General features: G+C 38.0%; 1 protein-coding gene and 1 long non-coding RNA gene across 2 annotated transcripts; one reads left to right on the top strand and one right to left on the bottom strand.

Moving 5' to 3' along the window:
* Nucleotides 1-5,320: 5,320 nt before the first annotated feature.
* Nucleotides 5,321-19,691, bottom strand: LOC139164952 (uncharacterized). The gene is made up of 3 exons (XR_011558719.1): nucleotides 18,928-19,691; nucleotides 17,732-17,814; nucleotides 5,321-5,606 (listed from the first exon to the last, which is right to left on the bottom strand). It is a non-coding gene; the product is annotated as an uncharacterized lncRNA (long non-coding RNA).
* Nucleotides 19,047-56,100, top strand: LOC139164951 (ras-related protein Rab-10-like). The gene is made up of 6 exons (XM_070747705.1): nucleotides 19,047-19,408; nucleotides 38,510-38,570; nucleotides 39,720-39,858; nucleotides 46,573-46,662; nucleotides 51,990-52,091; nucleotides 54,429-56,100. Exons 1-6 carry the CDS (start codon nucleotides 19,252-19,254, stop codon nucleotides 54,504-54,506), a joined length of 627 nt encoding a protein of 208 aa, XP_070603806.1. The 5' UTR covers nucleotides 19,047-19,251; the 3' UTR covers nucleotides 54,507-56,100.
* Nucleotides 56,101-59,218: the final 3,118 nt, after the last annotated feature.

Raw genomic sequence — 59,218 nt, 5'->3', positions numbered from 1 at the left:
CTATATAAGGGGATCACAATCTCCCTACATTGACATTTCCACCCTCTTTTAGGGCGCTTTTTATACTCCAAAAGGTATGGTAAGTGGTTGCTGAAAGAATAGAGTCCTTGAGACAATTTTAACTCTGAATACTTGTGTTTTTGGCATTGGTGTGGAAGTGATTTGCCACAGCTTCCCTTCAAAACGTTATTCAACTTCAGTCTAGACCCGGGGTCCCCAACCTTGGCAACTTTAAGACTTGTGGACTTCAACTCTCAGAATTCCTCAGCCAGGTTGGAAACCCCTAGTCTAGTCTTCCATCTTGGGAGTTCAGGTCTCCTATCCCAGTATGAAATAAGCTTGATTCCTAGCTCAAATAGATGCTGCCATCTGCTGTGATAATTTCAGAATATTTTCTAGTAATTCATTCAGGCACATTTACCAATAAGCCTTATCCTTATGACAATTACAAGAGACGAAACCCAGTAAGTCGCCTATATCTTCTCATGTTTTCGTGGCCTGTTGCTACTAACCTCCCTCTTGTCATTAATTTCACTAATGGAACTCTATTAATTGCATCTTCTTGATTGCCTTGTGTAATATGCTTGCTGAAAAGCAGTTTCTTGGCACAGTCCAAAAGGGTTAAAGCATTCTTACAGTAAGAATGCAGTCTGAAATGTTCTCTTCCCAGAAATTCATAAACCACCTATTAACATTTTCTGGGCAGTTGCTTAATTCTTTGTCTAGGCCTCCCCTAGATGAATGGTTGCATGAAGAGTTTTGGTTTTATTTTTCTTTCTCCATGTATGAGGGTTGAAGCAAAATATGAAGAGGGGCGGAGATCAAACACTGCAAATACTGTTGCAGAGAAACAGGCAATAATGAGTTCATTACTATGAACTCAGGAAGCTCAAACTGCCCAAGGAGCTGCTGATACAGTTCTACAGAGGAATCATTGAGTCTGTCATCTGCACCTCTATAACTGTCTGGTTTGGTGCTGCAACCCAACAGGACCGACACAGACTTCGGGGGATAATCAGAACTGCAGAAAAAACAATTGCTGCCAACCTGCCTTCCATTGAGGACCTGCATACTGCACTAGTCAAAAAGAGGGCAGGGAAAATATTTACTGACCCCTCACATCCTGGACACAAATTGTTTCAACTCCTACCCTCAAAGCGTCGCTACAGAGCACTGCACACCAAGACAACTAGACACAAGAACAGGTTTTTTTCCAAACGCCATCACTTTACTAAACAAATAATTTCCTCAACACTGTCAGACTTTCTACTAAATCTGCACTTCTATTCTACTAGTTTTTCTCATCATTCCTTTCACCCATTTCCTCCCAGGTTGACTGAATGACTGTAACGTGTTGCTTATATCCTAAGATTTTTATTAATATTGCTTCTTCATTGCTTATTGACCCCTATGACAATCATTAAGTGTTGTACCACATGATTCTTGACAAATGTATATTTTATTTTATGTACGCTGAGAGCATATGTACCAAGACAAATTCCTTGTGTGTCCAATCACACTTGGCCAATAAAAATTCTATTCTATTCTATTCTATGTAAAGTGGAAAAAGGACACATGGTTTGAATTGGGAGCTGATCTAGAAGTATTCTTAAGTTCTGAAAGCCTTCAGACTTTCATGAATAGAAAAGCTTATTTTGCATCTGGTAAAAGCGGCTGATTGTCCTGAGAAATGTCTGAATCACTCCTGCTTTGCTTCTGCATATTGGTGATCAGAGAGCGGGTCACAAAGAGAGTGTGAGGCTCCGCCCACCTGCCCAAACACCACTATTTGAGTTTTTACCCTCTGCGCATGCACAAAGCATTCTGTGCATGCACAGAAGGTAAAAGAACCCAAATGGCAGCGTCTGGGCTGGTAGGAGGAGCCTCGTACTCCTTTGGCAACCCACTCTCTGGTGACCAATAGACACGACCGGGAGGATTGCACCCCGGCAAGGAACATCTTTATGTTTCTAGAGAAATGTGTATTACCTGCCCAGATACACTTGGATACTATCTCTCTAAATAAACTTGTCCATTTTAAACTTGTTGGATTTAATTACCCTATGACAAATTGTTTCAAGGTAACAATGGGATTAGTATGTAAATGTATTAAATAAGTAATAAATATAAACAGAGTCAATTGTTCCATCCTACCCTATCCAGCCTGGGAGATATTAGTATTGTATGAGTTATGTTTTAGAAAGAGCATTTTAAGAGTAGAAACCCTTACAAAGAAGCGTTGTAGCAAATGATAGCCAAACAATGGAGATTGACACTGCGCATTTTTCATTAAGAGCAATTTGGCAAAACAGAATTTAGAGAAAATGTGTGTGTTTTAATTTTATTATCAGGACTACTGAATTAAATGAGAACATACAGGTGGTGGAGTTGGATTCATTGAATTTCAGCAGTGGTAGAAATATCAATGTGAATTGTAAAATAGATGCACCAGTGTTCCTAGGATTTGGGGTGAAGGCTCAAAGTAGGAAAAATTAACAAAGGTTGTGAAATACATTATGGAATTTGGACCATATAGTTCTTACCACCACAATACCTTGGTTTTTTCCTTTGTATTGAATTGCATCATGTGTCAGTGAATGGAAAGCATTTCTAAGACCTTCATCAACAAAACTATTTTCAAAACAAATTATAACCAAGGGCACATTCTTTTCTTGTGGTCAACCCTGGGATTCTTGGTTTAAAGAGGAAAATGTGGACTGCATAAAACAAGAGTTGAAGCTGAATCAGAATCTTTTCTAATGTATGTGAACTTTTATTCTTTGTTCTTCCTGGAACCGCTCTTCTCAAATTTGCAATGCAACTTTTGACATAATATTTTGTTTGGTAAAGATTTTCTTGTATGAGAAACAGCATTGTCCCAGTCGATGCCTATAAATATGATCACTGGATTGAAGTCGCGGAATATCTTCTGAGCACAAGATCCAGTGTCAATATTTAGTGAAAGACTAATTATGTTTATTTTACAACTGTAACCACAAAAAATATGAATATTCAAGAATTCAACTAGCATCAGCTCTGTTTAGTAGAATTTACTTTCCACCATACCTAAGTTGTCTGAAATGTTAAAGGTATAGATTATTAAAATGGCTAAGCACTGCCAATATTTTTCCTTGGTACAATAATGTATAATACTACTGAAGTATTGTGTAATATATAATTTATTTAGCTTTAGCATTCCTACTTTAATATCATGTAACTCCACTAGCCTGTGTGTAAGTTGTAATTTGCATAAGGCAATGTGCAAATTCATTTATCTATTGAAATATGTTGTATCACATTTTTCTACTTAAAAAACACTCAAAGAAGCCGGATGCCTTATTACTTGATTATTTATGTTTGTTTTATAAAGGTACCATATTTTCTGAAGTCTACACTAGTGTGAAATATTAGATTGATGAAACTTGTATAATATAGTTGGAGAAAGTAATATTTTTATAAACTTTATGACCAGTCTTTCATGCTTATATAAGCCATCAATACTGATTACATTAAAACTGTAATACTTCTGTACCTTTTGGATGTGCTGTTCTTATACCGTGTTTGTTTTAATGCAGGGCAAAGCTCCTACTGAATCCAAATTTGTAAAGCAAGGATGGATTTTTAAAAATTAGTATATGTTGATGTTGAATGCTCACATTTTTAAGACTCTTAATAAATGATTGCCATGCTGAAGAATGGCTTTTCATAAAAGAGCCATGGTAATATTGTTCTGTGCCCTTGGAGTGAACGCACCAGCTCAAAAATCTCATATTTCATGGTAAAATCAAACGCTTAATTGATAAAAGCACACATAGAGAAAAGCAGATTTTGAACGGCAAGGAAAAAGGGAGTTATTTTTCTCTTCGGAGCTAAGCATCAACAATGTCTGGGAAAGGCTCCAAACTTGACCTAATTAGCATTCCTTACATAACAGGTCCATTTCTCATTTAAGAATATGAATCAACTCACCGATTTTCTCAGCAAAAATCCTCCAGCAGAGAATGTTTTGTTGAGGCAAAAATCATGGTCTTGAAGCCTTGTTCAAGAAATCCCCCCCCACTCTACAACCTCTTCCATTGAACGGCGTTGAAACCCCATACCCCACACCCAATTATCCAAAATCCTTTACTTTAATACTGTTTGGAAGTGACATCACACCCAAAGAGGCTAAGGCTGTAAGCTAATATCTTTTACTATGCAACTCCTCTTGCCGCCTCAGTAATCTTCTATAGCGAGGATCTATCCACTAACTTTCCACCATAATGTCTTCCTCATCCTCCAATTGGGACCACTCCCCCATTGTCATATCAGCCCCCTTTAGTGGTTCCTCAGGTTTACTTAGGCCACTTTCTCCCTCACTCTCACTCTCTGCATCAGCTGGCAATCACTCTGGCCCAGGGTATCCAGAGGGGCCTGCCACATTCTCCTCAGAATCTGACATGACCTGAGGTGGACAAGGAGCACTCACAACAGACACAAGTCACAGAGCTAGCTGAAAAGAAAATGGTTATTTCCCTAATAGTCCATGGACCTGTCCATGATAATTTCCTTTGAATACTCTCAATTATTCCATATTAGCTTTGCTTTTCCCCCCCCTGGAAAGCCATGGGCTCAGGGAAGGGACATTTCCAATAAAGCACACTCTTCAACCAACTCAAGGCCCAAGTGAGCATTCTTACAAATAAATACAGCAGTGAAAGCTAATGCTTTGCTTTCTTTAGCATGCTACTTTTTCTTTTTTTAAAAAAAAGGTCATATGAATAGATAGCCTGGCAAACCCTAGCCCAGGGATGGTGAAGGGCACGCACATGTTTCATAATTCAATGCCCTCTCCTGCGCGTGCGTGCACAATATCCCACGTTGCCATCACTGCGCATGCGCCCAGGCCTCACTGAAGCCTCTGGACTTCTGGTAGGTCCATTGGGCTGTTCTTTGCCCTCCCCAGGTTTCAGGAAAGCCTCTGGAGCCTGCGGATGGCAAAAAACACGCCCAAAGTTCATTTCACCACCCACAGGCTTTGAAAGTTTTCCTGAAGCCTGGGGAGGGTGAAAATCGCCTTCTCCCTGCTCTTCAGAAGGCTGAAAATCAGCTGGTCAGCATGCACATGCACACTGGAACTGACATAGGGCAAAGCCTCATGTGCCCTCAGATAGGACTCCATGTGCCATAGGTTCACCATCACGGCCCTAGGAGAGAACCACAAGCATCCTGAAGTCAACAAGAAAAATACAAGTAATCCTTGACTTATGACCACAGTTGGGAGTAGAATTTCCATTGCTAAATGAGGCAGTTGAGTCAATTATGCCTAATTTTACAGACTTTTATTTGCCACAGTTGTTAAGCAAATCATTGCAGCCGTGCAGCAAAACATACGGTTGATAAGAAAATTAAGTCCCTCCCCTTGAACTTGCTTGTCGGAAGCCAGCTGGGAAAGTCGCAAATGGTGATCACGTGTCTCTGGGATGCTGCAGTCATAAAAACATGCTGTTTGCCAAACACTTGAATTTTTATCATATGACAATAGGGATACTGCATCAGTCATAAGAGCAAGGACCCATTTCTCCTTTGTTTGATAGAAAAGTTCTTCCTTATTGTTAAGCAGCTCTCTGCAACATACAAACAAAGAGGAAAAATGAGAAAAGAATGTGATGACTTCAAGGAGATAGTAATGACTTCGTGTGAAAAGGGGAAAATTTCTCTGCATATTCCAACAGTTAGGGCATTCTACACATCTCCAGAATGCACTAAGTGGTGCATTAAACCAATAAATTAGACGAATGTAAATGTTTTGTGGGAATTGCACACAAGGGAAAATGCTTCCTCATCCTCATATTTGTTTTCATGCAAATTATTATAGAACTAGTACTACTGGTACAAAGCTGAGTAAGACATCAAAACCAGTTACAGAGATTACCTTAAATTGCAAAATTACACCAGTATCCTTCCATCTATAAAAATCATTCTATAAAAATGTCAAAAGGAAAACTAATTCAAACCTAGGCTTAAGTGTAATTTCTTCTTTCCGTTCTAATACTGTACTTTTTCTAATTTATTATGAATTCAGCATAATAAGTGTTCAATGAGATGATTTAACTCTTTTTGAGGCTGAATTTATAATAAATTACGTAGTAAACTTTGATTGCTAATACTTTTTTTAATTCTCACAAAATTCCTGCAGGATGATTTTATGTATCCATATGGTTCTTTCACACATTATCTAATAGCACAGTCCTATTCTGTTTCTATCTGAATGGCAGAGATGGAATCACAACTAATGTCTTTACCAATGGGACACACAAGTTTAATGCCATTGGGGAAAATGTAATTAGCACAAGGTTTGTTTTGTTTTGTTTTCAGGTTTATTCTGCAGATGTTCATTGCCAGAACTAGACATCTTTGATGTTTTGTCTATCTAGCATCTGACACTGTGGGATACATTTTCAGCCTTTGTACAGTTGGTAGATTTTGGCCTACTACAACCTAAAGGCCACTATCAAGAGGAAAGTCCATATTTAACCAACAAGTGGAGATGAGAGTATAATTTTTTTCCAATTCAAACTGTAATTAAGCTACACCAATTGAAGGATGCCATTATTGTCCTTAGTAGACTAGACAAATCAATTAACTTTAGAAGACAAGTTATTTAAGCTGATGGAGTGAATCTACACTGGCTTAGCAAAACCATCATCCTGTAATAAATGGGTCTAAGTTAGCAGCTCCATTACACAAATGGAACAGTGCCAATGTAGGACAAATGTTTTTAGTATCCTCAGAGGCAACTTATACATCTACCACTACTACAAAGATTTTCAACTATATTGGCAGATGAGATTCAGATCTACCAAATAATCAAGCATTAGGTAGCAATAAAAAATAGACTCTACAGTATTCATATTTTAACCCGATGAAACTAAGATCAGTTAATGATCTTAGTTCCTTATATTGAATATTATCCTCACAGCATTGATTATTCCAACTAATTAAACTCTTAACTGAAAATAGTAGGAAAAATACACCTAACTGAAGAGATTAGAAGTCCAGGGAAAAAGCGGTATCATTTGTCCTATAATACTAAACTACCCTTTCCCAACATAAAAAGCTATTCTTTGCCAACATTTCCCAGATATGTAGATGTTGGTATTCCCAATTCCAGGTCAAAATGGTGATTATTGTGACTTTTACAAGTTCAAGCAGGGTATTCAGGATGGGTTGTCCTATAACTTCTATGCAACTCCAGAACATTTTCTAGAATTTGGTAAACAAGTGAAATAGGGCAGTGGAGATACCTCATTCAACTTTCAGTAGAGAAATTGTCTTCATGAATGACTTGAGGGTCATCCAATAACCAGACAACTCACTAAATAGCACTAATGTCGCTATTTCGTTTGCATATCTTTCAGCCCCTCACTGAGGAATTATTCTTCATTCTGGAAATCAAAACAAAGGCAATGGATTTTTATCAGAATTTTATAATTGTGCCATTGGACCTTCCACAAGGACAGCAGAATAAACTCCAATGACTGAGTCACGTCCTGTATGTCCACTTATTAACAAGTGATCAAACTTAACTATAGGATGTTTTATAGTAGTTTGCTAAGAAAATAACCAGAACAATTGGTAAGCAGCCAAATTAGCAATGTGGAAGGCATTGCTGAATGGGCTGGAGTTTGAAGAACATTTGGGCTAAGGACATTGGCTGAGCACTCTGACTAGAATGCTAACTAGTTAAGGAGTCTTTGGTTAGCATTTGGAATTCAAACTTCCTATAGGCTGAGCTTGCTGTCAGTTAAGTATTGAAGACAATGTTATTTTGGTTGAAAAGCTTTAAAATGTTTAATTAAAATGATAAATGGCAGCTCTGCAAGGGCCTCCTTTTTATCTTTGATCCAATCCATGAGACATAAAATTCCATGAAACCTGGGGTGGGAGAAAGGTGTCTCTTGCAGTTGTGGAAAGATTCAAAGCTAACACCCTGCTTGATCCGTCCTCTTGCGTAGCGGGTAGTTTCCCAAGACTAACTCACCTGTTACCTCATCCTTGGGGGAAACAGCTTTTTTCAACTTAAAAAAACGGTGGTCTGCTAAATCTCAGAAGGAAGCATGCTATGGAAAAGTATGCTTCCCTCTATATCCTACTACTTTCCAAGTGCTAGTATATTTAGGAGATGGGACCTGGGGCATGCCCACTGTATCCAACCCAGTGGGGTGGGCAGGTACCATATAGGCTATGTATGGGACTTAAAGGTCTTAACAATCATTTGAATCTTCACCGATATAAGAAAGTTCCTTTCCAACTGAAGATGTTACAGATGTTATGAATTTCCTTTCTTTCCTTTCTGTTCCTTGAGGAATTATTTCAATCATAGAACAGTCTGCTAATACAATTTTATTTTTATTTATTTATTTATTTGTTTGTTTGTTTGTTTATTTATTAGATTTGTATGCCGCCCCTCTCCGAAGACTTGGGGCGGCTAACAACAATGAAAAGACAATGAAAACAAATCTAATATTAAAAATAATCTTAAAAACCCCAATTTAAAGAACCACTCATACATACAAGCATGCCATGAATAAATTCTATAAGCCTAGGGGGAAGGGAAATTTCAATTCCCCCATGCCTGACGACAGAGGTGGGTTTTAAGGAGCTTGCGAAAGGCAAGGAGGGTGGGGGCAACTCTGATATCTCGGGGGAGCTGGTTCCAGAGGGTTTTATTACAGATTGTGATGTTTTTGTAAAGAGGCCACCACTAAAAGCTGGCATGAGCCATTTTAGCTGAAGCAAAGAATTTGTATGTTATGAATCCTTACCCTCCTGTCAAGTGATTAACCTTAGCAATATCACTCTTTTCTGCTATATCATTACATGCATTTTGATTTGACAGAAATATAACTATATATCTTTGAATTTTGAACTTTAATCTTGTACAATATGAAAAATGAACCCCTCTCACCCCAAAGAATTAATTTCTCTGATTACATTAACAAGCAGGTCTGCACACTTTCTATCTTTAAGGCTCCTATGCCTGACTGCATTTATGCTCTCATTTAGCATCTCAAAATGGGCACTTTCTTTCAAGAAGGATTATTGCATGAATCACCTGCTTAGTTAATCAGACTTATTAGCATACTGTCATCCATTAATTGCAATATAGGAACTATAGTTTTCCTTGTTTCCTTTGCTGCCATCCAAATAGAGCTCTTCAGGTTTGCAAAGACATTTGTTGATTTCTGTCTTCTGCAAATTATAATATTTAATAATTCAGCATGGTATCTGTGATAGTGTTGACTAGAAAGATGTAATTGTTAATATGCTTCACCCCATCTTTAGCCCATCAGCTTTCCTAATAATTAGGTCCCACAGAGTCGGCCTTCTTCGGGTCCCGTCGACTAAACAATGTCGTCTGGTGGGACCCAGGGGAAGAGCCTTCTCTGTGGGGGCCCCGACCCTCTGGAACCAGCTCTCCCCTGAGATTAGGATTGCCCCCACACTCCCTGCCTTTCGTAAACTCCTTAAGACCCACCTCTGCCGTCAGGCATGGGGGAACTAAAAAACATCTCCCCCTTGCCCTTGTTGTTTTTGCCATTTGACTGATTGACTGTGTGCCTGTTTTTTATATTTATTGGGACTGTTTTTATGAATTTATTAATTTTAAATTGTAATTAGATTGGTGGGCATTGGATTTGTTATTATGTACTGTTTTTTATTATTGTTGTGAGCCGCCCCGAGTTTGCGGAGAGGGGCGGCATATAAATCCAATAAATCTAATCTAAATCTAATCTAATTTATTAGAAAACATTATAAATAAAGTTCTTAACACTGCAAGGAGCTTTTTTGGACTCAAAGCTGTCTCTCGGGCATTTTTTCATACTCCAACATAAAGATAAGGAGGAAATAATGCCTTTATTTTTCACATGTAAGTAATTCTTATAAGGTGGATTGAAACTAACTTCCAAAGTAGGAAAACCTACCATTCAAAATACAATTTTACTGCTCACAAATATTTTAGGTTGATATTTTTATTCAAAAGAGCATAGGCATAGAATCTATTTAAGATGTATGGCTGCTTGGAATTATCCTTTCATTTGGTAACCATGCATTACAAACAGGAAACATTCTTCTTTGTGGTGATTCCAGAAGTTGTGAGGGAATAAAAGATTAGAAGAAAATGATCAAACCACGCCTGCAGTCCTGACTTAAAATTATTATGGAGAATATCAACTTCTCATATTCTCCTAATGGCATGGAATCAACAACTAGTATATTGGCATTAGCTCTTTAATAAAGTAATTTGATTTTTCCGAGAATTCAAGAGCCACTTCTAATGTCAAGTCTTGATACTTATGTTTTTCAAAAGAATGTAGGAAAACCAGCTAGAAAGTACTACTATACATAAAGCAGTGTGGCATAACTATTGCAAAGTCAGATTCCAAACTGGGAATATTCTTCTTTGGGGTGATTCTGGAAGTGGTAAGTAAATAAGACTAAACTATTCTCAAAAACTTTTGACAGAATAAAGAAGGATTCATACACCCCATAAAATATATTTATCATATATAACAAAACAAGGAAACTCCTGTAAATATAGATTTTAAGCCAGAATTGTTTTTATTGGGCATTATATCAGGCAATTATGATAAAGAAACAATATATCTAATATTGAATGTCTTGGCCACAGCAAGAATCATATATGCATATCAGTGGAAGAATGAAAATACCCCTTTAGAGGATGAGAGGATAAGGAAGATACTAGACACTGCAGAAATGGCCAAGCTAACACTAAAAATAATAGATAAAGGAGATACAGAATACTATTCAACATGGAATAGATTCTATCAATGGTTAGAAACATAAGGTAAAAGTTGGAATGTGAAAGAATCAGGTTAGGTGGACATAGAAAGAGATATTATTTTTAATATTGATATAAGGATGTAACCAGAGGTGGGTTCCTATTGGTTCTAACAGGTTCTTTAGAACCACTAGTAACTCAACGATGATGTCATGGAGCCAGTTCTGTCAGTGTTTCCGTGGGTGTCATCATCTTGGATTTTGCTTCTGTGCAGGAGCAGAAGCTAGTTTTTGATTGCTGTGTGCGCGCATGTGAGTGCAAAGCACATGTGCGCACACAATGCAAACCTGAGCAAACCAGCAGCAGAAGAATCCAGAACCCACCCATAAGTATTAGAATGATAGATAAGTTGACATATTAATATTAAGAATAAGATGGTCAGAATCTATTATACAGCAGTAGCACTATGTAAAATAGCATATAAGTTATTCTGTTTTTACTTTTGTTTTATGGTAAGTGGAAAGCCAGGACAATTACACTGTATTCAATATATATGTAAACAATAAAAATATATCTTTAAAATACCCCTGAAACTCCTAAATCTCCCCTTGAGTACGTTTAGGGCAGTGACTGTTTCATACCCAGCTTGATTATGCAGTGAAGGTAAAGAATAGATTTCATGGACTAAATATGAGAAGTTTAAGAACTCCTGACTGAATTTCATGGAATTATTAAAGTAAACATTCCTGATGTCATTATAAATATAACCATAGTACTTGGAACATTAATAAATCCTCTAATAATGCAACTATCCACAGATTATTTAAGAATTATTTTAAAAAATAGATGGAGTGGATTAGATTGGATAAATAATACAGCCCAGGATACCAGTATTCTCAACTTACAACTATTTAGTGATCATTCAAAGTTACAATGGTGTTGAGAAAAGTGACATGGCCATTTTTCACAGTTAAATCCTTTGCAGTGTCCCCATTATCATGTGATCAAAATTCAGATGCACGGCAACTGGTTCATACTTATGACCATTGCTGCGTCTCAAGGTCATAAAATCCATTTTTGCAATCTTCTGACAAGCAAAGTCAATGAGGAAGCCAGATTCACTTAACAACCAGGTTACTAACTTATAAACTGCAGTGATTTGCTTAACAACTGTGGCAGGAAAGGTTGTAAAATAGGGCAAAACTCACTTAGCAAATGTTTCACTGAGCAACGGAAATTTTAGGCTTAATTCTGCTCATAAGTTGAGGACTACCTGGATTCTGACCTGAAATTCATGACATCTTATTAAAGCAGTGTTTCCCAACCTTGGCAACTTGAAGATATTTGGACTTCAACTCCCAGAATTCCCCAGCCAGTGAATGCTAGCTGAGGAATTCTGGGAGTTGAAGTCCAGATATCTCCAAGTTGCCAAGGTTGGGAAACACTATACTAAAGAGACAATAAGCAAAAAACTTCCCAAAGTGCAAATAGCAAAAGAAGGTCAAGTGGCTGCTACAGATACATTGAAAGTAGAAGAAAAGTTGAAAGCAAAATGTAACAGAGAGAAAAAAATTGTTGAGCTAAATATGGAATTCCAGTGAGGAGCAAAAAGAGGCAAGGAGTTTATATCTAAATAAGGCATTCAAAGAATCCCAAGGTAGTAATCAAATGGGAAGGACAAGGTGTTTATTTAAGAAAATTATTAAAATCAAAGGAGGTTTTAATGAAAAGATGGGAACACAGAGAAAAGTTCTGTTGAAGAAAGAAGATATAAAAGAGCAATAGTGTGATTATATGGAAGAACTGTGCAAAAACAGTCCCAAAATCTATGATACACACCAAGACTTGATCATTGAACTAGAACCAGACATTCTGGAAAAGCGAAGTTAAATGGGCCCTAAAAAATATTGCTAACAATAAAGCTGCAGGAGCTGATGAAATACTAGCAGAATGTTTGAAAACTTAGGCAGTTAACATGCTACTTGTCTGGAAGGAAGGAAGGGAAACACAGCAGTGGCCAAGAGACTGGAAATGATCAATTTATATTCCAATATAAAAAAGACAGTGCTAAAGAAAGTTCACATTACCAAACAATTGCATTTATTTCACAAGCTACTAAGAAAGTGGTCAACAATGGGAAATGCCAGATGTACAAACTTGATTCAGAAGAGGCAATTATACCTAACAGTGCATTTGATGGATAATGGAATATCTGATGGATAATGGAAAAGGCAACAAAATTCCTAAACGATGTCTTTGATTTTCCAATTATATGACATCTCTATGCAGTGGGGACCAGATACAGATATCTGATTCTAGCCTGTAGCCATCAGGATATTTTAGATGGCAGGATCAATAAAACAATATTTACTGTCATTATTGCATATTACAATTTTGGGTATATCTTTGTATTTCATTGAGGCATTTCTCATGTGCAAAGAATGCAGATCTTATGTAGACCAATAGGTTGGTATTCCTCTGGTTCTTACCCGACAACTGGAGGCCGAAGAGTTGGATGAGAGGGAGAAGGGGCTTCAACTGAGTTCTGGCAAGACCAAGGGAAGTCTATGTTTGACTCTGAATGGGGTTGCACTCCCCAAGACACAAGTGATGCAAAACCTGTGGGTTTTCTTGGGTTCACTACTCTTGCTCAAAGAACAGGTATAAACTATGACTGGGAGACCCTAAACATAAGTTTAGCTTGTATGCCAACTCTGCCCCTTTCTGAATTGAAAAGTTTTATGCAGTGAAGGGCTGCAAAAAATTTTACTACCACACTGCGGCTGTGGCTTATTTTGTGGGTGTGGCTTGTCTGCCATGTGATCAAGTGGGAGTGGGTTGACAATCATGTGACCAGGGGGTGGCTTAAAGGTCATGTGACTGGCTTAAAGGTGGCCAAGGGTTTGGGTTAGGGTTAGGGTTCTCCTCGCTTCAAAGAGATACAATTTCCCTATCTATTACTGAATACCCAAAATATATACTATTTAATTATATGTATATATGCCATATGTGTACATACCAGGGGTGTGCAGTCGGCAGGACGGGGTGGAACACAGTTCCACCGGCAGAAATGAAGATGTGTGCGCAGCTCCAGCTGATCGGCTGCTGTCACTTCCTGGATTACTGGTCTCCGCTCGGCTCTCCTTTTTTTCCCCGCTGCTGCTTTGTCTGCACTCCTTGTTTTTTTCCTCTTTCCTCCTTCTTGGCCTTGGATGAGCTTCCCTCTCTCCTGCCTGGTTCCCCTCCAGCCTCACATGGCCACCTCCCGCCTGAGGTGCAAGCAGAAGGCGTAGGTGTAAGTAGCGCTGGCAGCATTTATGCTTCTGGCAGCATCCGTTCGTCTACTACCCAGCCTGAAGTGGGGGGGGTGGTGACCCAGGAAGGGGAATGCAGGAAACACAAAGCAAACTGTCACCCCAGCGAGTGACACTGGTAAGGTTGTAACTCGAGGACTTAACAGTTCACTTGAACGATGATGATCTTTCAAGCCACTCCCATCTGGTCACATGGCCAGCAAGCCATTCCTACCCAGTCACATGGCCATTAAGCCACACCCACAAAAAAAAACATACCACAGTGTGGCAGTAAAATTTTTGGCTGCCCATTACTAGTACATACATATTACATACAGGCACTCAAAAATATACATTATCTACTATATAAACTGTATGTGCACACACAAACACACAGATCTCTTCTAAAATTATACACATTCAACCTCATTTACTGCAATAGGAAAACATACCCACAGCCTAGAAGGGAAAAAAAGAAATTTTTTTTTTTACCGGTTCTGCATACCTGACCAAAACTTTTCTACTGATTCTGCCATACCCATAGGAGCCCATCACTGGTCTTATGGTAACCAATGCTTTAATCACCTCCCTTTTAATTTATTGTAATGGGGCCGCCCTTGTAGAACATCTGGAAACTGCAACTGTTCCAGAATATATATAGCAACATTTGTGATACATTTCTATAAAACTGCAGTTCTTCAAGCTTTATTGGCTTCAAGTGGGCTTCCATGTGCAATTTAAATTGCTCATTATTCCTGATAAAACCCTACATAGTATTGGGGCCAGATGACTTGTGAGATTGCCCATCTCCTATTGTTTTTTGTTCACCCCATAAAGGCCAACAGACTGGGCAACAGTCTCTGCTATCAATTAGTGTGATTTTGGTGGATCCAGGAGTCATGCTTCCTCTGTCACAGGGCCTGCTCTATGGAACATAGATGGCCCCAAATACATCAGCACTAAAGCCTGCATTGGACACTAAGGCATTTGGGCCAGGAGGTTAAGTGGGCTCTGCTGATTGACTGGATTTATTGCTGGTTTTCCCCCCCATTTATAAATTGGGAATTAGTCTTTTCTCAACCCAATATGTTATGTGGATAGTAGGCTGCATAAGTACTTTTTCCCATTATGTTGCCTTTTTGTATATACGTTCATTTATAGAAGCATTTCTATGTACTAATATGTAGATGATTGCACACTCATTTTTATTAGAAACACATCTTGCAAAACAGGAGAAATCACATTTTAATTCAGATATTGGTCCAAAAGTCTGAAATTTGCTAACATCATAGTAAAATGTGAGTTAAACTACTGAGTCTGACATGCAGTATTGGAACGAGGAGGAAGGGTCTAAAAAGACTAATAATATTCTGCAACCTTTTATTTTTTGTTGGAAGAAAAATGGAAAGAGTGTCCTCTTGTGGGTAGGAATATGAATAAAATGAAACAGAATAATTTTAAATGAGGGACTATTAAAAATATACATAATAGTTGCATTTTTAAAATTAAGCCAGTTCGTGTCTGATGTCTAAATATTGCAAATAGAACTGATAAGTGGAACTAAAGTGAGTAAATAATCCATTTAGTTCCTGCGTAAAATATTGTTCCTGCTTTCTGCTTCTTGATATGTTTTTCCCATTTTTGACCACCAATATGTTGCAAAATATATCTCAGCCACTAGTAATTCACATATATTGAGAGGGAAAATAATTATTGTTACCATTTGATTGCTTGTACTAGGAACTTCCGGTATACTGCTCCAAACATACTGACTCCAGATTTTATTATTCAAAACACTTTTTTCCAATAGATTTTAACAAGAATTAATAAGAAAAAATGTGGAGATGCTTTCAAGAAGTATTAACTTATTGGTACATTTCTGAAACTTATTTAATGTATTTTAAGTTTTTTTCTCTCTTGTTATGGTTATTTGTCTTTAGATGAGGACTTTTAGAACACTTCAGATAGAAGTCTCTGGCCTGTTAGGTAGCTTTTTGTTACTCCAAGAAGCTAAGAAGAATCACATCTGGTTAGTACTTGGATGGGGGACCAACATGAAATAGCAGGGCTGTAGGCTACAGTGGAAAGTCAGAACAACCCAGAAGAAGGAATTACAAACCAATTCTATATTCTTTGCCAAGAAAATAGACGACATGTATAAGTTATCAGGAGTTAAACTTGATTCAAAGGAGGCTCAAACAATCTTTGTTGCTAAACAGATTATGGTAACAGTAATTAATAAGAGGTATAAGAGCTAGCTAAAATCTACCTCTTCTCCAGGATCATGATCTTAATGAGATAACTCTATATCTTCTAACCTTTGTAATTAACCTTCTTACAAATTATCTTATGGAAGAATTTGACTTGGGAGTTACCAAATTACATACGAAATAATTACTGCCTGATGTAAACATTCGTAGCCAAGCTGTAATAAGTATCCAGGATGTTTTCCCTGTTTGCATCAGGGGTGAAAGAAATTCAGCAAGTTCTGACAAGTTCTGGGGAACTGGTAGGGAAATTTTGAGTAGTTCAGAGAACAAATATTACTTCTGGTTGGCCCCAGAGTGGGGAGGGAATGGGGATTTTGCAGTATCCTTCCCCTGCCATGCCCACCAAGTTATGCCCATAGAACCGATAGGGAAAATTTTTGAATTTATTTCACCCCTGGTTTAATAATAATAATAATAATAATAATAACAACAATAATAATAATAATAATAACAACAACAACAACAAAACAACAGTAGTAGTAATAATAATAATAATAATAATAATAATAATAATTATTATTATTATTATTATTATTATTATTATTATTATTATTATTATTATTAGACTTGTATGCCGCCCATCTCCGAAGACTCGGAGCGGCTCATAACAAATAAATACAAAGCACAAATCTAATATTAAAAACAATTATAAAAACCCATTATAATACAGTCATACCATGTAATTAAACCATACATAAAATGAAACAGCTAAGGATCAGTTATGTCCCACAAGCCTGGTGGCATAGGTGGGTTTTCAGTAGTTTGCGAAAGGCAGTGGGGGCAGTCCTGATCTCTGGGGGGAGTCGATTCCACAGTGCCAGGGCCGCCATAGAGAAGGTTCTTCTCCTGGGGCCCGCCAGACGACGTTTTGTCGACGGGACCCGGAGAAGGCCAACTCTGTGGGACCTAATCGGTCACTGGGATTCGTGCAGCGGAAGGTGGTCTGCACATACATAAAGAAAAAATCAGCTTTCTTTAACTACTTTTCTTTGAGCAACAGATTGTTATTTGCAGCTCAACCACAGCTCCTGGACTAAAATGTGTTTTCACACAGAGGCTGTACTTCAAATCCCATGTTTAAGTGACAAATGGGCAAGGCCAAGCCTTGATGTCCTGCTTCGAAGCATATAGCTGGCCTCTTCCTTCCAATTCATTCCTGCCCCTCCAATTCATTTATTCCATGTAATTAATTGCCTCCTCTATTTTCCATCCCCCATAATTGTGAGCAGACAATTTCAAGTTTCCCACCAGCAGCTCTCTCTCCCTATCTTCCTCTGTTACCTTTTTCACATTCTTCTCACTTAGTGGAGAGTCAGTTCTTTGGTAGGAAAGTAAAGATTTACACAACTTTAAATTGGTAACTGCTGACTGATTAGTGGTACCTTGTACTTGCCCTGCAAGGTCTTGTGCCTTCAAGCATCCTATCTTCAGTTCTTCTGATACTGCTCTGCATAGCAGTCTTAATCTATAAAAGAAATAGAATCTGAACTCTGTAATTCGAGGGGAGGAGATTCGTTCTTCCCCATTCTGTGCTCAAGCTCAGAATTAAGACCTGGGCCAAGGCAGTTTACTTTCCCTACTGGTGCTGGTATGGAATTTTAAAATCGAGATTGTGTTGTATTTTATCAACGCCACAATTTAAATACATTTTGCATAAGATTTGACCCCTATGACAATCATTAAGTGTTGTTCCACATGATTCTTGATAAATGTATCTTTTTCTTTTATGTACACTGAGAGCATATGCACCAAGACAATTTCTTTGTGTGTCCAATCACACTTGGCCAATAAAATTCTATTCTATTCTATTAATTATATTGTGTCAGACCCTTTTGTAGCTGTTAATCCAAGGGTCCCCAAACTTGGCAACTTTAAGACCTGTGGACTTCAATTCCCAGAAATCTCCAGCCAGCATAGCAAAGCTGGCTGGGGAATTCTGGGAATTGAAGTCCACAAATCTTAAAATTGCCAAGTTTGAAGACCTCTGTGTTATTCCTTTGGCAAAACCCAAATATTTGATTTTGTTAAATAAAAAAATCATGCTGGTTATTCTCATATAGACTCATTTTTAAAGAATCTCATTATCGCTGTTGGCGCATGTAGTGAAAATGAAAAAGCCCTATAGCTTTTCCCAGCATGACAGCCCAAAAAAGAAGAAAAAAAAAATTATCAGTCACCAGGTCGGAATAATTAAAGGTGATATATATTAAGTGTTGTACCTTAGAACGTATCTTTTATGTACACCGAGAGCATATGCACCAATACAAATTCCTTGTGTGTCCAATCACACTTGGGCAATAAAAAATTCTATTCTATTCTATGCTATGCTATTCTTAAATTTTCATGTTCCATCGAAGAAATCAGTTCACTTTAGTCTCCTTGGAGCCCCAATGCATCAAGAGAGGAAAGCCAACACAGGTGGGGGGTTTTATGCCAAGCAAATAGTAAAAGCAATCCAAAAGGATAACTCTTCTTTCTGGCAAGTTTCGGGTGCTTATAATTACAGCCCCATCACAAGTAGACAGTTCCTGCAGTTCCCCAATGGAAAGGGGTGAAAGAACTTTTTCCAATGACCAACCTGCTGGCTGCTCTTTCTAAGGGTTCTGCTGGAAAAAGGGCAAGGTGCCGAGAGAGCCCGTTGAGCTTAAAAAAAAAAAAAGGGAAGGAACTTCGTCAGCTCGTCCGCCCAACATTGAGGCAAAAAGAAGCGCCTCGGAAACCGGAACAACCCTTCAAAACCGAACTCCGAGAAGAGAGCAGAGCCCAGCGACGGAAGAGGAGCAGCCGCCGGCGACACGGGGTCGACGCTTTTGGGCGCCAATCGCGCCACGGCTGTATAAGGAAAACCAGCCACTTCGTCTTAAGCCAGCTTCGCTCGACGCCTGCCTATAGCTGGTGGGCCATGGCTGAGGGGACAGGCTGCGAGGCGTCCAAAGCGCGCTGCGCCAAGATAGTGATGGTGGGCGACTCCTTCGTGGGGAAAACGTCTATCCTGAGGCGATACACCGACTTTGGCGCCACTGCCCGCGCGCCGCCGTCTTCCTATATCACCACTGTCGGTGAGTAAGTTACACGCTGTGACTGGGTGAGTCCCAGACGTTCGGCTAAATTTCATTGGACGATCCTCAGCCCCGTTTGAGGACCCGGGTTGTGGGGGCAATATGCTGGCTCAGTTAAAAAGTGCTATTGCTAACATGTTGTAAGCCGCCCTGAGTCTAAGGAGAAGGGTGGCATAAAAACCGATTAATTAATTAAGCCAGCAAAAGAGAAAGACGTACCCGCCCGGGCCCGCCTGCTTTATTTCCTGGTAACCACAAACAAAAACACACACCTTCAAAGTCTATGGAGATTCTTTGTCATCTAAGGCAGTATTTCCCAACCTTGGCAACTTGAAGATATTTGGACTTCAACTCCCAGAATTCCCCAGCCAGCATTTGCTGGCTGGGAAATTCTGGGAGTTGAAGTCCAGATATCTTCAACTTGCCAAGGTTGGGAAACACTGATCTAAGGTCAAGGTTATCCTAAAGGTGCTTTTCCCCCCAAGATGCTTCTCTTTTTTCTTTGAAGACTTTTTGCTTCTCATCCAAGAGCTGAGGAAGCCTCTTGGATGAGAAGCCAAAGGTCTTCAAAGAAAAAACAGAAAGTCCAGTTGTTATCTTGGAAAAAAAAAGCACCTTTCAGGATACATCCTGAAAGAAGGTTGTGGCTGAAATTGTATTCAGCGAGATACAGCTGTATTCTGCCAACATCTGCCAAGTGTGAAAATTTAATAATTTTGTACTTGAAACTTTTGCCACTCACACACATCACACTAAACTCTACTATGGTTTCTGGATCTAACTTTATACTGCTAGTCTGGGTTTGAGTCAATGTATGAATCCTAGTAAATCATAGTTTATGACTTAGTTCTGGATGTTAAATAGGGAAACTATAGAAACATAGAAGATTGACAGCAGAAAAAGACCTCATGGTCCATCTAGTCTGCCCTTATACTATTTCCTGTATTTTATCTTAGGATGGATATATGTTCATCCCAGGCATGTTTAAATTCAGTTACCATGACTTCATTTGTGGGACATTTTTTCACTAGTGACTTAGAATATCTTCCCGCCTCACCCAACTTCTAGGTAAAAGAGTGCATATTCAAGAGTATTCCAAATTCATGTTAAATTGTATTTTACCAAATTCCACTTAAAATTGTTTTTATAAAATTTTAGTAATAATTTGTTTCTGGAACTTTGCACTTTGATATGGCCCAAGGGCTAATCAATAATGACTTGTGTCATGTCATATCATAAAGAGTATTCCCAGTACTGTTATATTGTCTCAATATAACAGAAACTCTCCTATATCATTATTGAGGAAGGTATCCCTGGGTGAAGCGTTTCATCACTATGTATACGTAATAAACAAAAACATTATAATTCCTCCTTTGTTGCCTTGGATGTAACTTTGTGCCTGTGCATCCTTGTACCTTTTTGTGGAAGTGAATTGCAATCATGTGCTCATCTTTTGGGGGAATAAACCAAGGTCTGAGTATGAATACCTTTTCCTAACTAGTAATTTTTGACTTTGTGTATAAAACTAAACCAGAGGTGATATTTGGGGCTTAGAGGTATACAAATTCAGGTAACTGTGGAATGCAAACCCTAAGAAAATGCATCCCGTGGACATAACTCACACATTTTTTTTGCCAAATAGCAACTGAAAGGTATGGACTATGCTTTCAAGATATGTTAAGCTATAAATTTCTGTTAACAGACTACCATTACGCATGCACCTAGTGAAGTCTCCGGTTTATCATACCATCCATAGTAAACTTTGAGTTCCAACAGTTCCACAACAGTGATTGGACTCATTCGAGACAATGATGAATCCGCATACAGACGGGAGGTTGAACAACTATCCTTGTAGTGTGACAAGAACAATCTAGAACTAAACACACTCAAAACCGTAGAAATGGTGGTAGACTTTAGGAGAAATCCTTCCACCCTTCCACCTCTCACAATACTGTACTAGACAAAACAGTATCAACATTAGAGACCTTCAAATTTCTAGGTTTTATCATATCTCGAGACCTAAAATGGTCATCTAACATCAAAAACATCATCAAAAAAGCACAACAAAGAATGTTCTTTCTGCGCCAGCTCAGGAAGCTCAAACTGCCCAAGGAGCTGCTGATACAATTCTACAGAGGAATCATTGAGTCTATCATCTGCACCTCTATAACTGTCTGGTTTGGTGCTGCAACCCAACAGGACCGACACAGACTTCAGAGGATAATCAGAACTGCAGAAAAAACAATTGCTGCCAACCTGCCTTCCATTCAGGACCTGTATTCTACACGAATCAAAAAGCAGGCAGGGAAAATATTTACTGATCCCTTGCATCCTGGACACAAACTCTTTCAACTCGATACAGAGTACTGCAACTACACACAAGAACAGTTTTTCCCCGAACGCCATCACTCTACTAAACAAATAATTCCCTCAACACTGTCAGACTTTTTACTAAATGTGCACTTCTATTTCTACTAGTTTTTCTCATCATTCCTATCATCCTTTTCCTCCCACTTAGAACTGTATGACTCTAACTTGTTGCTTTTATCCTAAGATTTTTATTAATATTGATTGTTTCTTCATTGCTTAATTGACCCCTATGACAATCATTAAGTGTTGTACCACATGATTCTTGACAAATGTATATTTTTCTTTTATGTACACTGAGAGCATATGCACCAAGACAAATTTCTTGTGTGTCCAATCACACTTGGCCAATAAAATTCTATTCTATTCTATTCTATTCAAACACAAGACTTTGTCCCCAAGCTTTATCCTAGGTTACAAATTCCATTTCTGGTTGACTCAAAAGTAGGGATGCTACATACAAGTAGGGATGGATAATATTGGTGTAGGCGGGGCTTAGTAGTATTCCATTTACTGAGTTTTAAAACTTATCATTTCATGAAAATAAAGTCATAGTTATGGTTGAACTAGTCATGCTTGAACTAAGCATAAGTCTGTATTGTGAAGCAACCTCATTTTCTCCTTTCTGTTTCCTATGTTGAAACGGAAACTCTAAATTATTTAAGCAGGGCAAAGTATGATCAGTCTATTTTCCATATGTGTTGTAGCCCCATGTTGGTGAGTTGTTCCAAACTGGGAAATTACACGAGTTTCATCAGGTTTTTTTTTAAAAAGCCCATGGTCCTTCTCTTTGAAGACAATACACATTTTGATAGTGATAGCTGAAGGAAGAAAGATAATGGATAAACACTGGTAAGTGCAATTATACATGCTTACAGACTGTTGTGGTTCAGCCTGAGGCTGCTCAGGGACCGGCTGTGTCTCTGCTGCTCCATGCCCAGAGGAGGAAGACAGCGAAGATGAGGGGGCTGAACAGTCGGACGGGGGAGAGGAAAGTCAGGAATGGGACGAAGGAGAACAGCATGAGAGTCCCGGGGGGGGCGGGGGGGCTCACCCCAGCCAGTAGCTTGGAGTCATTAGGTGATGAAGCACAAGCCGTCATTGACATGCGACAGAGACGGTCAGATCAAAGAAAGGAGCAATTAAAGAAGTATTATCAGCACTGAATTAGGAACAGCTGGGCTTGGGTGTGGTCCTCCTTAGCAGGGTTTAAAAGGCAGGCAAGCCCTTGAAGCCATGTGGAGTGTTATCAGTTGGAGTTACTGTGTCCTGCTTTGTTCTCGACGTCTCTGTTCCTGGCTTGTGGCCCAGCAGTTTGGAAGACCCGTGGGAGGTGTAGGTCTGCTATCTACAGCCTCGTCTTGGCAGCAAGAATCCTGTATTGCTGCATGGACTTTTGCCTTCGTGGATACATTTGAAGATACAGCTTTTTTCCTGTTTGTAAGGACGTTTTCTGTTACCTGTGTTTTTCTTGAATTTCATAAACTGCCTTTGCCTTTTACCGGTGTGTCTGGCTTCTCTTTTTGGGTTGGTATTGGCTGCCGGAGTGACCCAGACAGAACACAGACAGGGTTATAATTGATATGGGGAATCTATTACCAATCTTAATAGTATGAGAACCCTGAATTGGTTATGCTTATTAAATTGATTATGCAAGTCTAATTCTGTGCTTCATTGTGACCATGAAGTTTAAAAATTCTTTATGTATGTTGATATGAAATATATATATGGAATCCCTTTCTTTGATGGCATGGACTTATATGATAAATAAAATGATTCTCTCACATATAAATTATGCTATTCCTCTAAGCCAGTGGGTCTCAACATTTATAATGCCGCAACCCCTTAATACAGTTCCTCATGTTGTGGTGACCCCCAAGCATAAGTCTAGTGCCAGTTCTCCCAACGGAGCTGTAAGCTGATTGGCAGGAAGGTCAGAAGTACACCCACACTGTAAACACGTGATTGGTCAGATTGTAAAAATACGTTCCACGGTGCCAGAATAGAAGCTTTAGTTGCTAACACCATGGGAAATTTGTCTTTTCCCATGGTCTTAGGCAGTGAAGGGCTATCAAAATTTTTACTACCACACTGTGGCCGTGGCTTATGCAGGATGCCCTGCATTTTCTTTCAACTTCTTTCAGTGCAAATTGGGTGCTCTGAGGTGGGGCTCCATTTTCGCTACCCAACTGTGTACCCTCCCATCCAGGCAGTAGCCCACCCCTGGTCTCAGGTGACCCCTGTGAAATGGTGGCGAGGAGCCGAGGTGGCGCAGTGGTTAGAGTGCAGTACTGCAGGCCAGTGGTTCAAATCTCATCACCAGCTCAAGGTTGACTCAGACTTCCATCCTTCCAAGGTGGGTAAAATGAGGACCTGGATTGTGGGGGCAATATGCTACCTTTGTTAAAAAGTGCTATTGCTAACATGCTGTAAGCCGCCCTGAGTCTAAGGAGAAGGGCAGCATAAAAAAATCAAACAAACAAACAAAACCAACCAACCAACCAAATAAATAAATAAGTAGTCATTCAACCCCCCAAAGGGGTCCTGACCCCCAGGTTGAGAACCACTGCTCTGAGCATTCTTAAGTCTCATTGATTTCCAGTTGGTCATCAAATTGAATAAAAGCTTCAGAATCTTTATGAGAGATAGATGAATTAAGACTAGGTTATAATAACAATCCCAGGAGACAGCAGAATTGAGGAGAAGCAGCTAGAGAAATTAGTGAAATACGAAGATCTAAAAATCGAGCTGCAAAGACTCTGGCATAAGCCAGTGAAAGTGGTCCCAGTGGTACTTGGCACGCTGGGCGCAGTACCAAAGGATCTCAGCGGACATTTGAAAACCATTGGAATTGACAAAATCTCTGTCAATTGCAAAAGGCCGCTTTACTGGGATCGGCAAACATAATTCGCCGCTACATCACGCAGTCCTAGGTGTTTGGGAAGCGCCCGACTGGTGATGAAATACGAAATCCAGCATAGTGATCTCATTTGCTGTGTTGTACTGACATAATAATAATAATAATAATAATAATAATAATAATAATAACAACAACAACAACAACAACAATAATAATAATAATGGAGATTTTCTCATTATAGTCAACCCCATCTGGAAGCTTACTGTATAAAGCAGCTATTGCCAGATCATTGATTCTAGAACGGAAAGTGTCCTTGGGTGGGGGAGAGATAGACCCACTTTCTGTTTTAAAAAAAGGAACTCACTGGCAGTTGGTTCTATGAAAGAGGAAGAGATTTATTGAAAACCCAGGCTGTATATTTTTAGAGATATCAGTGTAGTTATCCTGGCAGAAAGAAAACAGATTAATAGAGGAAAATAAACCGATGTATCTTAAGTAGCTTCTCATGTATTTGACTTGAATTTCAGAAAATGTATATTATACTCCACCAGGCAAAAGATAATATATGAGAAAATCAGGCACAGGGTATAGTTTTAGATGCCACTCTACCCACACTGGAAGGTTTACAACACAACAGCCATATTAATACAAAACAAATGTTTGGGAGTGTTCTCTTTTCTCAAATACTGTAGCTCAATGCAATGTTTTTAAAAACATTTATAGAAAACAGTTGTATACACATTCATTTGATTCTCATACACACAACAATTTAACAGTTCATATTTTTGAGAAATCGTTTTGATACTTTTAAGGGAATAACAAATACGCCAATATTGTAGTTGGAAGCTGGAAGTATATCTATTTTGGATACTAAGATTATGGGATGCCTCTGCCACAGGAGAGAGTGATGTTGGCCTTGTTTTCAGAAGGTGTTAGATAATGTGCTAGAGGCACACTTTAAGGTAGGACAAAAGTATTTTAAATTTATTTTAGATGTACCATATTTTTCGGAGTATAAGATGCACCTTTCCCCCCTCTTGTTGTGGTTCAGCCTGAGGCAGATCAAAGGCCAGCTGCGTCTCTGCTGGCTCCATGCCCGGAGGAGGCTGACAGCGAAGAGGAGGGGGCTGAGCAGTCGGACGGGGGAGGGTCCAGTCAGGAATGTGACGAGGAAGAACAGCATGGGAGCCCCGGGGAGGGGCCCTCCCCAGCCAGTAGCTTGGAGTCATTAGGTGACGAGGCACAAGCTGTCATTGACATGCGACAGAGACGTTTAGATCAAAGGAAGGATCAATTGAGGAAATATTATCAGCATTGAATAAGGAACACCAGGGCTTGGGTGTGGTCCTCATTAGCAGGGAAGGGTTTATAAGGCAGGCAAGCTATTGAAGCCATGTGGAGTGTTATCAGTTTGGAGTTCCTGTAACCTGCATTGTTTCTCGGCGTCTCTGTTCCTGGCTTGTGGCCCAGCAGTCTTGAAGAACCGTGGGATGTGTATGGCTGTTATCTACAGCCTCGTCTTGGCAGCAAGAATCCTATATTGATGTATGGACAATTACCTTCGTGTATATATCTGGAGTTCCAGTGCTTTCCTGCTTTGTAAGGACATTTTCTGTTAGCTTCGTTTTCCTTGAACATTATAAAACTGTATTTGAATTTTACTGGTGTGTCTGGCTTATCTTTTTGGGTTGGTTATAGCTTCCGGAGTGACCCAGACAGAACACCTCTAAAAGAGGGTGGAAATGTCAGTGCTTCTTATACACCGAATACAGCCATTTTTGGCCTCCCAAAGTCCCGCCCCGCATTCCGTTTTTTGCAAAAATGGGGTGCACAGAGGGTTTGGGACGCTTGCTGAGTGCTCCTAGGGGCAAAAGAGAAGACAAAAACACCCCTGATTTTGTGAAAAAATGGGTTAAAAATAGGCTGGTTTTTTTTGCAAAAGTGGTACATTTTGGCCTTCCCCCAGCCCCCAGGAGCACTCTGCAAGCTTCCCAAATCCCCTGTGTCCCCATCTTTTAAAAAAAACGGGTGAAAAACAGGTTCATTTTGTGGAAAATGGGGTGTGCAGAACATTTGGGAAGCGTGAAAAGTGCTCCTGGGGGCAGGAGAAGTCAAAAACGCCCCCATTTTTGCAAAAAATGGTCCGTTTTTCACCCTTTTCTTTGCAAAAATCTTGGTTTGGGAGGCTTGCAGAGTACTTATGGGGGCCAGGGAGGACAAAACTTTTTTCCTTACTTACCTCTTTGAAATCTTGGTTTATCTTATACACCGATGCATCTTATAGTCCAAAAAATACAGTACTGTAATTAAAATAACATTACCACAAATTCACGAGCCGGGGTGGCGCAGCAGGTAGAGTGCTGTACTGCAGGCCACTAAAGCTGACTTGTAGATCTGAAGGTCAGTGGTTCAAATCTCATCACCAGCTCAAGGTTGACTCAGCCTTGCATCCTTACGAGGTGGGTAAAATGAGGACCCGGATTGTGGGGGCAATAGCCTAGCTCTGTTAAAAATGTGCTATTGCTAACATGTTGTAAGCCGCTCTGAGTCTAAGGAGAAGGGCGGCATAAAAATTGAATGAATAAATAAAATAAATAAATATGATTTTAAATTATCTGTCCCTATTCTATACCGAAGCAATGTTATTACTCTTGCCCAGATTCAATTTTTCAATAGAGACAGGTAAAAAATGATCCTTTGAGATCAGAACGTTTTGAATGCAAAAATCCTTTTGCATGTTTCTTTTTTGAAAAAGATGAAGTATGTATCAAAATACAGGAAAATGCATCAAAGAGAAAAAGAAGGCTTTGTGCATGAATGAAAATTCAGCAAAAGATTCACAGTAGGATTTGTTTTAAATTCCAAATTAAATTAAAAAAAATTTTCCCCATAATGACTAGTCTTGAATTATCAGATCTGAAAGTTCTTCAAATTGATTCTCAATTAGAATTTTAAAAATAAATATTTGGAGTTGTAAAGCAAGGTTTTCAACACAAAACAGTACTTTGTATGTACTAAAATAAAGTTATCAAATTAATATTCTAGCTTTAAGGGAAAACTAATTGTGCCAATGACATTTTTCAAGAGAAAGATCATATGACAGTTCACAAACATTTGCAGTGGCATGATAATTTGCAATCTGTATGCATGATAACATCTAACTATAATACTTCAGCAAGTTCACATTCAGTCTGGGTTGAACAAATTCCCGTTATTAATTAAAAAGCCAATTTGCTTGATTGCAGAAAAGTATCATGCATAGTATGTAGACTGTAGGGTTGCATACATACGGCAGGAAAAATCTTTGATGACTACTAGCTAAAATTTTTACCACTAAATAAAGGAATTTAAAATTGAGGATAGAAACAAAGGGATTGATTAATATAACAAAAGACATGTGCTATTAATAATCATGAACACTTTTTTTTAATAGTAATTTTACTAAAAATTACAATTACAACAAAAACTAATACAAACTAAAAAAGAATACAAAGAATAAATAAATAAATGACCATCACAATATAATTAATTTTAGTAACTTATCATGTTCTCTTATAATGCAACTAATTATCTCTTCTTCCCATATTCCATCTCTTATCTATAAACAAATCCATATAGCCTCATCATTTCAGTCTTAATTTCAGCAGATGTCATTTAAGAGTTATCACAGATAACAACATATTTATTTTAATCTTGATCAGATAGATCAACTTTATATTCCTTCCTTTACTTTTAAGTGTCATGATCTTTATTCCCTTTAAACAAAGTCTATCTATAGAGGCAGAAAGAGTCCATTGTTGAAAAATCTTCTTTAATATGTCCAGTGTTAAAGTATTTTGCTTCTTTCTTTATTTGAAAGTTGAATCTTAATTTTCTCCTTAAATTGTAATCTTTAGTTCCGTCTTGTGTCAATTTTTAAGTTTTATTATGTTTTTAAAAATAATTACAATAAAAGTATTTTCTTATGAAAAGGATTTATTTTAATTAATTCCAAAATCTCAATTCAGTTCAATAATTTCTAATAATTGAAAGACTATTAACAAGCAATTTCCAAAAATGATTAGAACAGGAAGTGTGTGAACCCAATGTTTTTTCAAAGGGACTGACAAGCAGCTTTGGAGCACTGCTGGGCAATCTCAAGTCCTCTCCTTGTCCCAAGAAGAAATATCAAAGAGCTCATTGGCTCTTCATCATTATTTATTTATTTATTTATTATTTATTTATTTAGATTTCTATGCCGCCCTTCTCGAAGCGACTCACGGCGGCGTACAACATTAATACAACAGTATACAAGAAATCTAATATCTCTAAAAATAAAAAAATTCTAAACACATTTAAAAACCCCATGCACATTTGCATACACTCATCCAATCCAATCATGTCTCATATTGGCCAGAGACAGTCTCATCACTCATGGCTCCCATGCCTGCCGGCAAAGGTAGGTTTTTAAGGCTTTGCGAAAAACCAGGAGGGAGGGGATGGTATGTATCTCCAGAGGGAGTTCGTTCCAGAGGGCCGAGGCCGCCACAGAGAAGGCTCTTCCCCTAGGTTCCGCCAGTCAACATTGTTTGGCTGATGGGATGTGGAGAACGCCGACTCTGTGGGACCTAACTGGCCGCTGGGATACATGAGGCAGAAGATGGTCCTGAAAATAATCTGGTCCTAAGCCATATAGGGCTTTATAGGTCATAACCAGCACTTTGAATTGGGCCCAGAGACCAATTGGCAACCAGTGTAGCTCGCGGAGTGATGTTGAAATGTGGGCAGATCTTGGTAATCCTCCGGGACTGTCTTCTGCCACACGAATCCCAGCGACCGGTTAGGTCCCACAGAGTTGGCCTTCTCCGGGTCCCGTCGACCCTTCTCTGTGGTGGCTCTGACCCTCTGGAACCAGCTCCCCCCAGAGATTAGGATTGCCCCCACCCTCCTTGCCTTTCGGAAACTCCTTAAAACCCACCTCTGCCGTCAGGCATGGGGGAATTGAAACATCTCCCCCTTGCCCATGTAGTTTTTGTGTATGATTCGATTGTGTGCTTGTTTTTTATATATTGGGGCTCTTTTGGATTTTTTAACTTAAAACTGTAATTTAGATTGCGAAATATTAGATTTGTTACTATGTTTTGTTTACCATTGTTGTGAGCCGCCCCGAGTCTACAGAGAGGGGCGGCATATAAATCCAATAAATCTAATCTAATCTGATCTAATCCCACTATAGCTTGCGTGTCTGCATTCTGCACAATCTCCGAATAGTCATGACACGTTCATGGCTCTGCTTTTCATAGAATCATCTTCAGTCTATCATTTCTATCCCCAAATCCAAAACTCTTCCCTATTCTGTGAATTAGATATTTCTGCCACAGCTAAACTGTTCAAAATATTTTGAATGCATATCTTCTTAGAGTTTGCTGAGAACAATAAATGCATTCTTGTATTTAATTTCAAAATCCAGCCAAGGCATATAAGATCAATCACTCTTGGCCCATTCTGAGTAGAAAGGACTGTTCTCTTCTTTTATGTACACTGAGAGCATATGCACCAAGACAAATTCCTTATTTGTCCAATCACATTTGGCCAATAAAGAATTCCATTCCATTCCAGCACTTACAATATTATTGGATAAGCTGGTGTGGGAAGAATTGTCAAAGCAAAGCGAAGGAAGTCTATGATCTTGAAATTTTGAGTTATTATGTTAAGCATGATCCTGACTTTTTCTTCTCCAAATCTTGCCTCAACAACTCACTGATTCAACATATCTGTTTGTCTCTGTTGCTCCATTTCTGTTGGTTGCATAGCTTTTTCAGGGTTCTTTTGATGCATGACCAACACAATTACCTGTGAAATAGATATAGATATACAAAATATCATAAAATGAGTTACTTTCAGATTTGAGATAAAGGGACATAAACAAGCAGAATTTTCATTTAATATGACTGAAATATTTATGCCTGAGCAATCATTTCAGTGTTAAAATAGATAAGCTCCATAACATTTTATACTATAAATCAATCACGTGGCAGTATCATCTAAAGCTGATTCTTGAAGGATTTAGATACAGCAGCTTTATGCATGCTGTGGGTTGATTGATCTAGGATTTTCAGCTGGACTTGATGTTTAAAAGGCCTATTATAATATGTGACTAGTTTTAAAATCCTCTTACAAATTGTTTTCTAGCTAAGGCATAGCTAAAATTGAGTGTGCATAGGTGAATATATGCAGACTAGTTCCTTACATTGGCTACACAGCAATGCAGAATCTGCATCCTGTACGTCTGTTGTATGTCAGCTACAGAGCAATGCACAACCAAGTTATTGAATGTAATGTACATACTGGAACAATTGCTGGTGTGATTGCTGTGCTCACATCAGCATGGTGTCAGGATCCATGTCAGGGCTAGATGGTGATTTTAAAAGTGTGATTTATTATTGTGACTTTTCACTAATTTCTATCCTTCAAAAGAGTGAAAAAATATTACTAAGACAATGCTTGCAGCTCAAGCTATGATTCTTTTACTGGGAAATGTGGTTTATGCTTATTATCTCTCATTTTCTGTTTTTTTTTCCTCCCTGCAAATAATATTATAGGTAATAAGGTGTAGTCATGCCTTGCTCAATGGGCAATGGCTACCAATCTCAGAACTCTCCTGCACAGCAGCCTTAGTTACTGACCCCATGGTAGAACTGGCTGGAAATAACCAGCTTAAAAAGTAGTTGTCCAAGTTTCATCTCATTCTTCAGCTTTGAGAATGACGTACTAACAGTGCTTGTGCATTTATTTTATTTTATTTTATTTATTATCTATTATTTATTATTTATTTATTTATTTATTTATTGTTTTTGTTTGTTTATTTATTTATTTGTTTGTTTGTTTGTTTGTTTGTTTGTTTGTTTGGATTTGTATGCCGCCCCTCTCCGAGGACTCGGGGCGACTCCCAGCATATACAAAAACAGGACAATAATATAAATCCAATTAATACTACATTAAAACAACCCTTCAATTCAGTTAAAAAAGTAAAACCTATCAAACCAATCATTCAACACTTCATACTTAAAACATTCATTGATCAGGGGAAAGATCTAAAAGTCCCAAGCCTGGCGGCAGAGATGAGTTTTTAAGCTGTTTCGGAAGGCGAGGAGAGTGGGGGCAGTGCGAATCTCTGGGGGGAGCTGATTCCAAAGGGTCGGGGCTCCCACAGAGAAGGCTCTTCCCCTAGGTCCCGCCAGCCGGCATTGTTTGGTCGACGGGACCCTAAGGAGGCCAACTCTGTGGGACCTCACCAATCGCTGGGATTTGTGCGGCAGAAGGCAGTCTCGGAGATAATCTGGTCCTATGCCATGAAGGGCTTTATAGGTCATAACCAATACTTTGAATTGTGCCTGGAAACAAGCGGTGTTACTTCCCTGATTCTTTAGCCACCTTTCCTTTCCATGCTAAGAGAGCAAATGCCACATTGAAGGCATTTGATTTCTGTTGTTGGATCTTTTATATGAAGCCTCCTCCACTCCCTAGTACTTGACACCTTCTGGTTTGATGCAGCCATCTATGGAACACACACTGCTTTACTCTTCTTACTGTGGTTGGGTTAGAAGTAAAACTCTTGTCAGTTTCTCCCTTTTTAAAAAGTAAGAGAAAGTCCTCCATTTAAGTGGCCCACCAGTGAAGCTGTTTTTTGGGATAGGAACAGGGGAGTCAGAAGACTCAATGACTATTTATTTATTTATTCATTCATTCATTCATTCATTCATTCATTCATTCGTCCAATACACAAATACATAGGAAGAAAAATAGACATGTAGTAATATATATAAGGGTAAAGTGAACTTAGAGGAGAGGATATATGAAAGGAAGAGAATATATATGATAAGTGAGAGAAAGGAAAGACAATTGGACAGGGGACGAAAGGCACACCAGTGCACTTATGTACGCCCCCCCAACTGTTGCAACAATGGTTAAGCATCAATGAACTCAATTTATTAGAAATATAGAAGGAATCCACATAATTCCTGAGGGAGAAGCATAGTGGAATTCAGACTTTAAGTTGGAATGTTCTGTTTCTTAGATGGATGTCCTGCTTCTTAGATGGATGTCCTGCAAATATAATACTACACAAGTTCGTAGCAAAAGCTCAGTTTCAATTTTTTTTTTAAAAAAAAGTTATTTATGTAAATGTTAGATCAGATCTCAGTTGGAGGCATTAATTTTTTTAAATCTCAAAGTCCTCTCTCATCTCCTCTTAGAATTTCCTCTCTGAAAGAAATGGGAGTTTCCTCACTTTGCTTAGAGACAAAGGAATACAGTGAGTAAGATAATATGATAAAATGTCATTTCTTGGTGCTTAAATGTTTGTTTCTCATAGTTTGGGGCACTTCAACTCCTGCTCACAATCCCAGTGTTATAATTGCATGTTGCCAATTTGCTAGCAATATTGGAGGGTTGCAGCTGTGGGTAGTAGCGTTTAGTTGTTCAAGATTTGCTTTCCTTAAAAAAACAAAAAAGCATTCACAGTAAATTTTCATTGAAAGCACTTTATTCAGCACTTAAACTCTCAGGATGGTTGCCCTTCTTCCTCTTCAATTATGCAGTTTTTGTGAATTATAAGCAGCTATAGTTTTCTAATTAAACTTATACGGATCATAAGGCAGACTCATCACATTGAGAATAGCAGACTATAAAGAATAACTGTTTTTTGTTTAAACAATGGCACCTCATTGAACACCAGGGAAAAAGTTTATGGGAAGAAAGATTTGCATGTCCAAGTGAACAAGGAGATGCTTCGCCAAATAAATTTTTGAAATATTCTGTGACATATTTTCTTGCAATGAATCTTGTATTAGCACAATGAGAAATATATACTAGAAAGTACTGAGTTTTTAGGACTCTTTAGAGGCAAAACTTATTTTCTGCAAAGGAGTTATGGGCCAACAGAATCCTTTATTTCATCTTGGCTCTCAAAGTAGAGGCCTATTGATAGAATCCTTGATAATATAAAAAGCCAAGGGTTCTATTCTGCATTTCTTCCTTGCATACTCCCCATATATAGAAACACATATATGTACACATATATCACAGAACCTCCCATCCAGATACTGGCCAAATATTTATTTATTTTATTTATTTATTTATTAGATTTGTATGCCGCCCCTCTCCGTGGACTCAGGGCGGCTAACAACAGTGATAAAAACAGAATGTAAAAATCCAATACTAAAACAGCTAAAAACCCTTGTTATAAAATCAATCATACATACAAACATACCATGCATAAATTGTAGAAGCCTAGGGGGAAAGATTATCTTAGTTCCCCCATGCCTGATGGCAGAGGTCGGTTTTGAGAAGCTTACGAAAGGTAAGGAGGGTGGGGGCTATTCTAATCTCTGCGGGGAGTTGGTTCCAGAGGGCCGGGGCCGCCACAGAGAAGGCTCCTCCCCTGGGCCCCGCCAACTGACATTGTTTAGTTGACGGGACCCAGAGAAGGCCCACTCCGTAGGACCTAACTGGTCGCTGGGATTCGTGCGGCAGAAGGCGGTCCCTGAGATAATCTGGCCCGGTGCCATGAAGGGCTTTATAGGTCATAACCAACACTTTGAATTGTGACCAGAAACTGAGCGGCAACCAATGCAGACTGCGGAGTGTTGGTGTGACATGGGCATATTTAGGGAAGCCCATGATTGCTCTCGCAGCTGCATTCTACACGATCTGAAGTTTCCGAACACTTTTCAAAGGTAGCCCCATGTAGAGAGCATTACAGTAGTCGAGCCTCGAGGTGATGAGGGCATGAGTGACTGTGAGCAATGACTCCCGGTCCAAATAGGGCCGCAACTGGTGCACCAGGCAGACCTGGGCAAACGCCCCCCTCGCCACAGCTGAAAGATGTTTCTCTAATGTGAGCTGTGGATCGAGGAGGATGCCCAAGTTGTGGACCCTCTCTGAAGGGGTCAATAACTCCCCCCCCAGGGTGATGGATGGACAGATGGAATTGTCCTTGGGAGGCAAAACCCACAGCCACTCCGTCTTATCAGGGTTGAGATAGATAGATAGATAGATAGATAGATAGATAGATAGATAGATAGATAGATAGATAGATAGATAGATAATATGGCAGATGCAACATGTATTTTCATCTGTTTTCATGAATATTATTGCTTTGTGGCAATACTGAAATGCATTCTTGCCTTATTTTTCTCCTTCTAGAATTTTCAGATAATTACACACTTATTTATACTGTCCCAAATGTCCTTTTGTCAGTCCGCCGAGGCAAACCAGACAGGAAACATGAAAAGGTGAACTTATTTTATTTTGTTGAAAGGATATATTAATAGACTCTTGCAAGTGAAAGCATAAACTTCCTGCCACCCATTTTTAACCATTTAATGCTTTAGGGCAGGTGTTCTGATTATTAAGTCACAGGGGGCCCTTGCCTTTCTTGTCTGATTGTTTTGTAAGCAGCGTCTCTTCTCCTCTTTCCCCAAGGTCATTCCTACATTCCATTACATCTTTTCATCTCCTCCGAGATGAACAAGCACTTAAGCATCACATGTAATTGAGAAATGTATAACTGTTTGGCTTCTTGAGGGCAACAGTGCCAATTAGTGATAATAGAACCCAGGGAATGGATCGGTTCCTCAAAATTCCTCTCTGGATCAAGTGGTGGACAAGGGTCATCCACACGTTTGCTCCACACAGAATCTCCCTGCAAAGAGATGATAAAATAGCAATTTCCAGCAGGTTTGAGAGCTCTGGGAGCCAGGGAAAAATAATGCTGCCTAACTTTCAAAGAGATACCGGGTTCCCCCATTTCCTTACTTAATTACTTTAGGAAGCTGCTTATTATTGACTCCTTAGAAGTTAAAAATCTTCCAAATGTCCAGTTCTATTACACCATCAAGAAAATCTTCTTCTACCCTGAATGAAAGAAATTTCATGTGGTTTTAAGGATTAAAAAGAAAAGTTGTACATTTTGGAAAACAGCAAAAGGGAGCTAGAATATGGATTTTGGAAAGTCGGGCTAGATGAGTTAATATCATATTCCTTTTTTGAACATCATGAGAATTGCTTCTTTTTTTGCAAGTAGCCAAATAGAGCCAAGTAGATATATTGTTTGAACACTAGACAGATTTTTTTAAGAAGAGAGAGAGAGATGTTAACTTTGTTCTGCAGAAAGTATACCCTAGCACAGGGTACAGTAATGATAGTATGTTATCTCCTTCTTTCCAGAAGCTGAAATGCTTCCACCATAAGTTGATAAGCAAGAAAAGGGAGTAAGACAGGAGGTTAAATGTCACATTTGATTGACAGCCAACTCAGTGGATTCAGAAAGGATTTGGAGCCAAAGTAGGGCAATGGAAGAATAGAAGAGATGCATCAATATGGTTGGAAAAACTCAAGGAGTATATAAAAGTGTGTACATTGATCAACATATATAAGAGAATCCCATCTTTTTTGCATGATTGCATGCAAGTTAGACTTGATTGAGTTATTTATTTATTATTTATTTATTTATTACTTGGATTTGTATGCCGCCCCTCTCCGAAGACTCGGGGCAGCTCACAACACGTGGAACAAATCATAAATAATGTGACAAGTTTAAAATATTTAAAGATTTAAAAAAGACCCCATATACTAACAGACATACACACAAACATACCATGTATAAATTAAACATGCCCAGGGGGAGATGTTTCAGTTCCCCCATGCCTGACGGCAAAGGTGAGTTTTAAGGAGTTTACGGAAGGCAGGAAGAGTAGGGGCAGTTCTAATCTCCGGGGGGAGTTGGGAGTTATCTTAGAAAGGGACCAGCAAAAATATGGAGGTGGATTGGAGCAGCCCTCTTATTTATTTATTTATTTGTTTGTTTGTTTATTTGATTTTTATGCCGCCCCTCTCCTTAGACTCAGGGCGGCTTACAACATATTAGCAATAGCACTTTTTAACAGAGCCAGCATATTGCCCCCACAATCCAGGTCCTCATTTTACCCACCTTGGAAGGATGGAAGGCTGAGTCAATCTTGAGCCGGTGATGAGATTTGAACCGCTGACCTGCAGATCTACAGTCAACTTCAGTGGCCTGCAGTACAGCACTCTACCTGCTGCGCCACCACGGCTCATCAGTCCACCCATCTGCCAGTTGCTAACGTTAGAATAGAATAGTATAGAATAGAATAACAGAATTGGAAGGGACCTTGTAGGTCTTCTAGTCCAACCCCCTGCTTAGGCAGGAAATCCTAAACCACTTCAGACAAATGGTTATACAACATCTTCTTAAAACGTCCAATGTTGGAGTATTCACAACTTTTGGAGTTTGTGGCCTACTGGCCGTCAGTCCCTCCAGTAGCCAAATCAGAGGAGGGTGTTGGGCGTCAGGTCAGCATCAAGGCAACCTGAGAGCTCTGAAGAGGGAATGGAGCTGGCAAAGAGAGCGAGACAGAGGTGGAGCCTGTCCTGTCCGTCAGCCCTGAGATGGAGAGTCAACAGCCCCCAAGTCTGGAGGTGGCTGATGAGCAACAAGAAGAATAGTCCAGTGGCTGATGTGCAGAAGGCAGAGGAGAGGAGAGCCGTGGAAATCCGTGGGCTGATCCTTGGGAAGGAAGAGCCACTGCTGCCCAACCCTCGAGGGGGATAAAAGGCAGGGGGTGGAGATAAACGGATGTGGCAGACAACTATTCATCCGGCCAAGCTTGTTAGCCTGTAATAAGAGAGAAACTTTTTGCCAGGGCTGCTGGTGCTCCTAATAAAGGAATCGTTGAGTTAACTTTAGAGGGTTTGTCGTGTTTGAGGAGCTGGGTCAGAACAAACTGATAATTCATTCATACTGGAAAGAATAATATGTTGAAGTCTAAGTGTCTCCTTTACTTCCTTCCTGTTGAAGGAGTCTAGGTATACCTCTTTGAATTACATTTGGATTGTTGTGTACCATATTTATAATAACATTAAAAAGACATGATGAAAATTAGGGAAGATACAGAATGATGGGTTTATCTTTTACACAGCCATGCAGTCAGATTGCTGAGTACTATTGGCGATGCAACTGGTGCTCTTATTTCTTTTTCTCTTTTCCTATTTCAACCTTGTCCTTTTGTGAAATTTGTTTAAAATTTTATATAAAGCTATGAATAACTCATGCATGCAGTGCTTATTGACTTCTGTTTTTGACTAACATTCATTGACCCTTAGGTCAATAAAATGTAAAGTTGATTTAAGAAGTCAATATGCCTTATTTTAATTTAGATTAAGTTTTTATCTGATTCAGCACTTTAGCTGTCTTTTTATAAATAAAAATCTCATGTCAATTTATTATTAAAATTTATGTCAAATATAAAATGTTTTCTGTAGGACTGGAAATCCCCTGTGACTTATTATTTTTAAGCATTTCCAACCCAGTATTTTGAAAGTGACCTTCCTGTTTTTATTGTGCCCTTTTAGATGCTGCCTCAGCTATTGCTCAAAAGGAATTCAACCATTAATTTGTACAGCTGGCTCCCTACAATAAGGGCACATTTTATTCTTATTTTATAGATCTTACAGTGCAGAAATATCAATGTATTGGACTTAGATAATAATTTTCATTTTTATGTTATCTTTCTGAAATTGAAGTGTCAATAAAATGATCACTTGTTGAACTAAAACTAAACCAGACTTCTAAATGTGCAGTAAATGCAAAAAGATAATTTAATTCAGTTAGAGTTTGCTGCAGAATGCTTCTGATGATGAGATGATTTCTCAATGGGAAAATATAGCTGTGGAGTTTCCATCTATGTTTCTATCTATCTGAAAATTGCTCTTTTACTCTGTACTCCCCTTGAGAAGATTGTATTTTTTTCTCTGTCTTTTGATTTGCCTTCTTATTAAGAATTACATTCATAAGTCTGTATTTTTCTGCTTAGGCATTGATTTTAAAGTGAAAACAATTTCATGTGATAACACAACTATGAAACTTCAAATATGGTAAGTTTTATAAGGAATATGATTTATTTTGATCTTCTAAGTGGTGATCTTAGCCTTCTTTAGCAGAGAAAAAACACAATGGATATATTGTTGTTTCCAAATGCATGCTAACCAGTGGATTAAAATCGCTAATGTTCCAGTAGGTACAAATGTACTTAGGAACATTCCATTGTTGTCTTCCAGATCCACCAGCACATCTGAATTCCTGAATTTGCAAACATTAATAAAATAATTTCATGCAGAACTTTGACACAACACAAAATACCAGTCTTTGTCATCATCTTTTACATCTAAAATTATTTATAACCTTCCCATGTAAAGAATCTAGATGATGAGCACAGGGAAAATCTGCAGATATATGTGGTTTAAGGCAACTAAGATAAAAATGTAAGCAAGCAACTCAGACAGCACCCCCTCCATACTAACCATCATTCTTTAAAAAATGACTTTTAAGGCTACACAATGTCACTTTCTTAATCTGTTCTAACCTATAGGGTGGGCATTTCCCCATAACAACCATTTACATTACATCCATGTCATCCTTGAATATATAGAGATTCTTGATGTGTACATCAGAATATATACATTTACATGCCTAATGTGTATGCACATTGATTGACTATGCCTGCCAAGTCAGTTTTTAACTCCTGATGACTGTCTGGATAAGGCCCTGTAATTTTCTTTGCAAAAATTTGGGAGTGATTTGCCATTGCCTCCTTCCTGGGCTGTGTAACTGACCCAAAGTCACCCAGGTGGCTTTATGCCTCAAAGTGGGATTAGATCTCATTGTCTCCCAGATTATACTTTTGTACCTTAACCACAGTACCAGGCTAATTCTGGTGTATTCAGAATAGGCCATCAACTGGGTGAAAAGGAATTTTCTTTCATCGGGCTAAAGTCTTCAGATTAAGAATACTTTTATAGCCTTAGTTCCAGTTTTGCAAAGCATCTGCTGTGGAACAACTCTCATGTAAGAGGCCTAAGATATATATCAAAGGAAAAGCAACTGGATCATTCAAATATCCACAAGTCAGCCCTGCTTCTACATTTAATTCATAAATATTGTAATTGCACCTAGTACATATGGCTCCTTGTCTACAGTTCTGCAGAGAAAAATAGTGCTAAATTGTCTGTTATAATCTATTTTAGGGATACAGCTGGCCAGGAAAGATTCCATACATTTACTACTGGTTTTTTCCGAGGAGCACATGGATTTGTTCTTGTTTATGATATCACAGATGGAAACAGTTTTCAAGGAATTTCACACTGGATGAAAGATATATATGAGGTAAGCTTCTGCTGTTCTGGCTTCTTTTGACCCTTCCTTTGAGTGTAGCTGGAGATTCCATCACAAAGATGGAAATTAAAAAAAAAGACACGTATAGCACAGGAAATCAAAAGGAGCACAATATTTTGATTTCCCCCCCCCTCTTTGTGTAGGATAGGAATGAGGGAATTGGTGTTTGCCAGCACTAAACTGTTATAAATTAAATCAGTGTCCCAACTTTTGTATGGTGCTCATTTATCTTCTATTTATTTCAATTATGGAATCCCTACAGATAAAATTCCTTAGTAGAATTTTATAGTTATCCAGATATGTAGCAGATGGTTGGGATGTAAAAAGTTGAAAGTTGAAAACAGAGATATTGGATAGCAGTTGCCAATTATTGGCTACAAATAATTCTTTCCAGACATAAAATAAAAAATAAGTAAAAATATTTTTTCCAAATTGGATTATTTCTCTGTCTATATAGCTTAATACATTCCAATCTAGGTAGAAACAGTTATATAGTTTTAAAATTCTGCTCCCCGAATATTTACTCTCCTTTATAAGGGTTATAAATAAGTGGTAATGGTTCTAAGACAATATATTATAGATGTAAACCTTCAACAAGAAATTAGATCCTAAATTGGTAAAATCTGAGAGTGGCTTATCCATCTTTCCAGCTAGGATGACTTATTATTTTTTACTTAGTCCCTAAATATAAGAGACAGTTTGCTAAATCAGAATTTAACTTGCTACTTTGATAGTTTTACAAGGTAAATTTAGTAATATTGTACTTAAGAATCCTACATAACCTTGTTGATCAAAAGCAATAGCATTTTATTTCTTGTGGAATATGCTAATTCTTACAGAGTGATTTTGTTCACTTCCCAGATATCACAGATTTATTTTACATTTCCATATTTTTATCTGTTAAAGATAATATGCCATGTTACAAAATTATGTGACATTAGATATTAGTAAACATCTGAATAAACCTAGCATTGTCATTACTAAAAGTAAAGGGCAATTAGATTCTTATCCTGAAAGTATTGATTAATATGCAGGGAAGCCAGAAACCTATTATCTTTATACAAGATTTTATTATTTCTAAATGTTTGCTAGTGTTGGCCTTTGGCTGTAAAGAATACTTATCTACTACATGCTAACTTAATCATATTTGCTGATTTGATAGACTTGTTTGCAAAAATATAAGAACAATTCTATTGCATTAGACTAAAGTAATTTGTATTTTTCAGACTATAGGATGCACTTTTCCCTCCCTTAAGAGGCTGAAAATTTGAGTGCATCTTATATTCTGAAACTAGCCCCGCCCACCCATCGGCCCCCACCCTTCAGACATTTTCCCTCTCTGTGTTATGCTTTTGGATGGTTCCAGGCAGGAGGGATTGGCAACATCCTCACTGCCATTCAGATTTTCATAAGGAGCAGCAGAGATCTTTTTATCCATTTAAAACAATCCCTATCATCCTATGTGCATTTAACTTGGGTGGGTGGGGTATGATTTTCATGGGAGTAGAAAGGGGGTCTTGGCACCAAAGGCTCCACTCCCAAGATGCCCCGTCTTCCTACCTATAGCCATAGGCATTGAAAGCCTGGCTTTCTCACAGCAAGATCTGATAGAGTTTCAGCACTTCAATCCTCCTGGACACTGCCATCTCGTAAACACAGTTCCGAGCTTCCTGGCAATCCCCTGTGCCTTTGGTGCCTTGGTCAGAGCCTGATTCTGCAAGTGGCCTGGGAAAAGCAGAGGTCGGGACTCATTTGGTGAAGCGGGTGCTTCTGTGCCAGAGGCATAAGGCAAGGCAGCTTGCCCCTTCTGCAGACAACCCAGGTGGAAGGCAGTCGGCTTCCAATTCTGGCCTGGGAGCAGCAGTGGGCTACGAGCCGGAACGCTAAATTGTACTCGCCACGGTGGCTTGTAAGTGCTTGCGGGGCCAGCGCGATTTTGCTTCTGCACCTGTCGTAGCAAAATCGTGCATGGAGCCGCAGGTGCGTCCGTGTTTCAGCAAGTTTTTTGCTTCCACGCATGCCGAAACACGGGCACACCTGTGGCTCCGTCCACGATTTTGCTACCTCCACAGATGCAGCAGCAAAATCACGCTGGCCCCGCAAGCACTTACGAGCCGTGGCGGTAAGCACAATTTAGTATTCCGGCTCATAGCCCACCACTGCCTGGGAGACATATATGGCCAGCAGGAAAGATAAGGTGAGTCTGTGGAGGGCATGCAGGAGGAGGGCATGCAGCTCTATAAATTGTATTGGGGAATCGTGGAAGGAAAATAGCATTGCCTCCATGCATTGCATTTCAGATATTATCAAAATCTAAGTGGAAGTAAGGATCCCCCCCACCTGGAACGGTCCGAAAATGTGAGGCACAGAGACAGCAATGGTCTGTAGCAATCCCTGCAGCCTAGAACAGCTGATTGGGGGTATTCCAGGAGACTGATCCACCCGCCAATCATCTGCTCCTGCTGAATCAGGCTGCAATAATGTGCTGAAGCTGATCAGGCCATTTGCTCTTTGCTGCAAGGATGCTAGCCAGATGAATACCGATGGATGCTGGTAGGCAGAGGCAGAATTTTTTCCCTTGTTTTCTTCCCCCAAAACTAAGTTGTGTCTTATAGTCCAAAAATTACGGTAACCCATTATTGTGATACCTCTACTTAAGAATGCCTCTACTTAAGAACTTTTCTAGATAAGAACTGGGTGTTCAAGATATTTTTGCCTCTTCTCAAGAACCATTTTCTACTTAAGAACCCAAGTCTGGAAAAATTTCCCAGGAAATTTGAGAACAAAGGCACAAAGGCCCGGTTTCCTGCCATTGCCCCTGGGTTTCTTTCTCTGGCGCAGTGTATGGGAGGAGGCGTGTGCTCCTCCTCACCACCTCAGAATCCCTCTCTTTTTTTTAAGCCTTAAAGATTTGGATTTTTCTGATTCCCCTCACCTTCTTCCTTCAGCAGTGACTGTCCTCCTCCTCTTCTTCCTCCTCCTCCCCCCACCCAAATTCTGAGCTTTTATTTCTTTCCTGATGGGTTTGCACGTATTATTTGCTTTTACCTTGATTCCTATGGGAAAAACTGCTTCTACTTACAAACTTTTCTACTTAAGAACCTGGTCATGGAACGAATTAAGTTATTAAGTAGTGGTACCACTGTATATGTGTGTGTGTGTGTGTGTGTGTGTATTCCATATATATATATATATATATGTCACATGTTTTTCGCTGAATTTGAAAATTAAGGGGAGACTAGGATAGATCTATTTCGGCCTTATTTTGGCCTCATCAGCTAGCCATACCCACTGGGAATTGAACCTGCAACCTTTGCCTTGTAAGGCAGAGAATTATCCTCTAGGCTACAGTATCCAATCCCTTCAGCTCTGCACCAGGGAAGGGTTACATATTTTTGTGTCGAATCACCCTGGTGTATTGAAGGAACATCACAGCTCCTTATTTGCCTCTCGGCCCAACCCAGGACCATTTCCAAGGCAGTTCATTTTATTGATAGCCGACAATTCTATCTATATGTGTCACATGTGTGTGTGTGTGTGTGTATGTATGTATATATATATATATATATATATATATATATATATATATATAGAGAGAGAGAGAGAGAGAGAGAGAGAGAGAGAGAGAGAGAGAGAGAGAGAGAGAGAGAGAGAGATATTCCTGCAATTCTTATGTTGTAGTGTTGAAATCCATGTATTAATCATTGTGAAATAGAAGCATTTTCCCCAACTTGTTCTGTTTACAATTTCATTGTGTGTACATGCATTTTAGATTTGAAAATATTAAAGTATTTTTGCTTTAATATTCTGCTCTAGCACTTAACCTGAGCTAAATATTAGGCTTCTTAGATGAGTGACTATAACCTGTGGAATTGCATGCTAATCTAACTTGAAACAAATGATGTATTTACAAAACTGCAGTCTTCATGTTAGTAGCTTATGGCTTATGAAGCACTTTATGCATCTTAGGGAGCCCTCTTAAGGACATTACAATTTCTTGCTATTACTTTTTAATAGCAAGAATTAATCTCTTTCAAGTAATTAAAATGTATTTTGTAGTACCAAGTATTTACACATGTTCCTGTTCTATGCATGAGGTATACAGAAGTGCTGTTGTGTCTTTTTTTTTTGGCATTATGTGTATTGTATGGATGTTTTAATGTGAAAGATACTTGTAGTTATTTATTGGGAAAAATATGTTTTCTAGTGCTCTTAGCACCTAAGCGAAATTAATTCCTCACCTCTTAATTCAGTGGCTATGTGTAAACTTTAATCCACCAGGTGATTTAGAATCATTAACAATTAAGAAATAAAACATTTATTTAAAAAGTAGGAAAAAGATAAAAGGAGGTTCAAAAGTTGATAAGTAATGAAAATCATGGTTCCTTCACTTTCACTACTGGTAATAATTATAATAATTCAGATACAATTATAGTGTTTGTAACAAATCGCATCTCATTGCATGTTAATTGCAAAGATATGTTAAATAGCAGATCTGCTCAGGCTCCCAAATTCTTCAGATAATCTAAAACAATGCTGTCCTTGCATTGAGTCTCTATGTAATCAATTACTTTTCTATACTAATGTGGCAAACTATTATTGAACTACGCCTCCTAGTGGCTGATAAAAAACATAATGTTTATCATAAAGAATCCAGAATATGAATGGTTCTTAATTTTTAGAGGTGACAAATCAGTATCAGGTTTTCCTATAATAAAGAAGCTATCTGCCCTTAGTTTAAGGAATAAATGAGAAAAGAAACCAAATTAAATTCTAGATTTCTCAAAGCAATATTGATTATCTGAATTGTGAAAATAGCACAATGAAGGAATGTGTATTAAGATTTTAATTTAAAGTAATGTGCATATGTATTTTTCTGGAATTTAAAAAATATATATTTTCTGATATGACTGCTTTAAATCAATATTGAATAAAGATACACATATCCGAAAAGTAGAGAAGAATTTCATTGTTTTTCAAATGCAAGAATTTTAGTGAGTTTTTAGAAAGCAAATAAAATGAGATATATTTTCTAATTATTACAAATTATTTTATGATAGACTTATCTATTCACAATTCTGTGTTTTAGGAATGTAATATAATTTTATGTAAAGGAGCCATTGACTTTAATGAGTAAAGCTCCAATACTTACTGAAAAAAAATCAACATTTTGCTCTACCACAGGTTAGATTGATTCATTATTTTAAGCCTGTACTCTGATAATGAGGTTATTTCATTTTAGAAACTGCATTATCTTGAACATCAGCTGCATTTATGAAATGAGATTAGTTGAGTAAATTAGAAAAGATGGAATGGCATACCTTAATAAATCTTGTCTAGTGCTCTGCTGCTAAAACTGAGCAATACAGTTATGATGAGTAGGTATGCAGGATACTAATAACTAATATTGACTGTCATGAATAATAATGTTGTTCCTTTGCATCTTTTCTGTGTGTTGGGGCGACATTTCAGTTTTACACCATAATATATGAGATCACTGCACTGATGCAAAGGTACTCGCGTAACTTAACAGATGCAAAGCAAGTGATCTTGTTTTATTCTATTTACATGTCTTTCTTTTTGCTCAGAGTTAATTATGTTAACTTTCCTGACTTTAGCAACAGCATAATTCCATTTTTATTTATTATTAGAGTTGAAAGGGACCTTACAGGTCATCAAGTTCAACCCCCTGCCTGAGCAGGAAATCCTACATCACCCCAGCCAAATGGCAGTCCAATCTCCTCTTGAAAGTGTCCAAAGTTGGGGAATCCACAACCTCCGCTAGCAGGCCGTTCCACTGGTTGATCGCTCTCACTGTCAGGAAATTCTTTCTTATCTCCAGGTTGAATCTTTCCTTGGTCAGTTTCCAACCGTTGTTCCTCGTCCGGCCCTCTGGTGCCCTGGAAAACAGTGTGTCCCCCTCCTCTCTGTGGCAACCCCTCAAGTACCTGTATACAGCTATCATGTCCACCCTAGCCCTTTTTACTAGACTATCCATGCCCAGTTCCAGCAACCTTTCCTCGTATGACCTGGTCTCTAGTCCCTTTATCATTTTAGTTGCTCTTTTCTGCACCCTCTCTAGAGTCTCTATATCTTTTTTGAAGTGTGGTGACCAGAAATTTAAAATTTATAGGGTAAGAACGTGATTTCCATAGACTTTTTAAATTTAACGTTAATCTGACATTCTTCTTTAGGGTCACTTCAGTTCTTGGAATCCTTGAGTAGGAACTGGGATCTATAAATGTTGAATGAAGTGAAAAAGTTACATACTTTGATACATTGCATATAAACTTCCAAATTCCAGATTTAGTTTTTGGAATAGACAGAAGAACTTTAACAGTCTTTGATGTAACATATTTCAGATACAACAGAAAAATAATTGTATACTATATGCTTTTCCTTATGCATAACATCCACTTGGCCATGTTAAGCATGTGTGACATACATACAATTTGAATGAATAAAATTTTATTTCAATTTTACATAAGCATTGAAAAAGTATGTTTTATACCGGCATAAGCATTAAAAAAGCATTCCCATTTTATGCAGGCATAAAATACATAAAGTACCATTCACATTTTTTGTCTATTTGGGTGTAGTAAGGTTTTATTTTTCAGATAGAGAAAATGTATATTGTAAGCCTAGGCAAAAGAATACTACAACTATATTTCAATGTATTGATATTCATATTCTGTCTATTTATAGAAAGGAGGTGAAAATACAGACATAATACTGCTGGGTAACAAGTGCGATAAGGAGGCAGAACGTGTAATTTCAAAAAACAAAGGAGAAAAGGTAGGCAAGCTATTGCCTTGTTACTTAAATATTTTGGGGTACATTATAAAAATATATTTACAATATGACCGTAAATGTAATTTTCTACTATCGCAGAATAGCAGCTGTTTCAATACTATCCATCTATCTATCTATCTATCTATCTATCTATCTATCTATCTATCTATCCATCCATCCATCCATCCATCCATCCATCCATCCATCCATCCATCCATCCATCCATCCATCCATCCATTCAACTTCTATGCCACACAATCCCGAAAAACTCAGGACAATATGGTGAAGAATCATTTGGCAGCAAAAAATAAACCAATAGTAAAAATGCTTAGAAATTAAATCTGAAACTTCCATTTTTCTTAATTTTATCAATTAAAAATATTATAAAACTCTGCATTTAAAATATTATGGGTAGCATTATAGAGGGGAATCCAAGGATGTAACCATGGGCTTCTATTCATAAAATTATACTTTTCTTATTCCCTCTATTTGTCTCGGATGTGGATTCAAAATTTGCTTTAACCAGTATCTTCCAATTTTTCAGAAGACATCCCCCCCCCAAGTGCTCCAATGATCTACTAGCAGCAGAAGCTATTATCATTGGCCGAAAGACTGAATTTAATTTCAATAGTTTTAAAATAATTTTTAACCCAAAAAATACATAATAAAGGGAAATAAAGAAAAATGGTAAACAAAGGGGAAAAAAGATTATTTTCTTCACAGTGTGTACAGTATAAAATGCATTTATATTTTGTCCCCTCTAAGGTTAAATAATAATTGGATTTCATTATACTGTAATATAGAAAGTATGAGATAATTCATTTAAAATTTGTGGCAGCTTTTGAAAAAATGACCACCTTGTTAAATTTATTTTATGCCCCTTCATTTTACAAAAAAAATCTGTTAAATTGAAAATAGAACACTTTCAGAAATTTCTTTATTTCTGTCTTCTTCCACTCTACATGTTTAATACTTTTAAATAACATCTTCCTTGAATATTTCCCCTCAGTGCAAAAGGGAATCCGTTCATTTGTGGTTCCCAGAATTCCTTCTAACTCAGCTGTCAAAAATCAATATTCCTGCATTTTGTAATTCACCAAATGAGTGTAAAAAGAGAAAGTAGCCCAAACAATCTTCCAGCAAATATACTCATGGAAAAAACACCTTAACACCACAAATTGAATATGGTATCATGTCAGGTATTTCAAGTGGCATTCAAGGAAATTACAGTAGTTCTTTTTTTAAGTATCAGGAAAGACTTCATGAACTCAATCTGTATAGTCTGGAGGACAGAAGGAAAAGGGGGGACATGATCGAAACATTTAAATATGTTAAAGGGTTAAATAAGGTCCAGGAGGGAAGTGTTTTTAACAGGAAAGTGAACACAAGAACAAGGGGACACAATCTGAAGTTAGTTGGGGGAAAGATCAAAAGCAACATGAGAAAATATTATTTTACTGAAAAAGTAGTAGATCCTTGGAACAAACTTCCAGCAGACGTGGTAGATAAATCCACAGGAACTGAATTTAAACATGCCTGGGATAAACATATATCCATCCTAAGATAAAATACAGAAAATAGTATAAGGCAGACTAGATGGACCATGAGGTCTTTTTCTGCCGTCAGTCTTCTATGTTTCTGTGTTTCTAAGTATTTGTGACCACACAACTCTGGTAAAAATTATCATTCTAAATGATCACAAGGTGGCAGTGTTGAGATATCCAATTTGCTCACTTTAAGTATTTCAGCTCATTTTCCAATTTTCTATGACTACCCTACAACTGTTAGCTTACTAATGGAACAAAATCCATGGTTCCCTTTCCCAATGCCTCAGTTTCATTTATGTTCTGAATTGCCTTTATATTTCTGTTAGAACATGAAAGATTCTGCTTTTTACTTTTATTTATTACATTTTTCTGCTGACCACTTCCTTATAAGGGACTCTTATGATGGTTTACTTCGTTAATGAACGTTTACTGGGAAGCAATGTTGGACTAGTTTGGGGCAGCCCCAAATTCAAGTTCACTCTTGAAAACCTACTTAGTGACTTTATGTTAGTCACATTATCTCAGCCCAGCCTACTTCACCAAATTGCTGCTGTATTACAATAAAGGGTGGTCCCATATTAGCTGCCTTAAGATCTTGAAGGAAAGTTTGGCTGAAAAGCTGAAGAAACTAATGTTGCTTCTTATATTAATATAATAATATTATATTAATATAATAATATTATATTAATATAATAATATTATATTAATGTTATATTATAATAATATCATATTAATGTTATATTATAATAATATCATATTAATGTTATATTATATTAATATAATAATATCATATTTATATCATATCATATTAATATAATAATTATATTAATATAATAATATGAATAAACAAACAAAAGTGTATTATATTACATTTGTAACAGCAGACAATAGTGACCGAAAACACTGTTAAGAGGAGTTTGAAAAACAAAACAGCCTTTCATATAATTTTGCATCTCATTTGGAAACGAAGGACCTAGAGTATGGAGAAAGAATGGAGAGGCACACACTGCAAGATGCTTGAGATCCAGAGTAATATTTCTCTACATTCTGTGTTGATTTGAGGAGCCAGGTCATCTGCTGATATTCATCCACTGTTCTTCATTAAGTCCAGGGTCAACACAACCATGTACCTGGAGATTTTGAAGTGCTCCATGCTTCCATCCGCATATGAGCTTTATGGGGATGGTGACTTAAATTTTCCAGCAGGACTTGGCACCTGCCCACATTGCCCACAGCACCAAAACCTGCTTCAGTGACCGTGGGATTACTGTCCTCGATTGGCCAGCAAACTCGCCTGATCTGAACACCATAGAGAATCTTTGGCAAGAGAAAGATGAGAGACATGACACGGAACAATGCAGAAGAGCTGAAGGCTGCTATTGAAACATCCTGGCCTTCTATTACACCTCAGCAATGCTACAGGCTAATAGCATCCACGTCACGCATTGAAGGAGTAATTGCTGCAAAAGAGGCCCAAATGAAGTACTGAGTACATATGCATGCTTATATTTTTCAAAAGTACGATATTGTTCTATATACAATCCTTTTTTTAATTGATTGCATGTAATATTCTAATTTTCTGAGATGGGGGATTTGGGGTTTTCATTAGCTGTACCCTATAATCATCACAACTATGACAGATCATGGCTTCAGCTACGTTGCCTGGCATGTTATGAATATCTCTCATATATTAACTTTCACCTTTTAAGTTACATGACTGAAATAAATGAACGTTTGTACGCTATACTAATTTTTTGAGTTTCACCTGTAAATTACATAATCTTAAAAGTTTATAATCTTTTGGGATCATATTACTTACTAGCTGTCCAGGGCTGCAGTACACTGAACCATAAACTCATCACATGGACTGGCTTCACATAACATGCTAGGTTTCAACCTAGTTGTTAGTGTGCAAACCCAGAAGAATCTTCATTATTCTTTTAATTTTAAAAATAAAATGTCAATATACTACATTAGATGATTAAAACAGAAAAGGAAAACACTTCTTTGCTCGTTCATACAACACTTTCTAGGGATTTTTTTATAGGCATGAAAGGGAAGTTCATAAAATGAAAGATACATGATTTTTATGAACTTCGTTTTCATGCCTATGGAATAAGGTGAAAAATTGGAATAAGGTGAAAAATTATATCTTAAGTAGAATTTATGACAACAATGTGAAAAATAAATTCCAATCACTTTTTGTATGTAAAGAAATGTAAACCGGAGCTAAGGAAGAAATTGAAACTTATTGCAAATAATTTAACCCCCTAAATGGTGGTGGGGTTTATTGGTGTTGGGCACTTTTTCTTTAAGTATTTTTTTTTGTTTCTTGTAATAAAATTTAATAAAAATATATTTTAAAAAAATAAAATAAAATGAAAGATACAATCCAAGCTTTCACTTGGGCGAGGTTTTCATTTGCTTCCCTTAGATTTGCTTTTGCTGGCACAAATCATTCAGTCTTTATTATTATTATTATTATTATTCTAAACAATCAATTCTAGAAACTAGAGGAAGGCAATAATTACAGGTGCTCAAAATAGTTATTAATTCTGTTTTCCCCCATAAAGATATTTGCCATGGAGCTATACTGAATTCAGGTGACACAATGACATTTGCGAATCAAAAAACAAGTCTTTTTCCAACTCTAAATATTCATCTTTTCTTTCCTATTTTTTCAAAGTCTCTCCTATAGAAACTGCATTTGAAGTGTAGTGGTCCCCAAATGGTGGTTTGTAGAATAAACTTCTGAAATCATGTTATTTAGTTACTTTTGCCAACTCATTGATGACTGGCAGGGGTGGGGTTTATGTACGTAGAGGCATCAAATGGGATTATGAGAACCATCTAGGATAATTATCAACTAAAAATATACTTTTAAAAGTTTTACGTTCCTTGGAATGTAGTACAATTTATTTTTTAAAATATTAAGTCCATAGTACAGTGATTATAACCAAACCTTGGGCTAAAACTCTTAATCTTAATTATAATTACTTTGCATATTTAATTCAAAAAGAGATATTATATGCTTGGAGGAAGACATTACATTTTCTAAAAGTTATTTTATATGATTTTAAAACATTTGTATATTAAAAGTTGTGAATGAGTGTTTTAAAGTAAATATTTTATAATACAGATTTGAGAATGCATAAATAATTGCGTATCAAGCCAAATACATTTCAGCTTTCAACCTCTTAGCAGGGGAGTGGGGAATATAAGGTTGTAGGAGATAAGATCAGATGAAAATGTTGGACAGGTACTTTTTAAATTTGAAACTGTGAAACATAATTTTTCAATTCTGTAGGTCTATCTGGCTCCATTCAGTCTGGCGAAGTTCCTTTACATCATTTATTATCTGATCTTTTTACTGGGTATCTCAACAACTAAATATGATCATGCTTACATTGAAAACATACGCTGCACATATGATATCTATTTTCATCATGTTTAATGTAAAGTATCTGCTGGTTATAAGGAACAAATGTACCATCTTCGAGAATATCAACCTTGAATCTAGTTATTAAAGGAAGCATCTGTCACAGGTTAAAGAAAGCTAGATAAACTGAAAGTGAAGAAGCATCACTTCAATCATTGCTTAAATATCCCATTATAAGTTTTAGTTTAAAATGTTAATTCAGTAAATAAAGGAATAAATATGTGTAGTCAGATGGTCCTCGACTTTACCATGGGAATTAGTATATATACAGTGTATGAGTTAATTTTTCCTAAGAATTATATTTTAAAGCAAAGTATTCTCTTATTTCCTTTTTTGCATTCCAGCTTGCTTGGGAATATGGAATACCTTTCTTTGAGACCAGTGCAAAAGATAATATAAATATTGAAAATGCATTTTTGGTTCTAGCCGAAGAAATATTGAACAAGGTAAGAAAACTGAAAAACTTTCTTATATAATTTAATATGAATTAAAAGAGACTGTCCAAGGTGAGAGATCCGTCTGCTACCTTTGCATATTTTATTATTTATTGTAATAAAAAGAAAGCTTTAAAGAAAGAAAATATGAACTAGAAAGGCTCAATTTTGAAAAGGTTTGTATATATTGGCTGTACAGCTCTACCTGCAATACTGGCCATACCACTGTCATCCCCAAACACCCAACACTTTACCCTTAGATCGGTTGACCTATCCAGATTCCTAAGAGGTCAGTAAGGGGCGAGTACAAGTGCACTAGAGTGCCTTCCGTCCCCTGTCCTATTACTCTCCTATATCTCCTATATCTCTTCTTCTATTCTTTCATTGATATATTCTATTCCTATATATATATGTATATGTATGTATGTATGTATGTATGTATGTGTATATATATATGTATATGTATGTATGTATGTATGTGTGTATATATATATATATATATATATATATATATATATATATATATATTCTATTCCTATATTCTATATATTCTATATATTCTATTCCTATATATTCTATTCCTATATCTTCTTTTGTATTATTTCTTAGATATATTTTACTATGAGTATCTCCTCTATAACCTTCATCATGTATTTTACTATGTGTATATTGATATATACTCACTAAAACCCTCATTGTGTATTGGACAAAATAAATAAATAAATAAAATAAATAACTGTTGATTATTAGTATACTAAGGTACTGAAACCAGTTCCTTCCAATTCAATAGAATGAACACTCAAGCTGTGTGATGTTCATATTTATCTATTTATTTACTTTACAGATAGTCCTCGACTTATTAAAAATTTTATTTAAAAGTCCTGCCTTAGTCATGAAAGCCAGCTGTATAACTTTGGACTAGTCACACTCCCTCAACTCAACTCACCTCAAAGGGGGGGGGGGGGGGGTGATGTGAGAAAAATAAGAGGGGGATGATTTGTGTTAAATATGTTTGTCACCTTGAGTAATTTGTAAAAATAATAAAGGCAGGTTACAAATAAATAAAAACAGTAAAAAAAATGCACATACATTTCAAATCAAATAAAAAATTAGCATTAACCAACATCTATTTTCCATAAACTTAATCTCTTTCCTGAATTTTAATACAGGTAATCCTTAAATTATGACCACCTGTTCAGTGATTGTTCAAAATTACAATGGTGCTCAATGAGGGGGATTTATGAGTGATTCTCAGATTTGTGGCTGTTGCAGCATCTGCATAATAATGTGATTGTGATTCCAACAATCCCTTCTAGCTTCCCACAAAGTCGTTCTCACTGCTTTTTTTTTGTCTGCCTATGCTCTGTAACACCAATGTGCAGCCCCAGCTTCCACAGCACTCTGCACCTGCCCATGCTCTTCAGTACCTACCAGTGGCCCTGTCCCCCTGCGACACCCACCTATACTCCCTAGTGCTGGTCTGCAGCACATCGATGCCCCCTATGGTGCCCGTGCATACAACCATGCTCTGGCATGCCTGCTCACAACATCCATGCCTGCCCATTGCTCTCACTTCAGCTGTCACCTGTGAGCCTATTTGCCTGAAACTCCCACGTTCTCCTGCTTAATGACCCACAGGGTCCCAAAGTTATGACTGTAACTGGAAGTGCAAGGTTGCTGTTGCGAAGCAATGCAGTCACATGACATCACTTTACAACAGCATCACTTAATGGGGTGCATTTTGCCTGAATACATCCGGAACCGCCTTCTACCGCACGAATCCCAGCGGCCGATAAAGTCCCACAGAGTTGGCCTTCTCCGGGTCCCATCGACAAAACAATGTCGTTTGGCGGGCCCCAGGGGAAGAGCCTTCTCTGTGGCGGCCCCGTCCCTCTGGAATCAACTCCCCCCAGAGATTAGAACGGCCCCCACCCTCCTTGTCTTTCGCAAATTACTCAAGACCCACCTTTATCGCCAAGCATGGGGGAGTTAAGATATTCTTTCCCTCTAGGCCATTACAAGTTATGCATGGTATGTTTGTGTGTATGTTTGGTTTTACTATAAGGGTTTTTAGTTGTTTTATTAATTGGATTGTTACATGCTGTTTTTTTTATCATTGTTGTTAGCCGCCCCGAGTCTGCGGAGAGGGGCGGCATACAAATCCAATAAATAATAATAATAATAATAATAATAATCCCCCAAGTCTATTACTACAATGGGATGCTGCTTGAATTTCTTTTCTCCACTAACAGTAATTTTATTTTAAATAATTTTATTTCAAATACTGAATAAAAAAGTATCTCTTTATTTTACTGGCTGAACACAATTCTGTGACTTTTTCCCCATCAGGATTCCTGCGTATTACTCAACTTAGATGTGGTGGATATAAATGAAAAACTACAAACAAGATCTTGCTGCAAATTGTGACTGTACAAAGAAAGAGAAAGCTACTAATATTGGTGACTTGTATATATCAAAGCCTTGAATCTCTAAAGGAAAAAATTACTCAGTTATACTGATACTAACAAATGAAGAGATTCTTTATCCATTGACATTTTATTTAGTTGCTGTTACAAGCCAAACATTAGATTTACATTATACATCATGACTGCAAAGGTTATTCAGAATGGAAGAGTTAAAGAAAAACTATCTTTGAATGTTGGCCATCCTTATTTATACAATAAACCTAAAAGGTAAACCTGGGAAGATTTGAATTCATATTTACTAGTGAGCACTTTTAAATACTTTATAAAGTGGAAAAAAGGAAGAAATAACCTAGAGTGAACTCAGGAATGATGGTCACTTCATAGCCTCCAAAGCAACCCAAAATCACAGACTAATACCCAAGAATGACCTGCAAATAAAGATTGAGCAACAATTGATTTCTCCATCTCTCGCCAAGATTCCAAAAATGCTTTACTACACTCAGTTCTCCTGAGGCTGCTATCAGTTCTCCAGCATCTCTAGTTTCCTTTAGGAAGGGACAAAAACTTACAAGTGAGAATGTGCCTTGCTTAGAAAAGGCCTTTTAATAGTAATTGAACCAGTCATTGAGTAACAACTTATGGTAGGCTCTTTTTAAAAAGCCTTTTACTAGAAACAACTAGACAAACTAATCACTTACAGAAGGCCAAACATTAAGAGAGAGCAGCATGGACTTAACAGGAAGGGACATTTAATGTCCAATAGGAGAGGGATTCTGTATTACTGTATAATGAAAAGAGTGAGAAGAGAATTAACAATTGGCTCCTTCGGAATAACCAGCTCTCCCTGTTTAAGAATTGTTGGGACACCAAAAGAGCTCGTTTTATCTTTAAGAGAATTCCTCCAATGTTAACTGCATCTGACAGACTTACACACAGCCAAATGACTTCCCAGTGAAATAGGATGTAAGCGCTTGTGAAATACGATGTAAAAGAGATTGGTTGACATTCAGACGCCCTACAATGCCAGTATGCAGCTCAAAATGATAGATATGTTGGAATGTAAGTTGGAAATCTCTCCTTAAGTACACAGGATAAAAAGCTGCCCACTGTCAACAGCCTTGTTTTCCCAGTTGCACACTGCTCTGAGCCCGGAAGAGAAGGCGGCCAGGCCAGGCGGAGCAGTTGCGTGGGTTCTTATTGTTCTCAGGCATCACAGTAGCCATGAACAGGGTGGCGAACTTGCTGCTAGAAAGGAGGAGCATTCTCTGCAGCTGGGCAAAAGCTTCAAGTGGTACCCTAAAGCCTCCTTCCACACCATTTGCTATGAATGCCTGGTGGAGGTGGCGCTTATGGGCCAGGCTGCCGACCCAAAAACATTGGCTTGATTAAGCTGACCTGGCCCCATGTCAAGAGGAGCCTAACCATAGTAGCCTATGCCTGCCACTCGGTGCTGAAAACATTTGCCATCACTGAACACACGTGGATTCACTGGAGATGATGAATTATTATGAATATGTCCTATTGTTTTCTCTCTATTGTTTTTATAGCTTTTTGATATTGTCAATGACTAAACAATTAAAACATTAATCATATTGTATTATTATATAAGTTTAAGTAACTTACCATTGAAGGAAAATTCTAATGGTACTCTTTAAATTAAAGCAGAGGTCGCCAACCTGTGGGGTGTAGCCCACTAATCGGTTATGAGCTGTTTAGAACTGGGCTGCCCAAAGGGGTGGACAAGCATGCACATGCCCGCCTATCCCTATTTATGTGAGCAATGAAAAGTGTATGCACTCCATTTGCCCAAGCAGCACATGCCCACCACTCATGCAAATGGATCCGCACAAATACGTGTTTGTCCGCTGCTCACAGGGAACCAGCTCCTCTCTTCCCCATCAGTCCGCAAAGCTGGAAATATTGGGAAACTCTGAATTAAACTTATCTCAAAGTTACCAGCCTACCTGCACTGGATCAGAGTCTTCGGAGAAGGGCGGCATACAAATCTAATAAATTATTATTATTATTAATTATTATTACTTACGGACCATCTCCTGCCTCATGCATCCCAGCAACTGGTCAGGTCCCATAGAGTCGGCCTTCTCCAGGTCCCGCCAACCAGACAATGGCATCTAGTGGGGCCTAGGGGAAGATCCTTCTCTGTGGCGACCCCATCTCTATGGAACAAACTCCCTCCAGAAATCCGCACTGCCCCCACTCTCTCCACCTTCCATATGGTTTAAAAACCCACCTCTGTCGACAGGTTTGGGGCCACTGAGTTTCCAATATCTAGCCCTGGGCAACGATTGAATGTATGGTACATGATGGAACGAATGGGATGGATTAATTTTAAGCATTGGGATTTTAAGATTGTATTTTAATCTACATTTCTAACATGTTTTTGCATTAATTTTTGCTGTAGGCCGCCCTGAGTCTCTGGAGAAGGGTAGCATAGAAATCAAATAAATAAATAAATAATAAATCTTGTCTAATATAAAATAGAATATTACTTCCAAATATTCCTTATGTTTCTTTAAAATTAAAAAAGCCTCTGCATACAACTATTTACCTCCCCTTTTGAGAATTAACATTGGGATAGCCTTTGATGTCCTCACTCTTGCAGCTTTGTGGGCGTAAAAACTATTAGATCGTTTTAAAAAGAACCAGCTAAAGCAAGTGAAAAGAATAGATGAAAATCTATTACCTATTTCTTATCCCATTATCAAGGCGGCAAGAAACCTCAGGCTCCCACATGAATCATTGTTAAGTTCAAATGCTCGGGCAGCATTTATAACATAAGTCACTTTCAGTTCCACTTTGCTCAGGAATAATTTTATTACTACCCTGTATGAGGAAGGTGGTTATCAGTGCTGGCACAAAAATGCTATTGGGCAGTTAGGAAGGTAAATATATTTCTACGTAAATAATACCATTTATAAAACATTTTATACCAACCACCAGAAGGTGAGGCCATTTGAAGATTTGAGTTTCATGCAGAAATACTGGGAAACAATCATATCTTGAGATCACACCAGTGTTTAGTAACGGATGCCAGTTCCACTGTATGACACTTTACAGAAGTTAAATAGGTCAGGCATAATGTTGCAAAGATTTCTTCATGGACTCTCCACGATTGACCTCTCCAGGTTCCTAAAAGGCCAGTAAGGGGCGTACATAAGTGCACTGGTGTGCCTTTCGTCCCCTGTCCAATTGTCTTTCCTATCTTTCACCAATCTTATATATTCTCTTCCTTTCATATATCCTCTCCTCTAAGTTCACTTTCACCCTCTTTTATATTATCACATGTCTATCTTTCTTCCTATGTATTTGTGTATTGGACAAATGAATAAATAAAATAAATTTTAAAAAAATTAAAAGTAGAGTATCAAAAGGTTTGTGCTAGAAAATTCCTGCTCCACTTTACACCACTAAAAAGTGCTGAAAAGTTCCATCTTGTGCCCCAAATTGTAATGAATCCATACATGCTGGGAAAAGTCACTACAGTAATCACATATACCTTTCACTCCTACCTACTTATCTCAACAGAGACTATAGTACTCTGGAAAGGAGCATCACAAGGCTACTTGTCATGAACTGCAATGCTTAAGGATTCTTTGACAGGGTTTTATATTTGAAGAATTATATATTTTGAGAAACATTTGCCGTCTAGGGTTCTACTGACTTCAATGGCTAGCTGAGGACCACCCATTTGTCCTATCCAAACTAAACTATGATTACTGCTTCCAGGTCCAATACAAGGTATTGATATGACACCCACACCCACCCACATAGCATGTAGTCAGGCTACCTACAGAACCCTCTTTGTCCCATTACATCAGCCCATCCTACTTGATCAGGCAGGGAAAATAGGTTGCAGATCCTGTCAGTTAAAGCAGTGTTTCCCAACCTTGGCAACTTGAAGATATTTGGACTTCAACTCCCAGAATTCCCCAGCCAGCAAATACTGGCTGGGGAATTCTGGGAGTTGAAGTCCAAATATCTTCAAATTGCCAAGGTTGGGAAACACTGAGTTAAAGAACTTTGACCACTAGAATCTAGAAAGACAGCTGTATCTACTGTCGCCCCTGCCCTATCGAATATTCTCCTGCTGAGGTGAGACAAGCCTTCCGTCTCCTGACCTTCTGAAAAAGAGCCCAAACATGGCTCTGCGGCCTTGTGTGGAGAATACACAGGAGCACACAACTATGGAGCTGGCTGGTGTTCTGAGAATCCTGCTTTCAATTGTTTAACTAATTTTTAACAGTGTGTAATCATCCTTGACTCCCTCTAAATCTGTAATTTATACATACTATTTTTATATTTTAACATTTTATTATACATTGCCCAGAATTCCTCTCTAAGGGAAATAGACAGTTTTAAAATGTAATAAACAAACAAGCATTCTGTATAAATGCTTTTAAATATTATTTGCAAACTTGAATTGGTGTTAGAATCTAAATACCCAGGAGATGGTAAGAACAAGAAGTCAGAATATACAGTGGTATCTCTACTTACGAACTTAATTCGTTCTGTGACCAGGTTCTTAAGTAGAAAAGTTTGTAAGAAACAACTTTTCCCATAGGAATCAATGTAATGCGTGTGATTGGGGAAACCACAGGGAGGGTCGAGGTCCCACAGAGGCTTCTCCCCACCTTTTCCGGCCCGGTTTCCTACTAGGAGATACCTAGACAGGCTTCACGGAGGCTTCTCCCT

Source organism: Erythrolamprus reginae, chromosome 3 (genome assembly GCF_031021105.1).
Source record: "Erythrolamprus reginae isolate rEryReg1 chromosome 3, rEryReg1.hap1, whole genome shotgun sequence".
Classification (NCBI taxonomy): Eukaryota; Metazoa; Chordata; class Lepidosauria; order Squamata; family Dipsadidae; genus Erythrolamprus; species Erythrolamprus reginae.
The sequence above is the reverse complement of the archived record's forward strand: the minus strand, read 5'-3'. Positions and strand labels throughout refer to the sequence as shown.

Excerpts from the sequence above, each read along its gene's own strand:
- LOC139164951 (XM_070747705.1), top strand. The coding sequence starts at position 19,252 with ATGGCTGAGGGGACAGGCTGCGAGGCGTCCAAAGCGCGCTGCGCCAAG. Across the intron at positions 39,859-46,572 it reads GGATGAAAGATATATATGAG|AAAGGAGGTGAAAATACAGA; the intron begins GTAAGCTTCTGC and ends GTCTATTTATAG. Across the intron at positions 52,092-54,428 it reads CCGAAGAAATATTGAACAAG|GATTCCTGCGTATTACTCAA; the intron begins GTAAGAAAACTG and ends TTTCCCCATCAG.